We start from the raw sequence: 60,948 nt of genomic DNA, 5'->3' as shown, positions 1-60,948 counted from the left end.
AAAAGCTGGGAAGAGTCAGAAGGCGGCAAATAACTCAAAAACAATAAATGAGGACCAATTGAAAAGTTGCTTAGAAGGAGCCAATCTATAACATATTAGAAGTTATCCTGACAGTGATTAACCCCATTAATAGCAAGGATACAGCATTAGAATTCAGAGCCATACACTATTGTAGCGTTAGATGGGCGGGGCTACACTGGAGACACAAATCCCAGCATACACAGCGCGGCAGGTAAAGACACCAGGTGCTGCGCTTGTCTCTTGCAGTACCAGTGTAATGGCCTGTAGGTGGCGCGCTGGGGTCGCTGTTGGGCAGAGCGGGGTGGCGCTTGCCTAGAGGCTCCCCCTCCTTCCCAGGGCAGGATCGCACATCCCAAGGAGAGCGAGAAAGAAAGAGAGAGAGGAGTCATTCCATACGCGCTGCCGGGACACACACAGAGTGAGAGAGAGAGAGAGAGCGAGGGGACAGCGCACACTGATACGATGGACAAGTTACTGGCTGCCCTGTGCTTGCTGGGAATGTGCTGCTCGCTGGCTGTAACGGTGAGTCTATTCCCTTTAGCTGATACCTGACCCACAGCTGCGACTCGCGGGAAAGCTGCAGGGAGTTGTAGTGCTGCAACAGGTTGGACACCGCTTGGGACAGGCGAGACCATTACAGAGCTTAGGGGTCGGATAGTCGAGTCATATTGTGGTGGAACAGTTGTGGTGTCACTTGTAGGTGTTTTGTTTAACTCATCCCGCTTCTCCTGCCTCTAATCCTTTCACTTTCATACTACAGGGGTGCCCCCTACTTTTGTACAATGGGCTCCCCCAAACCAGCAGCTCCTTTCCTCTCTCTCCAGGTGTGGGCTGCTCTGCTTAAAGGGACGCTTCACCTTAACTATCAGTATGTTATAGAATGGCTAATTCGAAGCCACTTCTCAATTGGTCTTTATTTTTTATGGTTTTTGAATTATTTGCCTTTTTCTTCTTTTTTTCAGCTTTCAAATGGAGTCACTGACCCCATCTAAAAAAAACAAATGCTCTGTAAGGCTACAAATGTATATTTATTGCTACTTTTGTATTCTTCATCTTTCTATTCAGGCCTCTCCTATTCATATTCCAGTCTCTTATTCACATCAGTGCATGGTTGCTAGGAGAATTTGGACCCTAGCAACCAGATTTCGTAAATTGCAAACTGGAGAGCCGCTTAATAAAAATCTAAATAACTCAAAAGCCACAAATAAAAAAATGAAAACAAATTGCAAATGGTCTTAGAATATCACTCTCTACAAAAGTAAGTTTGAACATGAACCACCCCTTTAACCCTTTGTTCACCTGCAGCCTCATGGTGTATTAACTACTCCCAGCAGGGAAGTCATTAGTGATGAGTGAGAGCCTCACTTTTAACCTGTGCGCTGCTGATGTCGTGTTTAGCACTGTTTTCTCTTGGGCTTAACCACTTGTCGCCTCTTCACTGAGAGGGTTAACTTCAGGCAGCAGCAGCCAGTCTCATATTACCAGTTGCACTCACCAGGAAAATCATTAAGTGATCAGTCAATGCTGATTCTCCTGTGATTTAATTGACTTAAAGGGGTTGTTCACCTTTGAGTTAACTCTTAGTATCATGTAGAGAATGATATTCTGAGACAATTTGCAATTGTTTTCATTTTTTATTATTTGTGGTGTTGGCGTTATTTAGCTTTTTATTCAGGAGCTTCCAGTTTGCAATTTCAGCTATCTGGTTGCTAGGGTCCAAATTCCCCTAGCAACCATGCATTGATTTGAATAAGACTGGGATATGAATAGGAGATGGACTGAATAGAAAGATAAGTAACCATGCACTGATTTGAATACTAGACTGCAATATGAATAGAAAGATGAATAACAAAAAGTAGCAATAACAATACATTTGTAGCCTTACAGAGTGTTTGTTTTTTTCGATGAGGTCAGGGACCCCCATTTGAAAGCTGGAAAGAGTCAGAAGAAGGCAAATAATTGCAAAACTATAACAAATGAATAAAGACTAATTGAAAAGTTGTCTAGAATCTGCCATTCTATAACATGCTAAACGTTAAAATAAAGATGAACCAACGCTTTAACCCTTAAAAATCCCCCCCCAACCAACCCCTCCATTGTCCTAGTCTCTGGTTACTGGGGAAACTTTCCATTGATCTATCCAGGTGTTTACCCCTGCACTGCTGGTTTAATGCAAAAGTAAAAAGTATCTGATCCCTTTTCATAGACTTAACTCATTGAGTGGTGTCTCCTATTCAGAGGGTTAAAACCCCATGCCTGTTACCAACCACACACACTCTAATCAGATCCCCTTGTATTAACCCTTACACTGCAGATACCCGGGCAGTGAGTCCAAATTACACAGAGTTGAGTCACAAGTAGCTCAGTACAGTGGCACCCGCTTTAAGGTGCCCCGTGGGGTGCTGTGGTCTCTGTACATATCTGAACCTCCCTTTCTTTTTATCCCGCTATAAACGGCACATGGGAAGAGCAGACTGAAAATGCTGGAGGGAGGTTCCGAAATAGTGTGTGTTGTGTAAATGCACCAGGATGTTACTGTTCCTTTTTGTTAACCCTTAGTGACACAAAACCATCCAATGCCCCAGGGCTAGTGACACGGAAAAAAACTCTCCAGGGAGACTACTTGTTGGGGCACAATTTCCTCTCTTCTGCTTTTTTGCCTCCAGAATAAATTGGTTTTAGAATTTATTTAAGTACAAAGCGTCTCATGGCACCATTTGCTCACATGAGGGAATCACAGGAGGTTGCAGGAATGAGAATGCAACTATTGGGGTTTCTAGGTGAACAATTTATTTTTATTTTCCATGAAGCAGATTTGCTTGCATACAAGCGAATCCGTTACCCGGAAACCCATTATCCAGAAAGATTCGAATTACGGAAAGGCGGTCTCCCATAGGCTCCATTTTATCCAAATAATCCAAATTTTTGAAAATGATTTCCTTTTTCCTGTAATAATAAAACAGTAGCTTGTACTTGATCCCAACTAAGATATAATTAATCCTTATTGGAAGCAAAACCAGCCTATTGGGTTTATTTAATGTTTTCGTGATTTTCTAGTAGACTTAAGGGATGAAGATCCAAATTACGTAAATATCAATTATCCAGAAAACCCCAGGTCCCGAGCATTCTGGATAACGGATCCCATACCTGTACCAGGCGTGGGATCTATTATCCGGAAACCTGTTCTCCAGATTACAGGAAGGCTGTCTCCTATAGACTATGGACTATATATGATTCCCTTTTTCTGTGCAATAATAAAACAGTAGCTTGTACTTGATCCCAACTAAGATATAATTAATCCATTAATCGGAAGTAAAACCAGCCTATTGGATTTATTAAATATTTAAATGATTTTCTAGTAGACTTAAATTATAAAAATCAAAATTATGGAAAGATCTGTTATCCGGAAAACCACAGGTCAAATATCTGTAATAATAAAACAGTAGCTTGTACTTGATCCCAACTAAGATATAATTAATCCTTATTGGAAGCAAAACCAGCCTATTGGGTTTACTTGATGTTTAAATATTTTTTAGTAGATTTATGTAATGCGGATCCAAATTAAGTAGGGATGCACCGAATCCAGGATTCGGCTATTTTCAGCAGGATTCGGCTGAATCCTTGTGCCTGGCCGAACCGAATCCTTAAAATCGTGTGACTTTTTGTCATGAAACAAGGAAGTAAAAAAAAAAAATGTTTAAACTCAATTTCTCCAAGGCATGTTAGTAAGTAAAAAAATATACTTTATTTACATCAATAATTAAAAAAACATGAAAAATATCCCCTCTAACGCCTGACGCGTTTCATGCTTACCCAGCACTTAGTCATAGGCAGAAAAATGCTTGCCACGCACTTTGTGGCGCCACTCTTTTTCCCACCCCTCACTGATTTGCATATGCAAATCAGGGTTCCGGTTCGGTATTCGGCCAAATCTTTCACAAAGGATTCAATGGTTTGGCCGATTCCAACAAGTGGCTTCAGTGCATCCCTAAAATTAATGCAGGGTCCCTTATCTGGAAAGGCCCAGGTCCCAATCAATATGGATAACCGGTCCCATACCTGTATAAGCTTTTCACACTCAGGTGTAAAACTAGTGCTAAGGGCTATAGCGTGTGTGGAAGACAGGGAGACAGCAGTGCAGGAAGTGTAGAAGGTAGAACTGCCTGTGACGGCTGGGAGAGATCAATACAATGGGAGAGGGGGGACCTGGGGCTGCAGTACCGTATGTTCCCTTTGTTTCCAGCCCATCAGGGAGTTGCTATTTGGGTGGTACCATTCACAGCACCTTCTGTCAGGGGCTTTGAGATTCAGCTAATCCCCCTTTATTCTGAGGTGCCGCTATTCAGCCAGTCCAGGTGCTTTATGGCGCCTTATATGGGATTGAACCACTTCCCAGACCTGGTGGTTAAGATTCAGTCAGTGTAGAGTGAATATTATCATGAGCTGTATAAAAACCAATCTGGATTCTGCTGAATATGGCTATTTTGCATTGGATATTGTTGGTTCTTTGTACATAGCGTGTATTTATAATGTGTGATTGCTTGGGCTCAGGGGGTTATTTGGGGGTTCCGTGACTAGAGACGTTGCCTCAGAAGTGTGAGAGTTGGAGTTGTGCCCTTGGCATTACAGGGCAGTGTGTGAGGTAATGTAAGTGGAAAGATTTCTCTCAAGTGCACAGTTAATAAGTATATCACACTGGCCTTAGCTTGGGCTCCATCCATGTTGCAGGTAGGCCGGTCCCACAGTGATTGGTCCATCCCTGACCAACAGGAAATGAGTCACCAATACCTGTAACACTTGCAGTTAACCCCTCCTGCCCCAGGCACTTTCCTCTCTGCCCACCTTGTACTTGTCTCTTGGCAAGTGAGTGTCCGCTGACTCTGGGACATGGGCGACCAGTATGACTATATGCTGATGGGTGGCACCCTAATACTTGCCTGTGAGCCAGAAGGGCTTGTATATTGAACTGTGCCAGTGTATCTCCTCAGCACACAAACCTACATCTGATATGATCAAAATCAATCACTAGGCCACCCTTAAGGCAGAGACACATGTGGAGATTTGGGGAGATTTAGTCGCCTGTCGACAAATCGACTCTGCAGGCGACTAATCTGCCTTCCCGCCGGCTACAATCTAAATTGACGGCGGCATGGCACTCGGAACGCTTCGTTTTCCGAAGTCACCTGAAGTTCCTCATGAGGCAACGCGAATCCGAATCTCCACGTGTGTCTCTTCCCTTAAAGGGGTGCTTTAACTTTAAGTTAACTTTTAGTTTGTTATAGAATGGCCAGTTGTAAACAACTTTTCAATCCGTCATCAATTTATTCTTTTTTTTTTTATAGTTTTTGAATTACAGTGAAATCCCGATTTCAAGTACCCTGATTTTAAATTACTCTAAGGGTAAGGCCACACGAGAAGATTCGGGGAGATTTTGTCGCCTGGCCACTAATCGCCTCGTCTTCTGAGCGACTATCCCCCCGAACTGCCTCAGCGTCTTTCCCCATAGGCTACAATGAAAAGTCGCCTGCGCTAATGCACACGCGGTGATGCTTTTTTTTATAGTCGCCCGAAGTTGCCTTAGTGAGGCAGGCGACAAAATCTCCCCGAATCTCCTCGTGTGGACTAGCCCTTAAGCTTGCCTTGAGGAACAAGCATTTACCTGCCTCCCAGCCAGGATGTTGGCTCTCAGGTTACAAGCTCTAGCTCTGTGTATGTGGAATGGCTTGGAGAGACGCCTTTGGTGATTTTTTTTACTACCCTCAGGGCATGGGTGGGGACGGAGAAAGTTTTCTTTTCAAGCTGAATGTTTTCTACAAGAACACAACATTATGCAAATGAACCCAAAATGCTAACATACACTTAGCCCTCCTGTGCCTCTGGCAGTGAAGATGTCAATGCAGAGAAGGTAACACAAGGGCTCTTTTAGGTGCATCGAGGCCTGTGATGTAAGCAGCAGTCAATACGGAGCCGTGGGTACAGAAAAAGCTTTGTAGGGAGTCGAATTCCAAAATGACGGGCTCAGCTTTGTAGATCAATGGCTGGGGGCCCAGGGTTTGGATGATGGATATTAACATGAAAGGTGTTAGATTTGTGCAGTAACTTCTCAGGGGGAACAACTGGGCCTTAGTTGGGGCGTGTCTGTGTATTTATAGTGGGTGTCAGGTTAGATGCATAACCAATGAGGTGCCACAAAGAAGAACTGGTTATAATAAATAAATAAATAATTACATTTCTCTCAAATTAGAAACTGGGCACCTTGAGTTATTAAGGTGGCCATACACGGGCCGATAGAAGCTGCCGATAGACCGTGTCGGCAGCTTATTGGCCCGTGTATGGGGTCCCCCGACGGGCTCCACCGATCGAGATCTGGCCGAAAGTCTGCCAGATCTCGATCGGATGGGACAAAATCCCAGTCTGCCCACGATCGGATCAGCCCGATATTGACCACCTCAAGGTGGGCATATCGGAGGGAGATGCGCTCGTTTGGCGACATTGCCAAACGAGCGGATCTCTCAGTGTATGGGCACCAAAGGGATAATAAGGAGTAATTTGCATGACTCAACCCATGATGTCTTATGGGAGAATCTCATTTTTGGTATTTAGGCAGTGCTATGTGTATGGCATGAGACAATAAATACCTTCTGATTTCAGAAGGCTTCACGTTGTATGTAATTGCTTGTGAAGGGCTTTTTGGCTCCTTTTAACCCATCTCACCCTAACCAGGTTCGATTTTGTATTCCTCAGAAAAGGAAAGTTGTTCTGTCTGCAGAGCACAGCCTCCTGGTAAGAATGGGGTACTGCAAGTGACAATCTATGAGCGATATCTTGAGACATCTTTCTGGCGGTTGCACCTTTTGTGTTGGTGTTGGGTGTTCATGTCTCATCCTTCCGTAGCTTGTCTTGCTTTACACAAGAACTGGAGGATACATCTTGCCTGCAAGGACTTTGGTTGACAGTTTGTGTCTTCTTGAATGAACTGGCAGTCACTCTTTCCCTTCGAGGAACCAAAACTGTTTCCCTTATCCTAGTTCATAGCTAAAAAGGCGGGGACCATATAAATTCTTGGAGGACCACATCTAGCCCATTCACAGTCAATGTATAAATGTATGTATGTAGTCATCTCTGGCTGGGGCAGTCTTTCTGACCAATCAGTGTGCAGGTTGGGGGACAATGAATCCAAGAGTGAATGAATGGGAAACAAATGATCCATATCGGAGAATACAGGTGATATTTTGCGTAGCTAAACAAGCACAGTAGAGGACTTATAATGCATGGACTGAAAGGGTATGGAAGGATTTTGTTTTACTTTAAAGGAACAATAACACCAAAAAAGTAATAAAAATATAATGTATTGTAGTGCTGCACTGGTACAGCTGGTGTGTTTGCTTCAGAAAGACAACTATAGTTTATATAAAAAAGCTGCTGTGTAGCCATGGGGGCAGCCATTCAAGCACAGGATACACAGTAGATAACAGATAAGTACTACTATAGTTTATACAAACAAGCTGCTGTGTAGCCATGGGGGCAGCCATTCAAGCAAGGAAAAGGAGAAATGGCACAGGATACACAACAGATAAACTCTGTAGTATACAAAGGTTTCTCCAGTTATCTACTGTGTATTCTGTGATTGAATGGCTGCCCCCATGGCTACACAGCAGATTATTTATATTAACTATATTAGTACGTATCTGTTATCTACTGTGTATCCTGTTCTGGAATGACTGCCCACATGGCTACACAGCAGCTTGTTTATATGAACTATAGTAGAGTTTCTGAAGCAAACACATCAGTTGTACCAGTCCAGCACTACAGTACATTATATTCTATACTTTAAAACACTTTAATTTTTTGGTGTTACTGGACAATGAAAAACAGTTTGACTGTGCTGTATTTTTTATGAGTCCTATGATTAGGGCACAAAGTGTGGGCTGCCATTGGAAATATATTGCATCCAGTGATATAACCACAAGCCTTGTGCATGTCAGAAGTAACGTAAAAACACTAGGATCGGGTTTTAATGCCCCTGTCTAGGATATTGGCCCCATAATTTGCAATACAAGGGGGCAGGTAGAACTAATGACATCTCCAGGGTGGCACAGCTAAGTCACGTTTTAGCTGACCTTTAGGCTCGACAATTTATGCCCACGTGAGTGCCCTCTCCTTTCCTTGTACACCTGCTATTGGTCCCCTTTGCACCCGCTGCAGTCACTCCTTCCCTTCTATATCCTTAACTCTTCCATCCCACCAGGTGTGCCCCACATTTACCCTCTCATTGCTGTCTGTGCCAGGTTACTGGTTAGGGATCCTCCCAGCTGCAAGGGTTTGATGTTGTGTAAGCAGGTCTCTGGCAGGGATCAGTTTCCCCATTGTGTGCACTTTGGATAGGATTTCTTTGTTCTCTCCCTTTCTTGTGGTGCCTACACCCCGTTCTGCCTCCTCTGGAAGAGAAACACCTGTCCCACTGTGTTTGTTTTATTTCCTTTTAGTGTCATGATGCTGCTGTCAGTCATGCAGAGCCAGGAGCCCTGCCTCTTAACCTCTTCACTGCTGCAGGCCTGCTGGCAATATTTGAGTTAACTGTAAACATCTGGGCTACTTAAAGTGGTTGTTCACCTTTAAATCAACTTTTGGTATGACACAGAGAGCGATATTCTGAGACAATTTGCAATTGGTTTTCATTTTTTATTATTTGTTGGTTTTGAGTTATTTAGCTTTATATTCAGCAGCTCTACAGTTTGCAGTTTCAGCAATCTGGTTGCTAGGATCCAAATTAACCCAGCAACTATGCATTGATATGAATAAGAGACTGGAATATGAATAGGAGAGGACCTGAATAGAAAGATGAGTAATAAAATGTAGCAATAACAATAAATGTAGCCTTACACAGCTTTTTTTTTTTTTTCCCCCCGATGGGGTCATTGACCCCCATTTGGAAACTGGAGAGAGTCGGAAGAAGAAGGCAAATTATTAAAAAAAAAAAACTATATGTAATGAAGATGAATTGAAAAGTTGCTTAGAATTGGCCATTCTGTGACATACTAAAAGTTAACTTAAAGGTAAACCACCCCTTAGTACTGGTGCCACCCCGAAGCAGTTAAGCACATGCAAGTTTAGGGTGCTGGGACTAGTAGTTTTAAGGAGAACTAAACCCCCCTGCAATGTTAAGTCCCCACTGTCCCCCCTCCGTTGGCCTCCCTCACTGCCTCCCCCTGCACAGTCTTACCCCAGAATTCTGTCCCCTCTTGAAATAACAACCGCACATGCAGAGGAGCTCACGGGCGCGATCTTCTCTTCGGGTCTTCTTCCTCCCCTTCGGCAATTTCCATCTCTTTCGGCGCATGCGCAGTTGTTGCGAACTGGAAGATTGCTCCAACTGCCATTCCGCCGCTCACTTCACAAAGATTACTGAAGAGAAGAAGATGGCGCCCGTGATCTCCGCTGTGCTCATTCTGCATGTACGGTCACTATTTCAAGAGGGGACAGAATTCTGGGGTAAGACTATGCAGGGGGAGGCAGGGAGGGGGGCCAGTGGGGACTTATCGCAGGGGTTTAGTTCTCCTTTAACTGAGGAGACATTGGTTTCAGATAGATGTGCTGCTGTTATATAATTGTGTTGCCTCCCAGTCTGTTTGCTACGTGATAATCAACCCTCTTTGCTCTATCTTCTGTTTATCTAACTTAAGACGTTCACTGCTTTATTGTGCGTTTTTAGATGGACCCATCGTTATTGCTGCCCCCAGCAGACATGTGCGCTTGCAGCCAACGTGACTGGCATAATTGCCGTGCCTTAAGTTAGCCATATCCAGGCAAATTCAAGTTACTGAATTGACTGATTTGACAGCTTATCTGCCTGTGTGTAGGACCCTCTGATATGCCCAGCCAACCGATATCTGCCCGAAAATCATTCAGATGTGGATTGGGCAGGTTTGATTTTCCCGACGAATTGTGGTGCTCACTGGCTTGTATTCACTTTGCATACCTCCCAACATTTTGGAAGTAAAAAGAGGGACAAAAAAAATTTTTCTGCACGTAGCGCAGCAATTTTTTTGAGCACACCCCCTAATTACCATGTTTGTTTTACAAAATTTGGCAGGTTATGAAAGTTTGAAAATATTTCTCCTTATCTAAACTGTGTTTTTGTGTCTCAAAATTGTTACAAAGTATCTTATTTGCACCTGTTAGCTGTTCTGGGCTCTCTGCTAAAAGCCAATTGAGTGAGAAACTTTGTTTCTTTTTCTGGCTGTTCAGTGCAGAGAAAAGAGGGACAAATCCAGTACAAATGAGGGACTGCAGGTTGAGCTGTCAAAAGAGGGACTGTCCCTTGTAAAAAGGGACAGTTGGGAGGTATGACTTTGTTGTAATTATTTGACCCTAGGGCCAGTGATCAGATAAGCTCTATATCGGGGGAAAGATCTGCTTGTTTAGCGACCTCACTGATTCTTAGTGGATGGCCAACTTAAATAGTGTGCCTATTGTGCATTTGGCATTGCCCATACCAATCATCTGACCTTCCCCAGCATCATGAAGAGGTGACTTTGCTAACATAAATGCAGGTGCTATATATCTATATATAATCTATATATATATCTATAGATATTTAGCAGACTTGTCTGGACCTGGTTTTACTGGGGTCCTGGTTTTACTGGGGTCCTGTCACCCTAAGAAGTAATTTCAAATTCTTTTTTTATTGTTAGTCGAATAAAATGAACTTTACTTACATTATTTATATTTAGTTTCCTTTAGTCTGGGAATTTAAAATCTCAGCAAGCAGGCAGCCACCATTTTGTCAATACTGTAAAGCTTTACTTGTTAATATGCCAGAATGGCAGGACCTTTTTTTTTTTTTTTTTTTTTTTTTTTGTTCCCCAAATTTTTTATATTTAAATGTGGCTCAGGGGTAAAAAAAAAAAAAGGTGGGGACCCCTGGTCTTGAGGAACACAGTACTAGAAGGAACAACAAAATGCTGGAGGGACAGATATATTGATGGCCTAATGGAGATACTGTTAAAGTTAAAAATGAACAGACTGTGTGAGAAAGTAGGACTGAACCCTAAAAATCAATCTGGCTAAAAAGTGTCAGCTTGTCAATAGCAGCAATGATCCAGGACTTCAAACTTGTCACAGGGGGTCACCATCTTGGAAAGTGTCTGTGACACTCACATGCTCAGTGGGCTCTGATTGGCTGTTGAGAAGCTAAGCTTAGGGCTCGTCACTAATTATCCAGCAGAAAATGAGCTTCCCCTGTAATATAAGCTGATGCTACAGGGCTGATTATTAAATTCTGATGCTAATTGCACTGGTTTCTGTGCTGCCATGTAGTAATTATCTGTATTAATTACTAATCAGCCTTATATTGTGACAATTCTATTCTATGTGTACTGTATATTGTGAGTGGGTCCCTAAGCTCAGTAAGTGACAGCAGCACAGAGCATGTGCAGTGAATCAGCAGAAAAGAAGATGGGGAGCTACTGGGGCATCTTTGGAGACACAGATCTCTACTGCTAAAGAGCTGTGGTTGCCTTGGGCTGGTACAGAAACATTTATAGCTACTTCTTTAGTTCTCCTTTAAGCTCATCTTCTGTATTTTCACATTTAATGTGGCGCTGTGCTTGTCAGCGATTAAGAAAAACAACAAAAAAATTAGACCCTCTATTGGCTTAATGAGTAGAAATAATTTAAATTGCAAGCTTCCAGAACTACTGACGGCCATGACAGAATCTCTTCAGTCATTTTTTTATATATAAAATCGGACTTTTAAAAAAAAAAAAAAAAAAAATCACAAATTTTTAGGAATTTATTAAACCTCGAGGATTGAAAAGAATCAGAAAATCTTGCACCTGTCGAGATTGCATATAAGTCAATGGGAGAAGTCCCAATGATTTTTGATGTGCGCTGGGTTTCATGCAATACCACAAAATTTTGGTTTTCGGGCAAAAAAATCTGTTTTCAGGTGAAAAATCATGAAAATCAGATGAAAAATCCGAAAAAAACATGAAAATCTGATTTTTTTTTTTTTTTTTTTTCTGCAAAGCAAATTTTCAGGAAAATTTAATAAATAAGCGAAAAAAACGAACAGAGTTTGTAGCAGAAAATATTGAGATAAATTTGGACTCTGACAAATAACCCCCTTTAATGTATGAAGAGCCAAATGATGTAACGATCCACTTTCTGGAAAACTCCGGGTCCTGAGCATTCTGAATAACCGGTCCCATACCTGTATCATCTGGACCATCTGAATTTGGCAATGGGATAGTTTTTTTTTTTTTTAAATTTGGCCATCAACTTTAGAGTGTGCCCTTGAGCGCAGATGTGATCATCCTGTAGCACCCACAATAACCCAGAAATCATAACTTTCGATCTACAGAGACTAATTTTACTGTGTTTGTGATTCCACTAGAGGCCAGAAGCAATTACACCAGCTGTAAGGTCACAGGAAAGGTCCATTGGGGCCTTCATTAAATGGCCTGTTTCACATTAAATGTCACATCAGGTTTCAAGCAGTAATTAGACCGATGCAAGCTAATTGCCCTGAGCATGATGAGTGTCACCCACTGGGAGGAGACCAAGCCCTTCTTTCACACTAGGGAATTCTGGATATCAGTAGGAACTTGCCTGCAACCTGGAATACACAAATTCAAACCCATCGTACGACTTGCCGCCCTTTAAATTCGAAAACTAATACTTGGATTCACCTTTCGTCGAGAATTTTACATTTAGTCAAAAACCGTAGATTTGTCGTATGCAATCTGCTATCTGGAAAGTATGGGAAGGCTTTCTCCCATAAACTCCATTCTAATCAAATAATTCAAAGTTTTAAAAATGATTTCCTTTTTCTCTGTAATAATAAAACAGTACCTGGTACTTTATCTCGACTAAGATATAATTCATCCTTATTTGCAGCAAGTTACAGAGACTCGTTATCCAGAAAACCCCAGGTCCCGAACATTCTGGATAACAGGTCCCGTACCACTAAATATCCACCCCATATTATTACTATCCTTCATTGTTCTTTGGATCAGGCTTCAGCTTTGGCCGTTCCAGGAAGAGAAATTCCTTTTTTTTTTTTTAAAATGCACAATATCTATAAATGCCAGGAATTTGAGATTAGCCTATTTATTAAATAGAATTCTAGAAATCATTTACCCCCCATTTGGGGGATCTTTGGCATTCGGCTCTTATTAGTAATATAATCTCTGCCCATTTCAAAGAAACAAAAGCTGATTTGTGGTTAATGTACTTAAGCAGCTATTCCCTAAATCTTCTGGACTCGTTTCCTGTAACATGTCTTGTACACTGATGAATGCACGTGTTTGTGTGGGTAAAAAAAAGACAAACTTCCGCACTTCTTATATAAAATTAAATACAAATATTTAACGTTTAGTTAAAAACACCACAGGTTCCTCAGTGAGGGGCTGAAGCCTCTCTTGGGCTGCTAACTGCAATTGCACTTAAATTGAATATTTTCAGACTTTTTTTGGATCAAGTCCCTGTTTCTTTGAGAACTACCAATTTTTCTAGGGCCTTTAGCTCATAGCAAGTTTGGAGATACAGGTATCCATTATCTGGAAACCCTTTATCCAGAAAGCTCCAAATTACAGAAAGGCGGTCTCCCATAGACTCCATTTTATCCAAATAATCCAAATTTTTGAAATGATTTCCTTTTTCTGTGTAATAATAAAACAGTAGCTTGTACTTGATCACAACTAAGATATAATTAATCCTTATTGGAAGCAAAACCAGCCTATTGGGTTTATTTAATGTTTACATGATTTTCTAGTAGACTTAAGGTATGACGATCCAAATTACGGAAATATCCATTGTGCGGAAAACCCCAAGTCCCGAGCATTCTGGATGACAGGTCCCATAGGTGTATAATAAAAATGTTCTTATCGTTATCCTGCTACAAGTGATCCGACAGTTTCCAAAGCATCAGATTAGCCCTTTTTGCCCACATATCCTGATTGATGTCTAGGTTGCCTCCCGTATGTACTGCCCTGAGGCCTCTTTGCGGGACAGCTCCATAAATTGGAGACCTTGGGCCTTAGACAACTTTTAGGGCTGTTCAAACATTATCTCAAATCACGTTTGAGATAACTTTCAGTATGACGTAGAGAGTGAAATTGAGACAATTTGCAATTGGGTTTAGTTTTTTATTCTTTAAGGTTTTTTAGTTATTTAACTTTTTATTCCGCAGCTCTCCAGTTGGCAATTTCAGCAGTCTGCAACTATGCATTGATTTGAATAAGAGACTGGAATATAAATAGGAGAGACCTTACTAGAAAGATGAGAAATAAAAAATAACTAACTTTGTAGTCTTACAGAGCATTTGCTTTTTACATGTGGTCAGCGACCCCCCATTTGAAAGCTGGAAAGAGTCAGAGGAAAAAAGGCAATTATAAAACTATACAAAAATAATTTAAAACCTATGGAAAAGTTGCTTAGAATTGGACATTCTATTTCATACTAAACCACCCCTCTAAATGAACTTTTAGTATGAGAGAGATATATATAGATAGAGATAGAGAGAGAGAGAGATAGATAGAGAGATATTTATTAATTAGTTTTTTTTTTTTTTTATTTGCCTTCTTCTGACTCTGTCTAGCTTTCAAATGGGGGTCACTGACCCCATCTAAAAAAATAAATGCTCTGTTAGGCTACAAATTTATTGTTGCTGCTACCTTTGATTACTCAACTCTCTTTAAGGTCCATTCCTATTCCAGTCTCTTATTCTACGCAATCCATTGTTGTTAAGGTAATTTGGACCCTTGCAGAAATTGCAAACTGGAGAGCTGCTAAATAACTCAAATACACAAATAATGAAAACCAATTGCAGATTGTCTCAGAATATCACTCTCTACATCATACTAAAAGTTCATTTAAAGGCGAGCAACCCCTTTAAATGGGACCTGTCACCTAGACATAAAACGTGGTATGAAAAAAGTTATTTTAAAATTAAACTTAACCCTAAACCATTTTTTTTAAATTAAAACAACCATACCTGTTATAAACTTGTTTAAAATTCTCAGCTGTCAATCATATTTTCCTGCCCTTGCTCTAGGCCTGAGGCATAGAGGCAGGGCAGGCCATTGCTTTCCATTCTGCATTTTGCTAACAACCTCCCTTCTCTGTAGAATAGTTCACATTATTACGGTAGAGGAGAAACATGCAAGATTAAGGTTCCCAAGAGGGTGGGAGCCTTAATCTTAGGGATGCACCGAATCCAGGATTTGGATCTGGATTCTGCCTTTTTCAGCAGGATTCGGATTCAGCCGAATCCTTCTGCCCGGCTGAACCGAATACTAATTCGCATATGCAAATTAAGGGCTGGGAGGGAAATCTCATAACTTTTTGTCACAAAACAATTAAATAAAAAATGTTTTCCCCTTCCCACCCATAATTTGCATATGCAAATTAGGATTCGTTCGGTATTCGGACAAATTTTTCTCAAAGGATTCGGGAGTTCAGCTGAATCCAAAATAGTGGATTTGGTGCATCCCTACTTAATCTTGCATGTTTTTCCAAAACTATCTTCAAAACTTGTGATTGTGCCCAACACATCCAAGGATGGACTTTATACCAAGAGTAAAGGTGGCCATACACGGGCCGATAAAAGCTGTCGGCAGTTTATTGGCCCGTGTATGGGGCCCCCCGACGGGCTTCCCCGGTCGAGATCTGGCCGAAAGTCGGCCAGATCTCGATCGGATGGGACAAAAGATCCCGGTGGATCGCGGCCACATCTGTTAGTTGATCCGACCGCCTGTGTACATTCCCTAGGGCCCACGATCGGATCAGCCCGATATTGCCCACCTCAAGGTGGGCATATCGGAAAGAGATCCGCTCGTTTGGCGACATCTCCGTGTATGGCCACCTTAAAGATACATTGAAAACCACCATTCAAACCAATACGCAACGATTCCAATCGGTTTATCTCCCACCCTCATGGCTATTAATTACCTGGGCAGCAAACCAGTTTGAATCATTACTTGTGCCATTGCTCTAAGTCTAACATGTAAGATGGAATATTATAATTTTGCTGCCCAAAACTGTTAAGGCTACAAATTTACTAATTCTATCCATCAGACTCTAGTTGGCATTCAAACATAAACCCTACCTACCTGGAAAATATCTGATTATAATGCAGATATGGGACCTGTTATCTAGAATGCTCTGGACCTGGGGGTTTCTGGATAACAGATCTTTTCGTAATTTGGATCTTCATCTACTAGTACATTTTATAAACATTAAATAAATCCAATAGGATTGTATTTCCTATACAGGTATGGCATCCGTTATCATCATCATCATTTATTTATATAGCGCCGACAAGTTGCTTAGTGCTTTATCAGTTATCCAGAAATCTCTGAATTACGTCTCTCCCATAGACACCATTTTATCCAAATAATCCAAAATTTCCTTTTTCTCTGTGATAATAAAGCCCCAGGTCCTAAGCATTGTGGATAACCTGTCCCATACCAGTATATTGTTATATGGAAACATGCTTGAAATCAGACAGAAGTTATGTTTCCCTTTAATTAGCAATACCAAACAGGTTAGTTGACTTTTCCTTTATTGACAGTAGCTGCTGAGGCTTGTTTGGTTTTCTCTCCTTGCAAATTATCTAAACATAACGTCTCTTTCTGTACAGTTGTTGAATAGTCAAGAGGAGACCCGTCGGACAGATTTATGGGTTGATCAGGATCTTTTATTGTAAGCTCATCTGGCACTGGGACTGATCTGAATGATTATTTTCAGCTTTTTTTTATGTGTATGTATGTATATACACACACACGGGTATGGGATCCGTTTTCCAGAAACCCATTTTCCAGAAAGCTCAGAATTACTGAAAGTTCATCTGCCATAGACTCCATTATAATCAAATAATCCAAATTTTTTAAATTGATTCCCCTTTTCTCTTTAATAATAAAACAGTAGCTTGTACTAAGATATAATTAATCCTTATTGGAAGCAAAACCAGCCTATTGGGTTTATTTAATGTTTAGGTGATTTTTCTACATGAGTATCCGCACTCCATGTCTTTAAGGATAGGGGTGCTCGGTTATAATATGTATATACCAAATATCTTTACACCCTTTGTAAAAAAAAAAAAAACGTCTTAAATATTACATAGTATCAAGCACTATATAAACGCACGCACGGTCTTCTATTTGGTGCACTCGCAATATACATACAACTGCCTGGGTGCCAGCAAAACAAAATTTGCATAAAGCTTCAGAGAAGAGCCATACGCTCAGGTCTTGTAAAGTGGTAAGAAAAAAATATTTATTCACTCGGGCCGTCTTCAAGAACGGCCTTGGAATAGGCCGAAACGTTGGTCCTTTTTATCAATAAACAACAAATCAAGATTTTATAAGACCTGAGAGCGCGGATCTTTTCTGTTGGACTGTGATACAAATATATGATGCTGCACCCAGGCAAGCTAAAGTTGATTTTCAAGAGTGCCGACTTTTCTATGCAAAATAAATATAGATAGATAGATAGATAGAGATATATATATATATATATATATATATATATATATATATATATATATATATATATATATATATATATATATATATATATATATATATATATATATATATATATAGTGAATAAAGTACCCCCTCTTGTAAAATATAAGGATATATATATATATATATATATATATTTGTGTATTCTATATATATGTATGTATGTGTGTGTATCTATCTATCTATCTGTGTGTGTGTATATGTGTGTGTGTGTGTGTGTATATGTATATGTGTGTGTATGTATATATGTATATGTGTGTGTATGTATATATGTATATGTGTGTGTGTGTGTGTATGTGTGTATGTATATGTGTGTGTGTGTATGTGTGTATGTATATGTGTGTGTGTGTATGTGTATAGATATATATATGTGTATAGATATATATGTATATATAGAGAGAGAGAGATATATTTGTGTAATCTATATATAGATATATAAATATATAGATATATACCGTACATATATATAGATCTATAGAAATAATACACAAAAGCCACGAATATCCTGTAAATTATATCCTTATAAACGGGGAGTTCTGATATCATCAGTTATAAATGGTGAGTTCTGATGTCATTTCTGTCACATGACTCCCTGAAATGTGTGTATTATAATAAATAAAGTACCCCCTGTTGCAAAATATGAGGATATTAGAAGTTACCTCGGAGTTCCATGACCTGTATAAAAACACTCGGCCACTCCTCGATATCTTATAGTATCCTTAGAATTTACACAAGGGCCTACTTTATTCACTATAGAATATACAAAAGCCGAGAGAGATAAAATGCAGCAATAATGACTAGTCCTTTACGAGTTCATTTATGAGGGATTTGTTGTGTTGCCCTTGAGGCCTGTATGGGACAATCCTGGTCTGGGAGTGTTGATGGTGCCGCACAGGGTGAGTCTGGCTGCCAGTGTTTCATGGTGTGCCAGCAGTTTATCTCATAGTTCTCTTGTGTGTTTCAGAGGTTAAGTCACTTCAAGGCAGATCTGTCAGTTGTTCCCTTTCATTCTTTCATATAATTGTGACAGAGGAAGTGCTTTCCCCGGTGCCCATGAAACATTTAGTTGCCCAAAATGTGCCAGTGTGTTCCCATTGGAGACAAGCGTGTTTGGGCAGAGACACTCATTAAGTCCTCTGTACTGATCTTACGGGTGATACTGCTGATTGATGGTTTAACCCCTCAAGCTTTTGGCAGATTTCAGGTGTTTTCAGGGGAGAAAGTTATGTTGTTCTGTGGAATGTTTAGAGTAAGGCCTATATATCAGGCCAGGGAGTCATTTCAACAAACCTTACGTTACGTCCCATGGTTCTGTTCATTCAGGCCATCGGTGGGAACAGTTGGACCATCAAAAAGTGGAGAGGAGCATCGACCTGGAGCATGGATGGATAAAAACTTACAATTGGTTGAAGTGACTCCTTGGCCTGACTTATATGTCTCAGATGGTTGAGCAGTATGTTGAAAATCAGCCAAACTTCCAGACCAAGTCTGGGCATGTACGGGCAGTTTAAAGGAGAATAAAGTTATTATTATTAATAACGGGTATTTGTAAAACATTTTCCCCAGTGTTGTACAATAAATGGGTGTATACATTAAACATTCAGGTAAACATGCAAAAACCACCAATAAACCAAAAGAGATGTAAAATAACTTGGGGTGACAAATTGTTGTATGTTTAGTATGATGTAGAGAGAATTTGCAGTTGGTTTTGCTTTTTTCTATTATTTGTCGTTTTTGAGTTATTTAGCTTTTTATTCAGCAGCTCTCCAGTTTGCAATTTTGGCATTCTGGTTTTTAGGGACAAATTACCCTAGCAACCATGCACTGATTTGAATAAGAGACTGGAATATGAATAGGAGAGGACCTGAATAGAAAGATGAGTAATAAAAAAAAAATGTGTAGCCTTACAGAGCATTTCTTTTTAAGATGGGGCAAATAATTAAAAAAAATAAAATAAATAAAAAAAACTATACAAAATAAAAAAAGGAAGGCCAATTGAAATATTGTGTAGAATTAGTCATTCTAAATGTTAACTTAAACTTAACCCCTTTATATTTATTTTGGTAGCTAGGGTAATAACCCCTTACAACCAGACAAAAGTTTAAATTCCATGCCTAAGATTTGTGCAGAACACACACACGCAAAAAGTCATTCTGCCCATTATACGTTTATTTTAATGTGTCTCCCCGAACACAGCCGCTGGGGCAGGGAGTGATGGGAATGATAACCAATCTGTATAAAGTGCTGCATAAATGTATCAGCATTCTATAAATAAAGGGTCATAATATATGAAATAATTAGCAGCACAATGAGAAATGATGCCCGGCCCATCTTTGTTATTGCCTGAAACCCCGAGTTTTTATGATGGTTGGACTCAGTCCTGCTCACAATTGAGGCTTTGATTGCTTTGGGAAACGCATCCTGTGCAAAACAAAGGGAAATAATATGAGCTTTCTGCTGTCTGCTCATTGTGTGGGCCTCATAATCAAATAGGAATTTGGAATAAACACAGATTTTATTGAAAATAGTAAACAGCAGGCAAGATCTTGGCTTCGGGAAAATAGAACTACTTCTAAAAGCTTTGTCTCCCTGGTTCATAATTATTTACTGGTATGTGATCCGTTATCTGGAAACCCATTATCCAGAAAGCTCCGAATTACACGAAGGCCATATCCCAGAGACTCCATTTTAATCAAATAATTCTAATTTTTTAAAAAAAAAATTCTCTGTAATAATAAAACAGTAGCTTGTACTTGATCCCAACTAAGATATAATTACTCCTTATTGGAAGCAAAACCAGCCTATTGGGTTTATTTAATGTTTACACGATTCTCTAGTATTTTGCTTCTTCTTCTGACTCTTCCCAGCTTTTACATGGGGGTCACTGACCCCACCTATAAAACAAATGGTCTGTAAGGCTACAAATGTATGGTTATTGCTACTTTTAATTATTCAACTTTCTACTCAGGCCTCTCCTATACATATTCCAGGTACTCATTCAAATCAATGCAGAGTTGCTAGGCTAATTTGGACCCTGGCAACCAGATTGCTGAAATTGCAAACTGGACAGCTGCTGAATAAAAAGCTAAATAACACAAAAAAATAAAATAAAAAATGAAAAACCAATTGAAAATTGCCTCAGAATACCACTCTACATCACAGAAAAAGTTAATCCAAAAGTGACAACCTATTCAGATTAAAGGAGAAGGAAAGCTACAGAGGCATTTTATTGCAAATAGATTAGCTGCAATAGTGCAAGCTAGAATGCTATATTTATTATGTAGAATGTTTTACCATACCTGAGTAAAAAGCTCTAGAAACTCTGTTTGTTTAGGATAGGTGCTGCAGTATTAATGTGGTGTGACATCACTTCCTGCCTGAGTCTCTCCCTGCTCTGGGCTCAGATTACAGTAGAGAAGGGGGGGGAGAGGAGCAAACTGAGCATGCTCTTGCCCAGGGCAATGAGGTTTACGCTGAAGGCAGAAAGTCTGATACAGAAGCCCATGTATACACAATAGAAGGAAAGAAATGCAGTGTTTCTTTTGACAGGGGACTCAGAGCAACATTACTTTGGGGGTTTACTGGTATATTTAGATGGACCTTTCTGATAAGGCTTACTTAGTTTTAACCTTTCCTTCTCCTTTAAGGATGCACCGAATCCAGGGTTCGGATTGACCAGAATTTTGGGCTTTTTCAGCAGTATTCGGCAGAATCCTTCTGCCCGGCCGAACTGAATCCGAATCCTAATTTTCATATGCAATTTAGGGGCGGGGAGATAAACAAAACAAGGAAGTAAAAAAATGTTTTCCCCTTCTCATCCCTAATTTGCATATTCAGCCGAATCCTTTGCAAAAGATGAGGTCGAATACCGAAACAAAGCCGAATCCTAATATGGGTTTGCAAATTCGTGTTCGGTATTCGGCCTAATCTTTCGCGAAGGATTCGGAGGTTCGGCCAAATCCAAAATAGTGGTTTCAGTGCATCCCTAATTTAAATCCAAATAACAGAAAGATTCTTTATCCAGAAAACCAAAGATCCCAAGCACTCTGGATAACCGGGTCCCATACCTGTATTATAAAGGTCTATATTGTGCCGCCAAGTCAGAGCAGCAGTTAAAAGTCAAAAGCAGCCGGCAAATAGGTTTAGGGTGTCTTTCATGATAAGGTGCATTAATAAACCATTTATAGCTCAAATATTCTGAGAAATGTTAAAATGTATCAAAGCGCTTGCCCCACTGGCACGAACTGTCACCAGCATAATGGAATTTTTATCTCTGTAGATTCTGTGGTGGGCATCACTTAGAGGGTTCCTTAAAGGGTTAAGTCTTTCAGGTGTGTGTTCTCATACTCGGGGTCCCAAAGAAAGACAGAAGCCAAGTATGTATAACTCCATTCATATGCTACTTACCCTTTAAATCATACTACAATGACGTTGGACTGCCTCCTATGGAGGAAACCTTTACAATAATGTCGATTTAAAGACACGGCACACACTATGGCACAGTGTAAAATTGTCACATTCACAGGGGGGCGTAATAGCAGAACTGAATGCTTTTGTGCAGCCATACAAAGCGCGTCAGTTCCCGTCCGTGTGCTGAGGCTCATGCTGAATGATGGCACTGGGTCAGTACTAATAACATGAGGCTGATTTTATGGGCAGATTAATTTTTGTGCCTCTCCATGTATTTGTATTAGTGAGAACACAAGTGACAGGGGCCTGATTCATGCATCTCACACACCCTGTTTAATATGCAGAAAGGGAGTCTGGCTTGATAGGGGGTAGGCTTTCCTATATACAGAGAATAACTGAACAAGACTGTACACGACAGAACAACATGCGCAATTACTTGTGTAAAAACCCACGGATAATTGTGTGTCTAATAAAAGAAAATTTCACTTTCCAATATACATTACACATTTTTTTTGTGGTTTCATAAGTTATGTATAAATATACAGTTATGGGACCTGTTATCCAGAATGCTCGGGACCTAGGATCTTTCTGTAATTTGGATCTTCATACCTTGTCTACTAGAAAATCATGTAAACGGGAAATAAACCCAATAGACTGTTTTTAATAATAATTGATAAGGATTAATTATATCTTAATTGGGATAAAGTACAATCTACTGTTTTATTAATACAGCGAAAAAGGTCATTCTTTTTAAAAATTTGGATTATTTGGATAAAATGGAGTCTATGGGAGAAGGGCATTCCGTAATTAGGAGATTTTTGGGTAATGGGTTTCCGGGTAATGGATCCAATACCTGTATTACAGGTATTACAAATTTACAGGCAATGTAGCAGCCAGAAATTTGTGATAGCCTTAACAAAACCCCTTGGCCAGCCCCCAATCAGCTGGAAATGTAACTTTTGTCCTCCTTCTGCCGCGCAACACCCCCTTTTGTCACAGCCCGCCTCCTTTTATCATGCCAAGCCTTTTTTAAAAAATAATGAATTTGTCCAAAATAACTTATAAATCATTTTATAGATTATCTGCAAATTCAGCACCAAACGCTGTACTTGATACAGCAGTTGAAGGCTGCTTTTATCTGAACTGGCAGTTGATCCATGCGGTTGCAGCCGGCAGTTTGTTCGCTTTCTGCATGATGTCACCCTGCTGGCGCACAAGCTGCGGCCTTCCCAACGTATCCTTTCCTTCAAAGATCAAGGCCGAAATTGCGGGGGTGTTGGGAGTTAATCAGGGCAGATTACATTTCATCCTTCTCATTCACATATTACATTTTCCTTTTAGGCCTTTTCTCTATTTACCTTTTCAATGCGGTTTGCCTTGTAAAGTAATTAGGGTTTATTTGAAGGCAAAAAAATCTCCACTTAGCAACGGGCTGGAAAGAAAATTCCAGAGGATTAAGTTAAGGCTGTGAGCTCATTTTAAAGGGGAACTTTTTATATTGAATTTAAAGGTTTTTAATGTTCGTTAAACCTGTGGATGGCATGGTTGCCCATGAAAGTATCATTAACCTCAGACTGAGGGGTTTATACTGATTTAAAGGGGATGTCTACTCAAAAGCAGTTTTTCCATGCGCAAATAAAAGGAAATGTGATCCAGCTGATTACAGACCTGGAGACTTTAAAACCATCGATTTGTTTTTGATGAACGTATATTGGAAAGTTTCTTAGAATTACATTCTCTTTTCTTATGCAAAAATGTTTTTGTGTAGAATTCCCCTTTAAAGGTGAAGGAAAGCTACCAAAGCAGTTTATTACCAATAGATTAGCCACAATAGTGCAAGCTATAACATTATATTTATTCTGCGGAATGTTTTACCATACTTGAGTAAACATTTCCAGAAGCTCTTTGTTTAGGATAGCAGCTGCCATATTCAGGTGTGACATCACTTCCTGCCTGAGTCTCTCCATGCTCACTCATAGCTCTAGGCTCAGATTACAGCATGGAGGGGGAAATGGGAGGGAGAGAGGGGAGCAAACTGAGCATGCTCAAGCCCTAGCCCTGGAAGTTTATGCTAAAAACAGGAAGTCTGATACAGAAGCCCATGAGTACACAATAGAAGGAAAGAAATGTGGTGTTTCTTTTAACAGAGGACTCAGAGCAGCATTACTTTAAGGGTTTACTGGTGTATTTAGACCTTTCTGATAAAGCTTACTTAATTTTAGCCTTTCCTTCTCCTTTAATAAGAGATCAAGGCCCTCTTTGCTGTTGCGATTGTAGTCAACTTTAAGTGGTGGTTCTAATGGTCTGATTGGCTACAGGTAGGTCTAACCATGGTTTGTTCAAATTAACTTCCTGCAGGTTGGCTTTAGTCCCGTTTATTTAGCTGTTTACACTTGGAAGCAGAGAAAACTAAGGAGAACAGGCCATGGATAGGCAGCGTTTAGCCTTTAATGTAGGGATGCGATGGGTGGGTTTATGTTGTGCTTAAACCATGCAGGTGGGAGGACTTCCAGCCTTTCCGCCATAACAGTCAAGACTGGGAATATCATACTCCTAGTTACATTTGTTAACCAGAAGTGCATTTAACATTTTTGACCAATAATTATTTTAATTTTGGAATTTTAAGAGAACAAAAGCATTTGGTAGATGGTAATATCCCTGAGAGTCCGTCTCCTCCCAAATCCCACCAGAACTGCCCCATTTTTTACATGAAGGCAGGTGCCATTTTGTGCCGCTAAATCTTCTCTCTTAAAGCTGCGCTTGTACCTGTAGATCTTTTGAAGCCCACATTGAGTTGGGAAATATCCAGCTGATCCAGTTGTCTGGCCCTTGTGTCAAATGGTCTGATCACAATGAAGGAAATGCAGACCACTGGGGCGTTCTCCATCGGCAGGTTTTTTTTTTTTTTAAATGTTTTATTTATTTCCAGAGCAAGTTCAACATCCAATGTAATACAAAAATACACATCAATAAAAGCAATATTGTTGAAACCCATTGCACTGAAAACTCGTTTTCATTTTTACAATCTCAATAATACCCTGGGAAAACAATCACATACGGGAAAGAGAGGTACCCGGGAAACAGGAAAGAAGAGAAGAAAAGAAAAGAAGAAACAAGAGGCCCTAGATAGGGAGAGAGAAAAGGGAAGAGTCATACCATTACATTGCTATACAAAGGACCTGTACCAATTCAAGTATACCCCTAAACAGCGAAGGCACTCAGCAATAACAAATAGTTTAATCGTTCCATATTAAGATGACTCCATGAGCCAGTCAAGCAAGGGTTGAGAGACATCCTGTTGCCTATTAGAGTAGGATTCGTTTTGCAGGATCCAAAGTGTCCAGACTGCATTGAATTTGGCCGGACATCCCCTAGCAAAATACACTTGTTCCAGAATCGGCAAAGCCTGTTCCACCAAAGTAATCCAGAGGGCAAGGGAGGGTGGGAATTCCTCCTTCCATTTAATGGCAATAGCTTTCTTGGCATAGAAGAGCAAAAAGGTAAGCAGTATGGTTTCTGTACGGGAAGTAGTAGTATCCGATAGGAAATTTAACAAAAGAACAGAAGGATGAATCTCGATTGGGAGTGCCATTAGATGAGAAATATAGGTGGCGATCTCCGACCAGAATCCTTGGATGGAAGGGCAACTCCAGACCAGATGGAAAAAGTCCGCATTGGAACCTTTACACCGGTTACATTTATCAGGAAAGGTAGGGTTAATCCTGTGAAGGACATGTGGAGTATAGTAGACTCTGTGAACATACTTAAATTGTATGAGCCTGTCCCTGGCTCTGATTAACGGTTGGATAGAATCAGATAAAATAACCTCCCATTGCTCCTGCGTCAGATCAGGAATATTTGTAACCCACTTTTGATACAGTTCCAGCCTAGGAGGGTTACCTCTGGGTCTAAGGCAAGCATATATGGTAGAGAGAGGTTTATGCAGATTTTCCTTACGTATGACTTTTTCAAGTGGAGAGAGTTCAATATGGAGATCAATTGATTGAAATTGTTGAGCCAGAGCATGTCGCACTTGAAAGTATCTAAATAACATACTATTAGGGATCTTAAAATTGTCCTTAAGCTGTTGGAAGGATAATAAATGGTTATCGGCATACAGATCACCAATACATTTTATACCAAAGTGTGCCCAAATCTGGGGGTCTGGAACAGAAGCTAAATGCTGTAGGTTAGGATTATACCAGAGAGGAGTATATGGAGAAAAAACCGGGATGGGCCTCCTTAGTCTACGGGAACCTTTCTGCCAGGCTTTCACAGTATTATGGATCATTGGAGTAGGATAAGCCAGACCCGGGGGCCTACGATATATCAAGTGTCTAAGCCCTTCCAACGATCCAATCAAATGCGCTTCCAACAATGTAACAGGGTCTTCCGGAGTTGGATCTAGCCAACGAATTACAGTCGTTAATTGCGAGGCTAAGAAATACCCATACATGTCAGGCGCAGCCAAGCCGCCCTCGTCCAGTGGAGAGGTCAGGACCTTATATGCAACCCTAGTAGGGCCCGGGGACCAATAGAGTCTGGTCAAGTGACTTTGTAATTGTTTGAAAAATTGCATGGGAATCCAAATTGGAGACTGGCGGAAAAGGTAGAGAAATTTAGGCAGAAACTTCATTTTAAAAAGATTAATTCTACCGATTAAAGATAGTGGAAGTCGAAGCCATTTATCAATAGTTGTGATGAGATGTGACATTAGGGGGTCTAAGTTGAGCTCTACGAATTTAACTAACTGTGGATGAATGTGAATGCCCAAATACTTAATTGCTTCTACGCGGACCAAAGGGAGTGAGGGATCCATGTTAAGTAAAGCCTGGGGGTCTAATGCCATGATGGATGATTTCGTCCAATTAATTTTCAACCCGGAATACTCAGTATGGAGGTTAATTAACTCCAGAGCCTTATGAAGTGAAGGGCCTGCATCATTTAAATAAAGGAGAGTGTCATCCGCAAATAATGAAATTTTTTCTCTAAGTTTCCCTATCTCAAACCCCCGAATCTCAGGTGTTGCCCTAATCAAACATGCCAGAGGTTCCATAGCTAGCGCGAAAAGGCTTGGCGACAAGGGACAACCCTGTCGGGTACCTCTAGCTAGAATAAAGGGAGGTGAAAGTTCTAGGTTCGAAAGGATACTGGCATTGGGCTGGTTATACAGAGCTTTAATCCAAGATATAAAGGTTTTACGGAACCCAAATGTTTGTAAGGTCTGCCACAGATATTCCCATTCCACCGAGTCGAATGCCTTCTCGTTATCCAAGAAGGCAATGGCTCTGGTACCCTGATTTGTGTGTGGGATTATAAGATTGGTATATAGCCTACGGAGATTTAATTCTGCCGCTTTATGAGGGATGAAGCCTACTTGGTCAGGGGCTACTAGAGAGGAGATCACAAAGTTTAGTCGCCGCGCCAATACTTTGGCTAAAATTTTAGCGTCCGAATTAATTAGGGAGATAGGCCTATAAGAGGAGTGCAGCTGGGGGTTCTTTCCCGGTTTTAATAGTAGTACTATTATGGCATCACGAAATGATAGAGGGAGAGATTCAGAATGGGAAGATAAATTGAAAAGTTCCGTAAGTACTGGGGCTAGCTGTTTAGTATACATATGATACCAGAGGTTCGGTATGCCATCTGGCCCAGGGGTTTTACCATGCGGTAGAGCCGCAATAGCTTCAACCACCTCCTGTTCTTGTATAGGAGTATCCAATAGGGCTCTATGTTCCAATGAGAGGGTAGGCAAAGCTAGATTTTGTAAATAAAAAGCTATGTCAGAGGACTTCTTCTTAAGTTTAGAGGAATATAAATGTTGATAGTATTCTGCTAAACTACAATTAATATCTAAGGGGTTGGTGATGACCTCGTTATCATTTCGCAGGAGGGTATGGATGGCTGGCTTACTGCAATCCTCCCTTGCCAATAGGGCAAGGAGCTTGCCATTCTTATCCCCCTGTTCGTATAGTGTAAATTTAGAAAACAGCTGGCTTTTCCTTGCACATTTCCACTGAACTTGAGCATATTGCCTCTGCGCCAGGACATGCATGATTTTAGTTTGCTCATTAGGATCCCGGATATACCTCGCCTCAGCCTCTTTCAACACGCCCTCAGCCTCCAACATATTTTTATTGGCAGTTTTACGGACATATGCAATTTTAGAAATATATTCGCCTCTAATATATGCTTTCAAAGCGTCCCAAACCTGCGGTAGTTCAGCTGTACCAATATTGACCTGAAGGAATTGGGTTATAGACCGTTCTATGGTATCCTTAATATCTATATGAGAAATCCAGTAGGGATTTAACCTCCAGGCTTTCCTAGTAAGGGTCGAGTGCAAGTGCCATGTGATTTGCAGTGGAGCATGATCCGAAATCCCTCTTGGAAGGAATTCTACTTTGGTAATTTTTGCTGACATGTCGGGCGAGGCAAAGGCGAGGTCAATCCTTGACATGGCTCCCCTAGAATAACATGAAAACATACGTTCCCCTGGGTGACGAGCCCTCCAAACATCCACCAACCCAGCCATCTGGGTCCATCGGCAGGTTTAAAAATTCCCTTGGGACGAGGAATGTAGGGGTTATGTCCATAGCGAGGCGTGATTTGAATATTTTAGAAGAGTTTTTAATTAATTATATTTAGAAAGTTGCATATTTCCATGAGATGCTTATAGTAAGTTCTCAGGACAGTTTCCCTTTAGGCCAATATTTGTTCTTATTTTGGGGTGCAGGGATCTGCATAAGACAATTTTGGTTTCTTTCCTAACATTTGTGCCAAATTGAAGTTCTTTCAAGCAACTGTTCTGGGAGTTTACAGTTGGAATATGTATAAACTGCAGGTATTTTCTGCTTATTGCTCATTTTTAACCCCCCTCCCTCCCCGCCATGCCTTAGGATCTACCCAGTTATTTCTGGAACTGTCCTTTTGGGGGAGTCGAACAAGAATATTTTAGCAAGTCATCAAAAATTTCATAGCCGGGAGATTAGATGCGAGGCTGCCGGAGGGTGTAAAATAAGTGATATTACCCTGGTTGTTGCTGATTTCTGCAACTACACCGTTTTCGGTGGCCAGCAGTGGGTTAATCCAGTTTGAAGGAGAAGGGGAGAAATGAGTCGGGACTTGCCTTTGATGCTATTGGCTTTCATATTTTAGCGAGCGCATTGTGCTGCCCTTGTGCCGTCTCCTTCCAACAGCAGATTAAAATTGTGTGAGATTAGTTTCAGCGGAACTGTTTATTCTCATGCAGCGATTCAGCTAACTGGGTGGCTTTGCACAGAGAAAAGGACCCCCACCCAGGGGCACAGAGTTTGACCGTTTAAAGTGATAACTAATACCTCTGTACTAATGGCAGCATTTCATTGTGTTAGCAATATCCAAAGTTTCTGCAGCCTTTTAAAGAAATTCTAGTTTAACCTAAACCTGACATGTACTTGTAGCTCTTGATTCTATGTGTCATGCCAAGCCAAGGGGCAGGGCTTACAGTTGCACTTCCTGTGGGAGGTGCTTAAAGGAGAACTAAACCCTTAATGAAAAAACCCTAACCTCCTATCCTACATAGACCCCCCTCCCTGCTCCCCCCAGCCTAGCTGCTACCCCTGGTAATGCCCCTAACACCTCACTTACCTCTCAGTGCAGATTCGGACCATCAGAGTTCACGGGCGCCATCTGCCGGCACTTCTGTACTCTTCGGGTCTTCTTCCTTCACTTTGGCAAATTTACAAAAGATTGCTCCAACTGGGCATGCGCCAATACACCGCTCTCATTTAGAAGATTACGAAAGTGCCGGAAGATAGCGCCCGTGAACTCTGATGCCCTCAATCTGGACCGAGGGGTAAGTAAAGTGTTAGGGGCATTTACCAGGGGTAGCAGCTAGATTGGGGGGGGGAGCAGGGATGGGGGGTCTATGTAGGCTTGAGGGGTATTTAAATAAGGGTTTATTTCTCCTTTAACTCTGACAGACATTTGGCACAACACGGAAAGCAGCAATGCCTCCTGTTTGTTGTAATTGTTCACCACCCACAAGTAGTTCAATGGAGTCTTGCTAAACATCAGATTTAATGAGGTTTATCTGCTAGTGGGACCAGTTTTCCATGACACCTGGAGCTACCAGAACAGTTTCTAAGCTTGGCAGGCCGGCACAATTATTAAAATAATAAGTATGCATTGAAGCTAAATTGAGAATTTATTTCATCAGAATACATATATTTGATGTGGTATGAATGAAAAGCTCTCACCTCCTCTGGTAGTACTTATGTATGTACTTGTATGATTCGTGCCTTATTTTCTTATACATGCCGGTTAATGGAAAGCGCGCCTTGTTGAACCAATGAAACAATGGATAAATCCAATGTATAGCAGGCACAATCTAAAACTGGAGGAATGTAAACTGTAAATGGCTTGTCATCTTAATTGTGATGAGCACCAGGTAAAAAAATTTCCCCCAAGAACTTCCACATACATGTGTGTGTTTGATCTTCTGTCCTAATCAGCACTTGTCCTGGCTTGTTAGCTGGATGTTTGTGCAAGGGAGGTATCAGTTGTCTAAGAGATGTCAGGTTTTGTTTTTGAGGTCCTTGACCTGCAGTTGATCTCTGGGTTCTTTAGGTTATCTTGTCATGGCTGCCCTCAGGTCACTTATCATACTGTCTCTTGCTTGACCTGATATCTTACAGAGCTACAGTCAAATAGTCCTTCCAACCAGTCAGCTGGCGGGTCTCCCACAAGGTGATCCATATTCTTCATGAACTTTGGTGACACTTATCTCATTCAGACAGAAGTCAGTTGGTTTGATGGATCTCTATGGAAGCCATACTCTGACCAGTACTTATTGATATCCATCTGATTAGCTCCTGGGCTGAACACAAAGATATGGTACAAGAGTCCGTACATAATTGGCTATAGCTGTTTACTTGGTCATCTACCAATGCACCATGTAAAAGGAACATGAAGCTGATATCCTACATGAGCTTGTCCTTTCCATCATCGGTTGGCCATGGAAATCTAAAAAGTAGTAATACCTATTTTTCATTTAAAGGAGAAGGAAAGGCCTATTTACTTGTGTGTGCCAAAAGTTAGGCACCCCCAAGTAATTGTATTTACTTGCCTGAAAACCTGGGTCAGTGCTCCTATCGGCAGAAAACTGCACCAGTCCAGGGGTTCTTCCAGCGAGCACCACGGAGAGAGAGTCTTTCTGCTTCTTCTTTCTTCAAATTTCCCAGGGCAGACACATGCGCAGTAGAACAAAATTGCCAACTTCTTTGTTAAAGTTCGGCTTTTCGCGCTACTGTGCATGAACACCCTTTCGAAGAAAATGATCAATCGTGGTGCTCGCTGGAAGAACCCCCGGACCGGATCAGTTTTCTGCTGATAGGAGCACTGGCCCGGGGTTTCGGGTAAGTATATATAATAACTTGGGGTGCCAACCTTTCCTTCTCTAAGATTTATGCAATAGGCCACCACCAACACAGTGCTGCTCTAGTCTGTTGAGTGCATCATTTGTGGGCACAAGAATGAGTAATGGTTCCATTAAAAACCTTTCTGGCAGTATGGTGGAATAATATATTTTCTCATGATATTAGCCTGTAATAGAAAACAACAGTTTTTTTCTTTATTTTGGGTCCCATCAATATATAATGCATTTCCCGGATTTTACATAATTTATTTCTGATCTCCTGAAAAAGGTAAAATGAGGGCCCTGCTGTATATAAATACAGATATAGGATCGGTTCTTCGGAAACCCGTTATCCAGAATGCTCCAAATTACAGAATGGTCTCCCATAGACTCCATTTTATCCAAATAATCAAAATTTTGAAAAATGTCTGTTTCTCTGTAATATTAAAACAGTAGCTTGTACTTGATCCCAACTAATGGTGGCCATAGACACACAGATCATATCGTACGAATCGAGGATTGGTACGATTTTCGGACCGTGTGCGGCGTGTGCCGACACCTTTCGTCCGGCGGAGATCGGTCGTTTGGTCGTTTGGCCGGAGCCCACGGCACATCGTAATCGGATCGTATAGGCCATACGGCCGAACAATCAGATTACACCCGATATAGCCATGCTCGTTAATGGCATATCGGGGAAAGATCCGCTCGTTTGGCGATGTTGCCAAACGAGCAGATCTTTGCATCTATGGCCACCTTAAGATATAATTATTACATATTGGAAGCAAAACCAGCCTATTGGGTTAATTTCATGTTTATTTGATTTTCTAGAAAACTTATGGTATTAAGATCCAAATTACGGAAAGATCCGTTAACTGGAAAACGCCTGGTCCCAATCCTTCTGGATAACAGGTCCCGTACCAGTACACACTTTCCCCATTATTGGACTTTTTAGAGCACATTTAAACACTAGTTCACTTCTGACAAAGTCCCCATGTCGGATGTTGCCACCTGATTAGGAGAGTTAGAGGAATGAGTAACAGGAAGGTATAACTGATACCAATTTGTACTGGTTACCGTACTGAAACTGGATCTCACAAGTGCTTCTTTTTCAATTTTTAACACTTGTGCTCTGTGTTTCCAAACAGTGAGTGCAGTGTGTGCACGGCTATCCTACAAAGGGGCTCACTACTCATGGAGCGTGCAGCTCATTTTCTGAAACATTAACTTAAACCACATCAAGGTCACGCTCCTGCTTGCACTGATGCAATATACACAAATATTTGTATTTTCATTTTAATGCTGCGTTGAAGGCATCTGGAGTAGTTCTATTAGTGGCAGTGGAATTTTTTTTGTGGCATTTATATGTTTTCTGAGCGTTAACAGATTTTAAAGCTGTACTGGCACATTCCTTCTCTTTTACAGTAAAAGTTACTTATACTAGATATTAAAGTCCCCTGTGCGGGAGGTACTTGCATTAACGTATTCATTAGGCTCCTCTTTTGTGCATTGTTTCCAGTGTACGGGTAAAGGAAAAAGCCAAAATTATTGATGTTTGGGTCAAGAATGTCTTGACTCTCGTGCAACATGGGCCGTGTTTTTTAAGTTTTTAAAGAGACCAGCTCCCCCACCTGCTCATTCTGTTGAAGCTAAAGATGGGTGGGGTAACTGAAGGGAGTAGGGGGACAACATCACCAGTGAGAAGGGGATTTGCAGGAGATATGGCATGAGAACTTGCTGGCCTGTTGCACACAGTGAATCTCGTAAAACACTATGAATCAATGCTGGTCACCTTCTATCGATACCAACTGGGTTCTTTGGATGTTCTAGAATATTTTAGAGCTTGAAACCTCTCTGTAACGGAGATGGAAATCTAACCTTCATCAGGAGGATCTACCAGTGTCTCATGGTGACAGTTCAACCTTGACTTAACATTGGGTTGTTGTTGTGACTGGTGTGATTATTATGCTTATTAAATGACATTGCTTTGCTCACATGGCCTTGTTGACTTTGGCAGTGGAATAGTACAGCTTTGCTGTTTCCTTCCAGCTCCTGGAACAAAAATGGTCTCCCAGTTTCATTGCGTTTATGTCCTTGATAGCACCCTCCATTTCAATGAAGCTTAAAGCTGCTTGTTCCCCAATGCCCAGTATTTTGCATTCATTTTGAGACCGAATAGATTTTATTGAGCAATCTAGAAAATTTGGAGAGGTCAATGTAAATGTTCATTGGCCACTCAATAGTTTGGCGAACTACTACATCTATCCATTTAAAGTGATACTGACACTAAAATATGAATTTTAGCATATGAATGTACATTAAATGTTACCTATAGGTCATGTTGATCATTTTTTTGCTGAGAGGTTTGTTTTTGTATAGAATTGTTAGTTGAAGTTCCTAAGCCTGACTCTCTGACACTCTGACTTTGCCAACCTGACTGTCCCATCTCAGCCTGTTAGTTACAGTTTCTAATGCTAACGGACTCCTGCTGCACAAATATGGCAGCCCCCTCATACAGGAACATGGGGGATCAGACAGGTAATGTAAAAGCATCATGCAAATACTTTATGGCAAAGTTAGAAGTAGCTTGCAAAGCCAATATTATAATAGATGTAAAAAAAAAAAGTTTAATTTCAGGTGTCAGTATCTCTTTAATGGCCAATCCACATTTTGAGCTTCTAACTATACAGGCCTTCCCAGTTACCAGTACAGTCCTAAACAGTGGAAGGCCGTATAGGTGGGAAACGTATCATGGTTGTGGCAGAACAGGTATCCTCCAGTATCTATAGAAGGACCAACACAGACTGGATCAGTGCCTTTACAGGTCATTTTGATGGGCCAAGTGGTTAACCAAAATAGACCATCTGGTCATTTAATGATCCGGTATACAACCTTAGTCGCCATGTCCCCAAGTACAACACAACCCTGTCCATAGAACAACGTGAGCACTTTCTAGAGTTTTTATTTAGAAGATCATTCCCCTTTAATACAGTGTCCTGCTATAGGTCCATTGATCAAAAGAAGTCTGCACAGGTTTTATGGCAGTTCTTCAACAGAGAGACTTTGCTCAGAGCAGTCAGTGAATGTTTTTATGGTGTTCTAGGAAGACAGAGGCAGGCTTTCTGTTGTTTACACTTGTCTATGAGATAAGCTCCCAGAACAGATGAAAGACCAGTAAATAAAAAGTGAAGAATCTTGGTGAAAACTAGGGATGCACCGAATCCAGGATTCGGTTCGGGATTCGGCCAGGATTCGGCCTTTTTCAGCAGGATTCGGATTCGGCCGAATCCTTCTGCCTGGCCGAACCGAATCCGAACCCTAATTTGCATATGCAAATTAGGTGCGGTAGGGAAATCACGTGACTTTTTGTCAGAAAACGAGGAAGTAAAAAATGTTTTCCCCTTCCCACCCCTAATTTGCATATGCAAATTAGGGTTCGGATTCGGTTCGGTATTCGGCCGAATCTTTCACAATGGATTCGGGGGTTCGGCCGAATCCAAAATAGTGGATTCGGTGCATCCCTAGTGAAAACTGTAGTGCAACTCCTAATAACGGGAAATGATGCCTTATTTCAGGTCTGTCTCCTGTTTGGTGACCTCCATCATCCCAATAACCTCCCATATCTTAGAGTTTATTATGCTGTTATTGGTGGCATGTGGTCTTCATATCCTTCTGGCATTTGCTTGCTTGATAAAGTTGGAGCATGACCACATACTCCGCAGGATGTAACTATCCATTCTGGGGAACTTTCCTAAAGGAAAACTTAACTAAAGCAGTAGCTACAAATGCTGTACATTATGTTTCTGGCTTCTGTACCAGCCCAAGGCAACCACATGTGAAGACGTGCATGACATGTACATGTATGAGCTTCTGAACCTCCGACGTAGCCTGGAATCATCCATTATCAGCACTGAGATTTGATTGTAGCCCCTAATCCCTATAGCCATAGCCCGCAGGTTCCCCACCCACCAGTAACATTGAGAGACCGGTCTTTGTTATTCTCCTAATCTGATAATCCCTGGAAAGATCAGTCCTCAACCTTGGGCAGGGCCTTCTGCTAATTACCAGTTTTATACCTAGATCACCACCGGGCTCATTCCTGTCTGCTGACGCCTTTTCTCTGTATGTGTATAGGCCACATAGATATGCGATCTCATTACCCGATGGCCCGTCCCATACACAGGGATTTCTCTATCTGCGGTTTAAACAAATCCACATATAATAGCGATAATTGCATTTCCTCTGTGTGTTCTTTTTGTTTGTTGTGGAAAAAGCAAATTGTGGGGTGGAATTTATTCTGAATCACTTTCTTGTCTGAGTTACTCTCTTTTAAAGGCATTGCTGCATGGGGCAAGTTCAGCTCTTTAAAGACTTGCTTTAAAAGTGGCCCAGGGAGGTTCAGGGGGCCTAATGGAGTATGGGCTGATAAGTAATATTAGAATAATCTCAACTACAAAGTTTAAAGGTGCCCTAAAATTAGGGGGGGGGGGGAACTGTACTGCACCCTGCTTTCTCCATTCAGCGATTGCAAAAGATTCACAGGTCAATGACGATGGTTCCAAGTGCTCAAAGTGCCAAGAGTTTCCCCTTGTGCCATTACTTTTAACTGGTACTGGCACATATTCATTAGTGACTACTGGGCTCCGCAGCAATCTTGGCAAATAAGACAATTTCCTTAAAGGGGAACTCTGCCTTCCTTTCCAAAAGAGGCCCCACATAGCACAGAAACCCCTAATATACCCATTACAGTTACCTGTTTCTTCAAAAAGTATGAATAAATGCCATTTTCTATGCTGAAATCCAGCTGTTTAACAGTTCTTCTCTTTCTGTATCATTTGAAGTCCTGGCAGGGAAGGAGGAACTAAACACTGATGTTACACATTCTAACAACTTCTCCACAGTTTACAGACAGCATGCAGGAACTACATAACCCACAATCTCATTCTGTTCTTTATTGAAATTATGTGTGCAGGAAATTGTGGGTTTCGAGGACAGATGGCTGTTGATACAAAGTAACAGCAGTCAGACAGCTCAGCAAAGTAGTCAGACAGATCAGCAGGGAAGCTAGGCTTCGGGAACTATTTCAAACCATTAAAAATCATGAAAAGTCTACAAATTTTTGAATTGATCTATATTGCATATGTAGTTGCTTAAAATTGTTTAATTTTCAAAAAGCTTGTTATTTTGTGTGGAGTTCCCCTTTAAATTGCGTACGAATCGGTGCTCCACTTGGCCCCCAATGCCTCCAGGGGCCCCCACTAGTTGCAGGGTCCTCTTACTCTATAGTTATGCCCTTGCCCTCAAGCCACCCCCAGGGAATACATACTAGAGCCTATAGGAGAATAGCTATGCTCATTGACTATACCGTAATTAAAATCATAATTTTTATAGAGCCCTTAAAGTAGAAGGAAAGGCTTGGTGCACTTGGGGTGCCAAATGTGAGGCACCCCAAGTGAATGTATTGACTTACCTGAAACACCGTGCCGGGGCTCCTATCAGCAGAAAATGGCACCGGCCCGGGGTTATACCAGTGAGCACCACGGAGCGCTTCTCTTCTGTCTTCTTCTTGCTTCAAATTTCCCGGGCAGACGCATGCGCAGTTGAACGAAATAGCCGATTTTTTAGTTAAAGTTCTGTTTTTCGTTCTACTGTGCATGTGCAGCCGCATGAAGAAAGAGGAAGACGGAAGAGGATCGCTCTGTGGTGCTCACTGGTATAAGCCCGGGCCGGTGCAGTTTTCTGCTGATAGCACCGGTCTGCGGTTTCAGGTAAGTCAATACAATCACTAACATGCCTAACATTTGGTACCCTCGGGTGCACAAAAAAAATCTAGTGGAGGGCCACATCTGCCAGGCATGAACCTACAAGCTAGAGATGTTGGGGTTCAGGCTGATTTCCGCACATTGCTAGGGTTGGGGGATTTTTCAGATCGAGCTCTTCCTTCCACTCTCTCTTCCCGCGACCTTACTGTGCTGACATTCACCCCAGTAAAATCTATTTATAGACTCGCGCCTGAGTGGCCCCGTCCCTTCCGTGATAGCGGAGAGTAGGCCTAACAAAAGTAGAGGCGTGCCAGGTTAGGGTTGGGTCACTTGTGCAAGTGCTAAGGGTACAGACAAGCTAGCCGAACCTTGTGCACAGCCCTTCCGACGACTCCTTTTCATTTTTTTATTCAAAATTGCCCTGACCCGCCCATCTCTCGCATCGTCCAAAGGCAGCTTGTGCATGAATATATGTTATGACGGCACACTGGCTCAGGTTGGGTCCAGGTTAGGGTGGAGCACAGGGCCGATTATTTGTCAACTCGCTCGTCACTGATGGGTCAGCAGATCCGGCCATGAGATGTGCCACACCAGCCTTCTCTTTCCCTTGTTCCTAATTTAGCTGTTTTGAGACACATTATTTTGGCCATCCTGTCCCTTTAAGGGCAAAGGTGCATGCTTAGATTTGGGGAGATTAGTCGCCCAGCGACAAATCTCCTCTTCTTTGGGGTGACTAATCTCCCTGAACTGCCTCCTGTTTGCTAGAATGTAAATCGCCAGCATGATTGCAATCGGTGCACTTCGTTTTCCAAAGTTGCCTAACGAGTAAACTTCTGGCGACATCGGAAACCAAAGTGCTCCAATTGCCATCTTGCCGGTGATATACATTTTAGCCGGCGGGACCAGCGCCGATCCGCGCCTTTATGCCGCCTGAGGCGACCTTCCGTTGCCGCCCCGACCCCTCCTCACGGCGCTCACATTTTCTGCGCAGGAGGGGGTCGGGGCGCTGCACGACGCTAGTGCAGAGAGCGCAATTGCGCTCTCTGCACTAGAAGAGCCGAATTTCCGGGTTGAAAACCGGAAATTCGGCTCTTAGTTACCAGGAGCGGCATTTTTGCCGCCCCAGGTAACCAGGGGGGCGCTGCCGCCTGAGGCGAGTGTCTCAACTCGCCTCATTGGTGGAGCGCCCCTGGGCGGGACAGTGACATAACTACCGGGGGAGCAAGGGGTGTGATTGGGCCTGGGCCCGCACCCCCTCAGGGCCCCCCTGGCAGCTCACGCTCCACGATTCCGGGTGTACGGAGGGGGGCGGCAGCGCTTCCCACGCCAGGGCCCGCCCCCCTCTAGCTACGTCACTGCGGTGGGAGGCAGTTCGGGGAGATTAGTCACCCCGAAGAAGAGGCAATTTATCACCAGGCAAATAAAATCTCCCTGAATCTAAAATCTGCCCTAAAAGTGTTATGTTTTTTTTCTTCCCTTCTAAATAAAGACAAGTGTGAGTTCTGACCTTCCCCTTGCAGATCTGCTGCTTGTTCTTTTCCGGCATCCGCTCCTTTTCGAAGGTGAAAAGGTCGTATTTGCTGGGAGTTGTATTTATTTCAGCAGCAGGAAGCAAAACAGATCAATAGACAAAGGATTCGGATACAAAAAAAAAATAACCCAGATCTGCCGAGTCGCAATTTTCCCGAGGTCAAGTCGGCTCGCAATTAATTCTGCAGCCGGAAGGGAGATCATGTGACTGCATTTTATACCATGAAAGCAATTTCCTTCTGACTTTTGGCACTTGTATACGTTGTATATATTGCTGGGCTGGGGATAGGCAGTTATAGAGAGAGACATACAGGCTGCATTGTGTACTGGATCAGCCCTATATATACATACATTCTGTCTGACCCAGGAGTGCCCTGGACTTATCAATGCACATAAATAAGACTTTGTGCAGAAATAGCTATAGCCAAATGTATTCATCTACATCCATAATAATAGAGTACTGTGGTTTATTATATGCACCCATCTCTGCAATGTATTTGTGTTGTTATACATGAGTTGCTTCCATATAGCTTGCCTCTGTGATGGTCATTCATCTTTTCTCCACCATAAACAGTCCTGCTCCCCGTCCACATTCTTTGTATACAAGTTCATCATGCCCAAATTCGTACTGGATAGAATGTTAGAATATCACGGATAGAATGTCAATTGAACAGAATGATTACTGCAATTTGGTTGTTATTTAATAACCATGTTTTATCTTTTAAGGATGTGAGCGTGAGATCCTCACCGTTGGATCTAGAAGCATCAGGAGACGATGAGGACTTCTCTGGCTCAGGAATTGATGGTAGGTACTCCTTTAATAAACAATACCTGACTGTCCCTAATGTTGCTATTGGTTTACTCAGCTGTCAGTACAGGTATGGGACCTGTTATCCAAAATGCTCAGGACCTGGGGATTTCCAGATAACCGATCTTTCCTTAATTTGGATCTTCATACCTTGTCTGCTAGAAAATCATATAAATATCAAAGCCAATAGGCTGGTTTTGCTTCCAATAAGAATTCATTATATCTTAGTTGGGATCAAGTACAAGTTACTGTTTAATATTACAGAGAAAAGGGAAATATTTTTTTTTTCAACTTTCCATAAAATGGAAATCTATGGGAGACGGCCTTCCTGTAATTCTGGGCTTTCTGGATAATGGGTTTCCAGATAACCGATTCAATACCTGTGTTCTGTTTCATAACTATACAAAGCCATTTATTTGGATACCATATTGTTCTGCTTGGTTGAAGCATTGTACCTTGACAGTTGCATCCTTTATTTATGACTATAATGAGGAATAAGCCTGTGGGCCACTTTCATTCCTGTCCTGCCTATTTAAGACACTGAGTATGGCTTATTTACCCTTTAAATAATGGATACAGAGGAGTGGATTGAACATTTCTGGCTCCTGGCTGAAGAGTAACTGGCTATATTTGCTCTACAAAAGGACGCTATGTCTGTAAATCCAATGAGTCCATGGTATGCGTGAAAAATGTACACTACAGAGGGGTTTTTCATCGCTAAGAATGGGAGTTCTGTTAAAATCAAAACAAAAGGAGGCAGCGGGGCCAAAATGTAGCTGCGCGGCACACTTACATGTCTCCAAAATCTTTGGCAAACTCAGAGGAAAACACAGCAATATATTTCACTATGATTATTCTTATGGTAAGATGGGGTTTACTGTTTAAAAAGGGAATTCCATCCCAAGTATGGATTATTTAATTTGCAGAACGTAACGTATTTGCTTCTGCTGCAACATTCTGTCGATTTTTGCTTCATGTCGAGGGAGAGTCGGATCTCCCACGTGTCTATGTAAATGCCCAGATAGAGAGTATTGACTATAAAGTCTCTTTATCTAAAGTAAAAGGAAATAAATCTTACAAGTTTTGGAACATTTTCCCTTTAAAAGTAGTGGGATTTCATGCTACCCGAGACATCTGAATTGCAGGACCTGGGGCAGTACAACAGAGCAGGGGAGTCAGTACAACTAATAAAATGGAGGTCATCCTATGTTGTGTATAAATGTAATTGCTATCAAAAACTGTATCTGTCTGTATGTTGCTATTCTCTTCACTTTCACATTTAAATGACTTGTAGCCACGATCTGCTTCCCTCCAGCTAACTGACCTACACCTTTGCTCAGTATTTTTTTTGAAATATGCTTTTATTTATTTTTCTTTTATAGATCTAGATGTAGACCATGTAGTTCCTTCTACATCTGCGTTGCCTTCTGTGTTGTCTGCTGTGCCCAATTTTGTGCAAGAAAATACATCACCAAATGCCAAGGTAGATGAAAAGGATACTGCAGCAGAGCATACCACCAGAGTAGTGGAGACAACTAAGCCAAGTGAAGATCCTGTTGAGGAATTGGTTGAACCTGTTTTTGTTGGTGTAGGACATGATGCTGAATCAACTTCTCCTGAAGCAACCACACACAAACCTACTACTCACCGTCCAACCACTGTGAAATCCACAGCTGGCCCAATGGAAAGTATCACAGAACAAAACCATCACCCTCATCATCATCACCACCATCATCATCATCACCACCAAAATCATACAACCACAGCTAAACCAACTTCTGCCACTGATCAACATGTAGATAACTCTGATAGTCCATCGGGTGAGGATAAGTCTTACATTCACCACAAAGTAACAACTACAAGTCCAATAGACAATGAGGAACCTGATCTGCATGAGGCTGACCATAGGTTGACCACCATAAAACCAAGGAACACGGAGGAACTAATTAATCATCACGTTCCTGATCAAGACTCTCCATCTGGATCGTCTAGTACACCTTATATGGAATTTGAGGAGACAACTGAAGATCCTTCCGGTGCTCGAGTACATAATGTGCTTATTGGGCATGATGAAAAGACAACTACAAAACCTTCTGAAAATGAGGAGGGTGATGGTATGTTTGCAGGTCATCATGAGAAGCCCACAACCACAAGTCCATCTAATGAGGAAGGTTCCCATATCCAGCATGATACAACAACTTCCAGTCCATCCCACCATGCTGAGCCTGATGTAGAAGTGCATCACAGTACAACACCTGCAGATATGAATAAACATCATCATCACCATCACCACCATCCTCATCATCATACTACTCCAGAAGCAATCACTTCGGTTGATGAAGAAATACCTCATCATGTAGGTGACAGTACAACACCTTCAGACCTGAATAAACATCACCACCACCACCATCCTCATCATCATACAACTTCAGAAACAACCACGTCGGTTGATGAAGTACCTCATCATGTAGATGACAGTACAACACCATCAGACCTGAATAAACATCACCACCACCACCATCCTCATCATCATACAACTCCAGAAACCACCAAAACTACTACAAGCCAGACCAAGCACTCAGCTGAAGTTTCCACTGTTGTGCATAAGGGAAGGATGGCCCATGGTGCTTCAGCAACTAGTGCTGTTCCTGCATTGGATGATCTAGTAGACTTGACAACCTCCGTTGTTCTAGAAGAGGGTGATTCTGACCCCGCTGACTCTAAAGAAGATGAATCATCAGGGGAAAAGGAAGAGGTAAGTGGGATATGTTGTAAATCAATATTCTCATCCCAATGTACAAGACCTGTAGGAATCCATTGCATTGACAGACATGTTGCCATCATCTAACAGAGGCCCTTTTTCTGGTTGATGCTAAACCCCTTTCAGTAAATTTGAAATCTGCTTGGAAGTAGATTCCATATAAACATGCCTGTAGTTCTAAATGGGTTCTCCATGTGAGTTTGACATTCTGTTGACGTCTGAGCCCAGATCTTTGCTGTCATTGGCCATGCAAGTGTGTGTGTCTGGACTGGCCTCAAATTCACTTTTTTCCCTGTTAAAACAATATCTGCCTGTTCATAGGGAGCAGTAGGCTTACCCGCTGAGAAACGAGCTACAGATTCCTTTTTAATCAATTTCCTCACCAAAACTTTTCCATACCACATAACGGGCATATTTTAAAGATCTGTTGCCAGAGTCACTTTAAGTTTGTACAAGCCCTAGATATATTAAACATGATGGGACAGGGTTGAAGGCTTTCTACTCTGGGTGATTGTCAACATTTTTGTTTTTTCTCCCTCCCCCCTCCAGGATAATTTCTTTTTCGTTAATCGTGAAGTTATCCAAAAGGGGACCGCGCCCCCGATCCACAGGATGATAAATAATGACGTTTCTGATAATGAAAGCACTTCCGATGCATCCCATGGAATAATGGAGAGGAAAGAAGTTTTAGCAGGTTGGTAAATTTTTGTATTTCTCCTTCATATAAAAAGTGCTAATGAGTGGAGAAGAACCAGTCCCAATGCAGCTACAGCCTCTGAGCAAGAGTTTGCCAACAGATTTATCCTCAGTTGTAGACTTGATTTATCTACGTGTCATTTTTGTTTATTGTTAATTATAGATGTTGAATGTGTTTGAAGGAATCAGACTCGCTTACCCTTGTCCATCCACTCCTTCTCCTTCTCCTCATGAACCCACCTTAATCCACAAATGTTAGAAATGTGCCCCTTGGTGCCGTCAGTAGGAAAAGCCTGAAAAATACAAGAATGAAGGGAAGGGGGTGAGGAAGTATAAGTTTTTTTTTTTCAATTAACTGAACCTGGTTTTCTTTTAAAAAGTGCATTTCTGGGACAGTTGTCCTGTGTGGTTTAGTTCTAAAACTCTTGGGAAGGGAAGAGAAAGGCTTTGGTTACATATCTGGAATCACATTGTGTTGCAAAATTCTTACTGAAATGTCGTTTATCTGTAGTTCTGGGTCCAGGAGTCAGTCTCTCTCCTCTCTCCTCTCTCTCTCTCGTACTGGTAGTTGTAAGACGCACCAGGAGATTTCCTGGCATTCGTACCTCCCGGCTCGTTCTCTCCTCGGCTTCTGGGGCGCAAGCCCTTTCTCCGTTTTAACAGTGCCCAAGCTGGCTTCTGTTTACAGATCCTGCCGAAACGTTGTCTATGTTCTGAATATCTTGGGTTTTTGTTTTTTTAACTTCTGCCTGTTTTGACACAAGTTCATGCCGTCTGCCTCGACCTTTTTGCCCGTTTTTTGACTATGCCTTGCCTAATCTTTCGGGTACCTCTTTACAGACTTGTTACTATCATACACACTAATTCTTGTCGGCAACAGAAAGCCTGGGGCCCCAAAAGGGCGTCGGTGAACACCGGAATCCACAGGGGTTCCCTGTGCATCTGAGTGTTCCCGCTGTTTTCACGGTTCCTGTAACAGTAGTCCCTTCGGTTTCACAAGAAGCATGGCCGATAAGGGACAGGAAGACCAGCATGATCCTTCTGGCTGACTGATTGCTACCAAAAGTTTCTTGAGCAGCCAAATATATGGTGAAAATGGCAACTGGAAAGTCTTTATATGTTAACTTTATATTAAGGGCGATGCATTAGGAACCTTGAAATGATCACAATGTTCCTTGAGTTGATCCGTTTTTTCAGACATGTAAATGTTAATGCACTTTTCTTCCACCATAGAGAATAATATATATCATGTATGATATTGTGCGTCTTTTATAACTTCCTTTTATTCCTTTTTAGGAATCATTGCAGGAGGTGTGGCCGGCTTGGCGTTCGCAGTCTTCTTAGTTGGGTTTATGCTCTATAGGATGAAGAAAAAAGACGAAGGAAGCTACTCTTTGGAGGAACCAAAACAATCGAACGGAGGATACCAAAAGCCACGTGCACAACGGGAATTCTACGCGTAGGGAGCCATGTAGATGTGATTCGATGGATTTGAGATCCACAGCTTCTTTTTGATTTTGTTCTCTCCACAGTGTCCACCCTGCTGTGGCTTTTGTTCTTTCAGAATTTCAAGCTTGAATGTTTTTTTTTTTAAGTTCTATTCTCCAATTCTCCGTGGAGCCAACATGTTAATTGTAGGGAAGACCTCTTGTTTCTTGCCTTGGTTTTCCTAATCAGATGAGACTGGCTGAACTTTGAACTTGAAGATGTGGCGTGTATTACAAGAAGAAAGCATACACACAACAGAAGATCTTCTACCAGGCTTTTTTGGCCATGCCATACATATGTATATATTAGGATTTTTTTTTTTGTGTGTTTTCAGAAGACGGTATGATGGTACATGTAAAATTCACATGCTCCTTCTTCATTGATAGCACTTACGCTGCAAAAATTCACGCAGGTGTAGAAAGGAACAATTCAGCCGTACATTTGAGTAGTCAAGCGTTTGGCACATGGGCTCTATCAATTCCATCAACTGCTCACTGAACCCTTATTTACTTTGTTGTTGTTTTTGTTTTGTTTTTTTTTAAATAGAATATATGCATAATTCTAAATGACTGATGTTCTAACAGCTGAATGTGCGCCTGTAGTTATTGGTCACTTGCAAAAACTTGACTTGTCCGTCCTCTTATTGCACTATTCATTCCTTGAGCCTCTTGGTTCCAACTTCGTTGTCTCTTCTGCTTTTCTCCAAACGATTTTGTCGCTGCTGTCCCGCTTCACCGTACTTTATCCAAGCATAGGAATGTTCCGACGCCCATCGGATTCCAACCCATTATTGCTTTCTTTATACGGTAATCTAAGGTGAAAAGTGCCAACTTAGACTTTATTTAAAATATTTCTTAAGAGATAGGTTAAGTTTGCATATAAAATCTATTTTATAGACATTTTGTTCGGTTTACCCCCGTGTCTAGTGGGAGTTAAACCTTAATTTTTCCATCATTGTTTTATGTACTAAACATGCAAACCTATTCTCCACCTGATTTCACTTTCTTTTGTTGTAATCCAACCCTGTTCTAGTGCCACCAAAAATAGATATTGTAATAATTTTACATTTTTATTTAGGTCATGGATGCATGTGATTATGGAATGAAAAAAATTGGGAGTTTTTTTTTGTAATTGTTTTTATCTGAATTTTTTCCTATCCGTCTACAAGTTGCCAGTTTTGGCATGTAGATTGACGTCATATGGTTTTTTTGTGTTTTATTTTTTTAATTCAAAATGTTTCTGGTTTTGTTAGACTGATGTCGTTTTTTTTTATTCTTTCCCCTTACCTGTCTTTGTTTTTCAGTATTTTTTTTCAGTCTGCAAGTTGTTAGCATGATGATATAGGGGTTTTTTTTTTTTTAAAGACTTCTTTACCTACCAGTCTTCAAATTGCCTATTTTTTTGGCATGTAGATTGATCGTTTTTTTTTTTTCCTTTTTAATTTTTTCAGTCTACAAGTTGCCTATTTTGTTGGTATGACGTCAATGGGGTTTTTTCCCTACTAGTCTCTCTTTTCGGCATGTGGATTGGTCACAAGGTTTGTTTTTTGTTTTTTTAAATACTCTTTCCAATAAGTCTACAAGTTGCCATTTTTTGGCATGTTGATCGATGTAGGTTTTTTTTGTTTTTTCTAGTCTTCTAGTGTCTTCTAGTTGCCAGTTGTTGCCATCTACATTAATATCATAGGGTTTTAATTCTACAATCTGCAACGTTAATTCTGCAAGAATACCTACAATATTTTCTTGGCAAGAACAGACAATGATGGCACCAGATTTCCATTTTGTGTGATTGGTTATGGAGCCCTGGGCTATCCTGTCCATTGCAGGTTAAGATGAATGTTAACTGGTTTCAGTAGAATCCAGAGCAAAGAGAATAGTGTTGATAAAAGCCCTAAGAACAGGATGGGGAGTTTTTTTTTGTCTGTATATAGATATGTCAGAAATGAACATCCCTGTATTATCACCCCCCTGGATAAAATATCTCTCCTTGGTGGCCGTGTTCCTAGCAAAGGGCTAAAAACTCAGGGATGAGTGGTGGAAAGCTAAAAAGGCAATAAACAGGATTTCTTTGTATATCTCGTTCAATAAAAACCCAATAAACATGGTTTGCCTTTTTTTATGTTTGTTCCAAATGAAGCTCCGATTTCTGCCCAATTCTGTACAAGAGAGCCGCTTATTTTTGATACTCGTTAATTGTTGTAAACGTTTCTGTAATAAGATGTTCAGTGCCGTGATGGTCTCGCTTTGGAGCTCCGGTGATTGGCGTGGAGCCCCAGACGTTGCCTATCCACGGTTTAGTGTATTCATTTTGTTTGTCTCTTGCTAAAACATAAAATGCCTGTAAAAAGAGTAGGGATGCACCGAATACACTATTCTGGATTCGACAGAACCCCCGAATCCTTCGCGAAAGATTCAGCCGAATACCGAATCCGAATTTACATATGCAAATTAGGGGTGGGAAGGGAAAACATCTTTAACTTCCTTCTTTTGTGACAAAAAGTCACTCAATTACCCTCCCTGCCCTTAATTTGAATATCTAAGTTCGGATTCGGCTCAGATGGGCAGAAGGATTCATCCGAATCCTGGTGAAAAAGGCCGAATCCCGACCGAATCCTGGATTCGGTGCATCCTTAAAAAAGAGCCGTGCGTTTAGAGTACCAGGTTTGTAGAGCATATTCCTCTTTATTTGACTGCCATGTTGACTGATCAGAAATACTAATTTCTTTGTTGCCGAACACAAAGTCGACTTTCTGTGCATTCCGAACGCAGCACGTTTCTAAGCCCTTCTTTCCGGCAGGAATTTGTTGACATTACTTATTTGTAATGCATTTTAAAGGTAAAGATTCAATAAAATTAACTTTGGAGACAGTCCCTGGATTACTTATTTCATTATTAAAATGTATAAATGTTTAATTCTGCAATACTTTCTTTAGAGAAGGCTTTCCAAGGATATATAGGGGCGTATGCATTCTGTCACAGGCTCTTCACTGATACTTGGTCAAGTTTGATTTTGTGCTTCTGTGTTGAAAACAGTAAATACCCAGAAATGGGACAAGATTCTGTGCGGACATCTTCATATGATATTGGCAGTATTGTGTTTTTTCCTCACTTAAAGTGCAGAAAACACCCTAAATTGCACTTCAAGCTGTTTCAATTTTCTACATCAGGGGTCCCCCAACCTTTTTTTAATCCGTGAGCCACATTCAAATGTAAAAAGAGTCGGGAGCAACACAAACATGAAAAGAGTTCCTAGGGTGTCAAATAAGGCATATGATTGGCTATTTGGTAGTCCCTATTTGGACTGGCAGACTACAGGAGGCTCTGTTTGGCCCCAAACCTGTTTTATTTTGCCCAACAAAACTTGCCCCCAAGCCTGGAATTCAAAAATAAGCACCTGCTTTGAGGCCACTGAGAGCAACAGCCAAGGGGTTGGAGAACAACATGTTGCTTAGGAGCCACAGGTTGGGGAACCCTGTTCTATTGAAATACCAATTCTGCAAGAGTTTTTGAGAATATCTTTATGTAAGTGTTTCACATCTTTTGTACCTATGGGTTGCCGGAGGTGGGGGATTTAGCAGTGTGGTTCAGCATGATGGTCAATTAAGGGTGAAGGCCCAATTCATATCTACCATAGACATGTAACTGTAATAGACCAATACAATAATATTTACATTTTTTGTAGCCTTGTTATTGGGTAAGAAGTAAAGCTGGAACCCAAAATCTACTGCTTTTCAGCTGGTCATACATGGGTAGATTCAAGCTGCCGATTTTTTTTTTTTTCTCCACCCTTCAGATCGAGTATGCAGCATATTTACCCTGTGTATGGGCCCTTCCTGATGGCCTTATTTGATATCTGGCCCACCAAGTGGAGAGAGCATTGGTGTGTTGATGTGGTCTTCTCCTGATGGGGCCCAGCATAGGCACCTTCTATAATCCAATCATTGACCCAAGAGCCAAATGATCTGATCAGCACAATAGCTCAAGGTGACCATATTGGGGAAAGATCTGCTTGTTTGGTGGCATCAACAATGAGTGGATCATCAGGTATATTGTCCGCCATATGTGGACATTCCTGCTGTTGTGGCTGTCATGTTCTTTAACGGCCTGGCACCATCACCTGTTATGTCAGTTCATGGCCCTTTGTCGTTAGGCCATGTGTTTTGCTAACTGGATGTTGTGACCCCTTCATAAAGCAGGGACAACATACCAAAAAATATTTATATCTTTGCATTTGGATCACCATACTTTAAGGCTTCTAGAATAAACATTAAATAAACCCAATAGGCTGGTTTTGCTTCCAATTAGGATTAATTATATCTTAGTTGGGATCAAGTACAAGCTACTGTTTTATTATTACAGTGAAAAAGGACATTATTTTTAAAAACTGTAATTATTTGCATGGAATTGGAAGACCTTCTATAATTCAGAGCTTTCTGGATAATGGGTTTCTGGATAAGTGATCCTATAGCTGCATAAGAAAAAATATAATTCAATACTGTTAAAACAAGGTGATTGGTGCTTACAATTCCCATAGGTGCAGGGGTCCCTACATTTGAGTAGCGTGTGCTTATACAGACAATAAGGAGCAGCTGAGGACAGGGTCTCTCATCAGGGACTCCCTTGCAGAAGGCAGGTATTTCTAAGAGATTTTCCCTTTATAATTGTTATTTTAGAAGTATTCTTCTGTAATAGGCTCAGGGCAATTTAATAATTACCTCTAACACAGATTTAATAAATAGAATTAACATATTTTCTGCTGTTATTCAGGGGAATCCAAAACAACAATGTGATTCCTGGTTGGTTATATGAGGCACCAGACAGTGCGACTATTACCCCAGTTCTCTCGGAGTCCTACTTTAAGACAAGTACAGTGATTGTTACTTAGGAGGCCTATAACTATCTATAATAGCCCCATATATGCTATCTAAGGTTTTTTATATGTGTTTGGGAAGAGGCCACAAATGAACATTTCACTATTATCTTTATGTAAATAAACAACTGGGGATAACCAGTTGCTGCTGCTCAAAGGTAGAAGAAATCTCAGTTGTTTGTGTCCCATGAGAGTTATCTTAATTACCCTCATATGCAGGTAATTATCTTGTTTTCCAGTCAACGGGTTTTCTGATGTTACAAAAAGCTTTAGTTTCGTCCTTGTGAGAGAGAGAGAGTCTTCATCCCGTATAGAGCAGAGACACAGGCTCAGATTCGGGGAGATTAGTCGCCCTCGACAAATCTCTTCTTCGGGCGACTAATCTCCCCAAACTGTCTCCCGCCAGCTAGAATGTAAATCACCGGCGGGATGGTACTCGGAGCACTTCGTTACCTAAAGTTTCCTTGTGAGGAAAACGAAGCGCTCTGAGTATGTATCTCTGCCCATAAAGCCGGAGTGTCCAACACACTAGACTCAGTGTTCTCCTTAATCTGGCTATGGGTTACTAACACATGTTTTCTTTATTTGGATGCTCGGACTGACTGGATATTAACAAAGTCCTCTTGTTTGTGAGGTGTTCTGGACAGTTACAAAGTTCTTTGGCGGTCTCATTCTATAAAGTTCTACTGTGAACCTTTTATGTGGGTCCTCTCAGAAGAGCTTCTAATGTGGACACTGTGACCCTCAGGTACTTCTCACATTGCTACACTTTTTGCTTTCAATATCGGACAAAAAACCCTATCTTGGCCTCACCTGAATATAAAACCTACAGAAACCATGATGGTAATCTAGTTGTATGAGAAAAGGTCAGATGAGAAAAAGACATGGCTTGTTGGCCAACGTTCTTGCACCTTCAGCAATGTCCTACCTTCATTAACGTACATTAATTGGGCTCGGGTGATTTCCATCGGCAGGGACTGTGCAGCTTGATGAAAGAGGAGAAAGATAAAGCAAAATAAAAGGGGACGCTGCAAGAGAACCTATCTGCTAAAAAACTGAAGCTTCATCAAAGGTTCTTCCAGTAGGACCCAAGAAAAAGTCTAACAATATCAATATCACTGAAGTTGTTCAGTAATGATTAAGAAACATGTACGGAGCCCTCCTTATCCTGAAGCAGGTATAAAAAACAGCCCCGTCTATAGCAGAAGGGACATTAATATGATTCCTCTAAAAGATTGACTGCACTTAAATGGAAATCCGAACATCCTTCCAAAAAAAAGGCAGTGGATGGAACTAGTTAACAACTCAGTCCCTCTATACCAACCGACATACGTCAGTAGAGGTTGCCCCCAAAAGTTCAGAAAGGTATGGACTCCATGGCTAACTGAACTCCTCCCCTCTCTGTTGCTTTAAAGCAATGGGATCTTAATAAACCCATTTTTGTTTATTCCCACCCCTCAGCTCATCCAGTAGGCATGATTTATTAGGAAAACCGTTTCCAAGTTTATTGTATATTTCAGCTGACATGAAAATGTATACAGGCATCTTCCTCTACTGGCATAAAGCATACCTAGACTGATTTGCCTTGCACCGTGAGAAACTCTATTTTGTCATTGAAATGTGTCACTTGATGCCTTTGTTTTCTTTTATGCTATTGTTATTGTTTGAGATAGCAAGGAAAACAATAAAAAAAACTATTTTGAAAAAAAAAAACCATGTACAGCCTTGTCAAAGACCTGATCTTAACCCAACTGAGAACATGTTGCACTACTTAAAGGAGAAGGAAAGCTACCAAAGCAGTTTATTGCCAATAGATTAACCACAATAGTGCAAGCTAGAATGCTATAATTATTCTGCAGAAAGCTTTACCATACCTGAGTAATCCCCTCTAGAAGCTCTCTCTGTTTGTTTAGGATAGCAGCTGCCATATTAGCTTGGTGTGACATCACTTCCTGCCGGAGGCTCTCCCTGCTCACTTACAGCTCTGAGCTCAGATTACAGCAAGGAGGGAGGGGGAGAGGAGCAAACTGAGCATGCTCAAGCCCAAGCCCTGGAGTTTTAAGCTAAAACAGGAAGTCGGATACAGAAGCCCATGAGTACACAATAGAAGGAAAGAAATGTGGTGTTTCTCTTGTACAAAGTTGGTACGTATTCCAGAAGACTTACAGCTGTTATGCTGGGTTTTGTCGAGCCGCCTTTTGCAGCAATAAGTGTTTGTTTCCTTCCTCTAACAATACAAGTTCCCCACAGTTGTAAGGGACAGGCAAAGGAAAGGTTTGCACCATAACACACCATTCTTTATAGTAAATAATCATATTGTTTAGGTTATCGTGCCCTTGCCAGCAGTTTATTTGCTACACGGGAATCATTGCCCTACAATACTGTAAATGAAAACCGGAATTCGCATGAGTTGGTACCTGGCGGCACTGCTTTCAGATAATGTCTGTACATACAGGCTTGCAGCTCGAGAGATAAGCGAGTTTCCATGAAATGAACACCTCCGGCTTTGTTATATGTTTGTTTGCGTTGCTATCTGGGGAATGAGCTGTCGTTACAATGATGTTCTTTGCTAGGAACTTTTTTTCCCCCTCTCCTTTATTATCTACACAAGGTGTTACAGATAATTGACAATGAATTTACAGGCCGTATCAGTTGTAATTTACCATTGACCCACGAAGCCACCCACAAGGCTTCTACTCGTTTCTACTCCATCTCCAGATTTTAGCCTTTTAGCAGAAGTTGGTGCATCCAGTGGTTGACCATTTAACTCTGGTGGGGGTTTCAGGGGGGGCAATCTTTTTTCCCATTCTTTTGGGAAAATATAAATGGCTATGTGCCCTGTGTGCCATTAGACTTACTCACTCCTCCAAGGCATTTTAGGGCAGAGACACACGCAAAGATTCAGGGAGATTTAGTCGCACGGCGTCAAATCGCATCTTCTTCGGGCAAATAATCTCCCCGAACTGCCTTCCTGTTGGCTAGAATCGAAATCGCCGGTGGGATGGCACTCGGAGCGTTTTTTTTCCGAAGTCTCCTGAAGTTGTCTCATGAGGAAACTTATAGCGATCTAAGTGCCAAGGCTTTTCGGGGAGATTAATTGGGCAACTAAATCTCCCCGAATCTTCATTTGTGTCTCTGCCCTAAAGGAGAAGTAAAGCTTAGCTAAAGAAGTAGCTAGAAATGTTGTACATTATGTTTTGTGCTTCTGTACTAGCCCAAGGCAACCACAGCCCTTTAGCAGTAAAGATCTGTGTCTCCAAAGATGCCCCAGTAGCTCCCCGTCTTCTTTTCTGCTGATTAGCTGCACATGCTCTGTGCTGCTGTCACTTACTGAGCTTAGGGACCCACTCACAATATACAGTACACATAGAATAGAAATGTCACAATATAAGGCTGATTAGTAATTAATACAGATAATTACTACATGGCAGCACAGAAACCAGTGCAATTAGCATCAGAATTTAATAATCAGCCCTGTAGCATCAGCTTATATTACAGGGGAACCTCATTTTCTGCTGGATAATTAGTGACGAGCCCTAAGCTGAGCTTCTCAACAGCCAATCAGAGCCCACTGAGCATGTGAGTGTCACAGACACTTTCCAAGATGGTGACCCCCTGTGACAAGTTTGAAGTCCTGGATCATTGCTGCTATTGACAAGCTCAAACTTTAGGCTGGTGCAATAAGTTCAGTATATAAAATATGGCATTTTTAGCCATATTCGTTTTTAGGGTTTGGTTCTTTAAATAGCTGCACCCTCCATAACAAATTTTCTACCAGTTTCTGAACTGTCACACCCTCAGTCCAACCCAGTTCTTCAGAAAAGCTCATTGCCAAATCTACCGTACCTTCATTTCACCAGTTGTGAATATCGGCTTCTACTCTGATACCCACCTTGTCCAGAGGAAGTTCCCCTGCCTAGATATTATCACAAGTCCTCACTCATGCGAGGGCATCAATACCATTGTGGAAATAGGAATAGACCCTGAAAAAGAAAGCCAAATACTTCAACCAATACCAATAGATCATTGGCAGATTACCAATGTCAATAACCCAATCAATGGTAGTTTCTGAGGAACTTGACTCAGTAAGTTCTGCAGCGGTTCCCCATAAATCTGCTTCCTGATAATTAACACTAGATATGGAAACTCCAACTAATCATCTTCCAATTCTTGCTCAGCTATAACTCCTGGGAACTCTTGACACTAGGCTGTTGGTGGGTGATGGGTAGTGATGGAATAAATTCGTTAAGGCGAGAATTTGCAGCGAATTTCCGTGTTTTGCCACCAGCAAATAAATTCGCGAAACTGTGGCGAAAATTTGCCAGCATCAAAAAAGTCACATGCGTTAAAAACTGTTGCGCATTGACACTATTCAGACGCCCATTGACTTCAACGCCAAGGTCAAGATTGACGCGAGTGTCAAAATTGCAGCGAATTGACGTGGGCGTCAAAATTCGCATTTTGCAAATTTCGCAGGAAATTCCCTCATTTTTTGGGCAAGCGAAACGGGACAAATTCGCCCATCACTAGTGATAGGTGCTGCCATTCATTTACAGCTACGGAACCTCAAAAGGGACATTTGCACTGTTGGCTGCAACCTTTGCACAAGGGCCCATTTGTTGTTGTTCTCTGTTCCATTATGTAATTCGTTGCTTTAAAACGGTTACTAACTTTTATTAGGATGCAGAGGGTGATATTCTGAGACAATGTGCAATTGGTTTGATTTTGTATTATTTGTGTTTTTTGAGTTATGTAACTTTTAATTCAGCAGCTCTCCAGTTTCAGCAATCTGGTTGCTAGGGTCCAACTTACCCTAGAAACCATGCATTTAGAGGCATTGATTTGAACAAGAGACTGGAGTGTGAATAGGAGAGGACCTGATTAGAAAGGTGAGAATTCAAAAGTAGCAATAACAATAAATGTGCGGCTTTACAGAGAATTTGTTTATTAGATGGGGTCAGTGACCTCCATTTGAAAGCTGGAAAGGATAAGAAGAAAGCAAATCATTCAAGAAACTGTAATAAATAAATAATGAAGACCAATTGAAAAGTTGCTTAGAGTTGGCCATTCTATAACATGCTAAAAGTTAACTTAAAGGTTAACTTAAATTGAATTAATTAGCAATTCATGTTTTGCTCAGGTTTGGACAGTGTGTTAGACACCAGATTTCTTCTTTCTGTAGTAAAAGCCGAGTACTTTCATTTCGTTTGTACCAGGTTCCAACAAGGAGCGGTTATAGTGCTTAACAACATAATTAGTCACATATTAACCACAGCTGAGTCAATAAGCCACGAGACAGCAAGTTTTCTATGTAAATTGTAAAAATATGAATTGTTTCAGGCCACTGTTGTTAAACTAAAGTCATGACACATGAATCAGTTCTGATATTGGAGAACAATGGAAGATACGTCGGCAATGCAACGTCGGCCATGATCGGCACAGGAATTCCTGCCACACATGAAGAAGCCAAGTCATCCAATTGGGCCATTTACAGCTGAATAGGGAGGTCTTCATTCCATTGATAAACCCCATATTACAAAGTGTATAGCAAGATGTGGTCATCAAACCAACTTGATCCAAATGCGATTGTGTTGGTACAATTTAGTGACCTTCCTTTGTGGCCGACTTGCAGTGACCAGGCCAAACGTTGGCTCCTATATGGCCAGGGTATTTTCAGTGGAAGCCTGACTTTGATTTCAAGCCTTTACCTTGTCTTTTTGTTTGGGTTTTAATTTGGGGGTCTTCTTCTTTTGGGTGGGGGAAGGGGTTAGGTTGGGTTGTGCTGTGGACATTTTGGTTTGGTGGAGGGAAATGGAAGACAAAACTGGACAGAGACAAGACTCTGAAACTGCCTATCCATTGGGTGTTGGTGGGATTGGTGAGGGGGGGTGGCCAGTATGGACAAAGGGGTAGACTTTAAAAATTGTCCGTTCTCGTATAAGTGGAATGTGGAGGGATAGTGGTGGTATCACACATGAACTGCCCCAAAGTTAATTTAACCTGCCATTCGTTTTTGATTTGTTAGTTAAAGAATTGCATTATCTTTATTTTAATAAAAATCTCTATATGGCCAGGGTTATTCTCCCCATAATCAGGTGACTGGATTCTAGTCTAGGCCCTGCTCCTCTCTTCTTTCCAGGGCACTTTGCTATGCAAGTCATTCAAATGATATACCCACAGCAACCAATCAGCAATTAGATTAGAAACACTTAGGGCTCTTACACACGGCCGTTCCGACCTGCGCTCCCCTGCGTTCCGTTTTTTGGCGTTCAGCCGCAGGGGAGCGCAGGAATAGACGCAAGTCATTATTTGAAATGGGGCTGTACTCACTCAGGCGCGTGTAGGCGCCGAACGCAGGAAAAATGCAGCATGTTGCGTCTGAACCTGCGTTCGGCGTCTACACGCGCCTGAGTGAGTACAGCCCCATTTCAAATAATGACTTGCGTCTATTCCTGCGCTCCCCTGCGGCTGAACGCCAAAAAACGGAACGCAGGGGAGCGCAGGTCGGAACGGCCGTGTGTAAGAGCCCTTATGGTGCCCATACACTGAGAGATTCGCTCGTTTGGCGATGTCGTCAAACGAGCGGATCTCTCCCCAATATGCCCATCTTGAGGTGGGCAATATCGGGCTGATCTGATCGTGGGCCCTAGGGCCCAACGATCGGATCCTAACGAATAGCAATGGGCGGTCGGATCGCGGGACCACATCAACGAATAGATGCGGCCGCGATCCAACAGGATTTTTTGTCCCATCCGATCGAGATCTGGCCGACTTTTGGCCAGATCTCGATCGGTAGAGCCCGTCGGGGGGGGCCCCAAACACGGGCCAATAAGCTGCCAACACGGTCTGTCTGCAGCTTTTATCGGCCCGTGTATGGCCACCTTTAGAAAACAAATGCAAAGATCTGATTGGTTGTTATCTGCAACATCACCAGTGATGTTTCACTCCACTTTTTACACAACATGATAAATAGACCCTATGTGTTCTTATAACCAACACCACCCTCTTTTCTGATCATAATGTTCCATCAAACCATCATCCAGTCTCTTGTTCCTATTGCCTACATGGTCCTTGAGTAACTTCTCTATAACAGTCTTATTCATTTGATAATCATCATCATGAAATAGTCAATAATCTAATTGTAGTCTAAGATTTTATCCACTCTTCTCTATTGTGTATTGTCTGAAGCTTCCCACTGGCACATCACAGGCTTAGTTTGAAATATTTACAATGTATTGTTATTATTAACATGTATTATTATTATTATTATTATTAACATGTAATGTAGGATGAGTATTTTCTACAGCGGGATTTCTGTTCCAGATCACAAGAACCCTAACTGGGCAGAAGGTTAAAATCGTGATTCTTCGTTTCAGGATAAATAAAAAGGTGATTCAGTTCTACTGTTTTACTCACCTAAGACTTGATATCATTATACCAACAATTTGGCTTCTGTTGTGTAAAATTCTTAGTTCTTTACTAATCCAAGCTCAATGCAATGCAAAAAGGCAGGATATTGTTCCACATATATAAAAGGCACAGGGTACAGAATGTTAATCAGTATAATATGTTTTTTGCCTCCAAAGTAGTTTCAGAAATGAACAGGTGAATAAAATCTGCTCTCCAATATAATATGCTGGCTAAAACACCCCACCCAGGGGCAGGTCCTAAATATGTCAATACTCATTTTTTTTTGGCAGTCTAGGTTACCAATACAGGAAAAGGTTCTCCTAGGCATTTCTCCCATACATCTTGATCACTCTACGACTGAAACCCAGAGTCTTCCTGAGCTGATTCTTACTTATTTGCTCTTCTGTGTGAGGCCATTGTTCTACTGACCAGTGTTACAAAATGTTCCTTAACTACCACCACTGTTATGAGCAACTACTAAGTAATCAAGAACCCTCTTATGGCATCCTACTCCCACTTGACCTATACTACAGATTCACATGACAGCAAGAAAGCCTGTGATGGAGCAAAAATTGCATAAACCCCATTTGATAAGATCTTCACTGGTGATATCTCTTGTTAAGGTCTACAGCATGCACATTTAGCCCATGCAGGATCTCAGAACATACTGGGCATGTGCAGAGCCAACATCACCAAAGAGAGGCTCATCTAGTACCAGAGATTGGGGATAACATAAGTGCAATAGGGTTTGTTGTAGATTTGTACAGAAGCCTTGTGTAAATGGGGAAGGGGGCATTTTTGCAGCCCTTAAGGCAGTCAACATAGTTGCACTAAGTAGGTTGGGTTTCTAGGAGAATACAACTCATCCAGGGTCAAAAGGCGTTGTTACAGGGATTTGAACCAGGGTCTTTCAATTGGTATCCAGTGTTAGAAGCAACCAGTGGCTCATCAGTAAAATGTTGATTTGTTGTTGCTCCTGCCAGCCTCAAATGAGCATATATAAGGAGTGCATTCACAGCCAAACAGGACTGGCATTAACATGGTAAAGTGGCTAACCAAAGGCTTGACTGGCACCCTGGGAACTTTATTTCCAGCCAACACATTCATTGTATCAATGTGGTTCATGGTGTCAAGGATTAGGTAGAGGGAGCTGTGGAGACTGAAGGGAAAGGGCGAGTCCTTGAGGCAGGAGCTGTATGTGCCTAGGGAACACTTGAAGGGAAAGCAGGAACAGGTTGATGAGGGCGAAGAGTCAGTCTGGATCAGGTGCAGAACAGGACGGAGAGGGCGAAGATCAGGACTGGACTGGACTAGGCAGGAAGAAGAGGGTGACGACTCAAAAGGAACAGACTGGACGGGGCAGGAGTGGAACCGGAACAGACTGGATGGGACAGGACGGTGCGGGCGTAGATCAGCTCAAACTGGGGATAGAGTGCAGAGGGAGACTGGAGCGGATAGCAAGACAGGAGCAGAAGGAGATTAGAGTGGATAGCAAGAGAGGACTGGAGCAGGATAGCAAGAGAGGACTGGAGCAGGATAGCAAGAGAGGACTGGAGCAAGATAGGACTGGAGCAAGATAGCAAGACAGGACTGGAGCAAGAATCAGGAACAGGCGAGACAAGGTTGGTACAAGGTGAAGTCAGGGCAAGGTACAAGGTGGAACAGGAAGCAGAAATCAGGAACAAGCAAGGCAGGATCAAGGTCAAGGCTGGGAAGGTACAAGATAAGGTAAAGCAGGACAAGACAAGGACAGGCAGACAAGGCAAGGCAAGGCAAGGCAGAATAATAAGGGAAAAGGGGCAAGAGCTAGAACTACCTAGTTAGGGGCGCTGCTGCAGTACTAGGAAAACCATACAATGCTCTGGCAAGGAGTGGTCTAAGTGCTGCCCTTAAATAGGGAAGAGTCAGCCCTGATTGGCTGATTAAACTAGGCAGCAGCTGGGTTGGGGCTGTAGATGCCAAACAGGCTGCAGCTGAGCTGGGGCTGGAGAAGCCAATCAGGCTGCAGCTGGGCTGGGACTGCAGAGGCCAGGTTACACAAAGCGAGCAACCCTTCAGGCTGCTCACCTGGCCAAATGGTTAAGGTAATCGAGCCAGAAACCCAGCAATACCTGACACATGGATACATAAAGTTGGGGTCCTTATTCTACCTCTCTTATTCTATATTCCACCAGTTGCTTTATTAAAGCAAAACTATACCCTTCAAAAATGTAGGTCTCTTAAAAAGCTCATATATAAAAACCTGTTTCATGTAAATAAATCATTTTCATAATATATACTATTTTAGTAGTATGTGCCATTGGGTAATCCTAAATAGAAAGTTGCCATTTAAAAAAAAAAAGGGCCGCCCCCTGGGATCCTAGGATTCACGGTGACACAAACAAACCAAACTAACCATACATGTTAGGTCACATGAGCCAATTAACAGACAGAGTTGTGTCTTTTGCTCCCACACTTCTTCCTGTTACAGTTAGAGCTGCAGTATTTCTGGTCAGGTGATCTCTGAGGCAGCACACAGATCATCACAAAATGGTGGTTCAAGGCAAGAGATGTAAAAGGGCAATATTTACTTAAATATATATTCCAGTTTAGTAAGATTCTTTAATGTGCCACTTAATATGATATAAACTATCTGTTGCTAAAGTATTCATTTTGGGGGTATATTTTTCCTTTAACTGACTGCTTTGAACTCAAGTTAATTGGAATTACATAACTGAGCGTACAGTTCATAAGTTAGTGAAAACACAGAGGTCCCTGCTCATTGTATCTCACATTCTCATGATTCATCCGCTGCAGGTATGTCGGTATGGGAATCCAACGCTGGGGTGTCACGCCGGCAGGTTTCTACTCGCTCACCCCTCCAAGCTATTTGCAATCTTATATTTCTAAATGTGGACTGGGAACAAGCCTTAACTGGAGCGGTGCTTATAAACCAGAGCAGCTCAGAGTAATAGATAATGAGGCAGAACCCGATATGTTTTGGGCAATGGTCTTGTGTAGTCACTGTCTTGATGACTTAAAGTCAAGCAATGTATAAAAGCATCAACGACCCCTTCTATGCCCTAATTAATAATATAATGTAAATGCCACAGGGAATGGCAAACTACTCCTTACTGCTAGTAATAACTGAGCCAGTTTTCGCATAGGACAGAATAGAGAATTATCACTTGTCCCCTAAGGGAAAACACAGTTACAAAACTGAAGATTTCTTTTACATAGTGTTAGGACTGTTAAATATTTTCATTATATACATGGGATGTCAAATATATATATATATATATGAAAGTAAAGACTGGATTGTATTTGGACTTGCACTCTTCATATACTTTATAGCCTATCAGGTAATGCAGACTATGAATTCTAGCTCCCTGGCTAAACACTGTCTGGTAGATGGAGACAATATTTCCTTTAATGAAGGTGAATACAAATCCTACCTACCTGCTTCTACTTTGTTACACAGTCAGTTCATTTTCAACTTTAGCAGTATCTCCATTGGTCCATCAATATATCTTGTTGGGGATCACTACTCAAGGTACAAGTCTGTCACCCCAGCAGTAAGTCTGTCTACTTGTCCTGCACTGCAATAATGTTCTAGTTTCTCATCATTTCTTGTGCTGTGTCTGTCTCAGCTTGAAAACAATGACTAATAATTGCTTAATTACTTTCATTAAATTGACTTACAGCATGTTTGCTTTGTGCCATGGGCTGAGGATGGCATCAAACACTGGTGAAGCAGACCCACCACAGTGCACACATTGTGCTTGCTGCTGCTAAAACATTGCCTAAAATAGCATTGCACTCCAAGCTTACAAAGAAATGTAAAGGTATTGCTGCAAGCAGGATGAAAAATGAATTCCAAGCATAGAGCTTTAAAAGGAATTGCATGAGCCATCAGTATAACTTTAGGTGGGACCCTCCAAAAGGTTGGATTTGATGCCTACTTGGGGGTAACTAGGTGTGGAATAAAATGTCCTGATTTTAAACGTTCTAATGTTTGCACAGATTGGATAATAGGACTCATTTACTAATGGCATGGAAGGGTGCAAAAAGCAAAAAAAGACGCCATATTTTTCATACTTTGTACCCTGCCTGCTGTGAGTGCCTGACCCAGGGTCAGACTGGGCTGGCGGGACAACGGGAAAAAACCCGGTGGGCCCCTGGTTTTTTTGGGCACCCACAATAGCTTCTTAATGCGAAAAACATTGTGTGCATTTGCGTATGCGCACACACACAGCGCACCGGCACATGCGCACATATTCAGTGCACCG

At 41.5% G+C, this 60,948-nt stretch overlaps 1 protein-coding gene across 1 annotated transcript; it reads left to right on the top strand.

Moving 5' to 3' along the window:
• Nucleotides 1–294: 294 nt before the first annotated feature.
• sdc1.L (syndecan 1 L homeolog) lies at nt 295–47,268 on the top strand. Its single transcript, XM_018264044.2, has 5 exons — nt 295–543; nt 39,375–39,453; nt 40,839–42,211; nt 42,767–42,911; nt 44,210–47,268. The coding sequence occupies exons 1-5, from the start codon at nt 484–486 to the stop codon at nt 44,374–44,376; spliced, it is 1,824 nt and encodes a 607-aa protein (XP_018119533.1). The 5' UTR covers nt 295–483; the 3' UTR covers nt 44,377–47,268.
• Nucleotides 47,269–60,948: the final 13,680 nt, after the last annotated feature.

The sequence above is a fragment of the Xenopus laevis genome, chromosome 5L, assembly GCF_017654675.1.
Source record: "Xenopus laevis strain J_2021 chromosome 5L, Xenopus_laevis_v10.1, whole genome shotgun sequence".
Classification (NCBI taxonomy): Eukaryota; Metazoa; Chordata; class Amphibia; order Anura; family Pipidae; genus Xenopus; species Xenopus laevis.
Note: the sequence above shows the minus strand (reverse complement) of the source record. Positions and strands in the feature narration are given on the sequence as shown.

Excerpts from the sequence above, each read along its gene's own strand:
- sdc1.L (XM_018264044.2), top strand. The coding sequence starts at position 484 with ATGGACAAGTTACTGGCTGCCCTGTGCTTGCTGGGAATGTGCTGCTCG. Across the intron at positions 544-39,374 it reads GCTGCTCGCTGGCTGTAACG|GATGTGAGCGTGAGATCCTC; the intron begins GTGAGTCTATTC and ends TTATCTTTTAAG. Across the intron at positions 42,912-44,209 it reads GAGGAAAGAAGTTTTAGCAG|GAATCATTGCAGGAGGTGTG; the intron begins GTTGGTAAATTT and ends ATTCCTTTTTAG.